The sequence below is a fragment of the Morus notabilis genome, unplaced genomic scaffold, assembly GCF_000414095.1.
Source record: "Morus notabilis unplaced genomic scaffold, ASM41409v2 Scaffold657, whole genome shotgun sequence".
In the NCBI taxonomy this organism is placed as follows: domain Eukaryota; kingdom Viridiplantae; phylum Streptophyta; class Magnoliopsida; order Rosales; family Moraceae; genus Morus; species Morus notabilis.
In genome coordinates, this window is record NW_010357396.1 from 133,940 (window position 1) to 189,466 (window position 55,527).

Sequence of the window (55,527 nt, forward strand, 5' to 3'; positions counted from 1 at the left end):
TTGGGGAAGTTGCTGTTGTTGTTGGGGAAGTAGTTGTCGACGAGCCAATTGTTTCGGAGGCTTCGATTGCGGGACATGGACCATTCTTGCACCATAGTCCAAAAATGATGCAAGCTGGTCAATCTCAGGATCTTCTTGGTCGACATAAGGCATATACAACCTCATGCACATACTATTCATTTCCTCCTCAGTGGGATAAAGAATTGGTACGGCCATTCCCTGTATATTAAAAGAACATACATTCAATGATTATTTAGGTGGAAACATATTTAAAAAAAAAACAAATATGCCTATTTTGTAAAATTTACACCTATAAAAATATTGTATTTAAACCCTTCCCTCGCCACTGTGCATGAGGTCGTCTATCTGTCTAACCTCAACCAATGAAACCCGGCGTGCCTCCCATTTGAGGATTCTAGGAAGATGTCCCTCAACCATCTTTGTAAACGTGGCGCCGATGGTTGGAAATGTTTCGAATGCCCAAACCTGCATTAAACCAATTTTTTTAAGTCTAGTAAACCAATTATGGTATTATTTACTATAAGGCCATGAAAAATTATGCATATAACTCTATGACATACCTGGAAGGCCCAAGGAAACCCGCATATTGAGTAGGTTTCCTTGATGCTCTTATTACGTCCTTTCCGAACCCATTTCTGGAATTTCTCTCTCAAGTTCTTCTTCAAAGCCTGCATGGTGCATTCAAAAGACACCCTGCCCCATGGATAGCTGTTGAAGAATTATAAATCGTCAACATAAGACAGCCAATCCAGTGGGATGGTCTTCTTCTCGCCCCCAGATAATAATACTTGTGCTAAAAAATAAATGATAGCGATCTTTGCTTTATCGCTACCTTTTATCTTCTTCACTGTGAGCAATTTTCTTAAATCAGCAACAATTACTACGTGGGACTTAAAATGCTCCAATAATCTTCTATTCTTCGAAGCTTTCAAGATCACGTCCGGCTCTGGAGTTTCCCCGCGGTTCCATCCAGTAATTAATGCAAATCCCCTCATTCCAAACCGAGTTGTGGTTCCATTAACCATGAACCACAACTCATGTCTCTTTTTTGTTTCTATCCGCCTCAAAAGCAGATATTGTGTCAATACTCCAAAATATATCATATTTTCAGACATCGAAATAAAATGTCCGAAGGCAGACTCCTTGAAAATTGGCATTTCTGTTTCGGGGTCTAGATTCTGCCTGATTACCTCCAAAGCCTCGATCTTTGACTTCATAGTCACTTTCACTGGGAAATACTGCCGCACAGGATCCATGATCATCTTTAGATGTCCGATCCCAGGAAGTTCACCTGTGTTGTACTTTGGGAGGTCATACTGAAAAAGAAGAAAAAACACACCGGTCAGAACCGACCAAAATGACAGAACCGTCTAGAATAGACTAAGAAACCAACAAGAACCGACTGAACCGACCATGACCCGACCCAAAATCCCCGCAGAACCGACCAAACAGACAGAACCGACCAAAACCGACCTGAACCGACCAAAACCGAACAGAACCGATCAAAACCGACCTGAACTGACCAAGAACCGACTAAGAACCGACCACCAACCGACCAAGAACCGACCAGAACCGACCATACTCGACAAGAACCGACTAAGAACCGACCACCAGAAACGACTTAAAACCGACCTAGAACCGACTGAGAACAGACCAGAACCAAAACCGACTAAGAACCGACTATGAACAGACCAATGTTGCTTATATTAAGTTTGTGTTCTTGCAAAAATATATAAGAAAAAGTAAAACAAGAATATTACCTCAGCAGATTCCGTTGCCTCGTCGACAACTATTCGGGAAATGACCGTTTTAGTTGAGGAAGAAGAGCTGGTTTTTGATGCCATTTTAGTCAGATTTTGGTGAGCATGTGGTCGGTTTTTGTGTTCGGGAATTTGGTGAGTCGTCGGGGTCAGTTTTTGGTCGGTTTTAGTGGGAACGGAGTCGGTTTTTGATGAACGGTCGGTGTTTGGTGAGGTGGTCGGTCGGCCGAGATGAGAGAGATCGGAGAGTGGATCGGAGAGAGAGAGAAAGAGGTGAGAGGAAAGCCGGCGCTCGGCGAGAGGTGATCGGAGAGAAAAACCGGTGGTCGGTCGTGAGAGAGCTCAATCGGGGGAGAGATGGTCGAGCGGTCGGTTTTGGGGGGAAGAGAGGGTCGAGCGGCGGTCAGTTTTGTGAGAAAATGAGATTTTTGAAAATGACCTAGTACTAATAGGACCCATTTTTTGTCACGTAAGATACACGTCATCATTTTTTTGTTATAAAAAAAACTGGCCTATTTCCTCAAATTCTAATTTTCTCTTGTCTCTTTTATCAAATTTTCTCTTGAATCACACACACAGAGGAAACCCAAACAACAACAAGAAGAAGAACGACGACCATGGAATCCGATACCCGCGACGGCGGTATCACCGGCACCGCCGCCACATGGAGCTCTGCAACAAACTGGACCGCCGTCCATGGCACTCTCGTAAATACGATCACTTTCGACTCTTCTCTTTCTCCGATCGACGGCCACGACGAGACCATCGACCTCAATTCCGTCGCTAATCGTCCTCTTATTCTGAGACCTTATGCACTGGACGCCGGTCCCTGTGAGATCACCGGTGAGTTAATTTCATTTTTCGTTTTAGTCTGTTTGGATTATGAGTAACCGAAGGAAAATTGGAAGGAAATTTAACTCTTTTCTTGTTCTAAGAACTGAAAGACGTACACTTGAAGGGCTTGCTTGTAATGTCAATTGCTTTTTTTTTGTATGATATTAGTATTTTATTTTTGTTTGTCAATTCCTTAAATTTGCTTTCTTGTTTAGCATGTTTATTCTTTCAATTTGCTGTTTCAGTCTACACCATTGGAATTTTTGTGAAAATGAGTTCTTTTGTTGATAAAATTTGGGATTTACCAATTCGCAAGATACGTTTTTTTTTTTTTTTTTTTTTGCATTTATAAGCCCTTTGTTTTCTGCCGTTTCATGTGATTTTGAAAATCTGAAAGAACAAGAATAATCAATAATCAAGGTCAATATAACAAGAACAAGAGAGAAAATCTGAAAGCTCAATATCGATAATCAAGGTCTTAATTGAAAATACAATACAATGACTAGGCCTAGTTAAGAGAAGTAAAATATAATAACAACTAGTAAATCTTGAATAAAATAATAAAAAAATAAACTTAATTCTAAATCCTATATTTACACCTAAGTAACTGCATAATCTGGTAGTTTTTATCTCTGTTAAGTGTTTGGTCTGATAGCATAGAGAAACAAATGCAGCAAAGTCCAAATCTTTATATTGTTTTTCGATTGTTTCTTGAAGCTTGTGAGGAAAAAAGGAAGGAAAACAATACAAAGATTTGAAGTTCTAAAGCATGTGTTGCAATGTTAAGTTTATGAACTTTCCAACTGTTGAAATAGGAGAGAATTGCTTTATTCGCGTTCACGTATTTTACTGGGAAAGGAATAATAACTTCTTGTACCTCCAGTTACTTTTACACAGAAACATGAGGTCCAGCAGATTTATGTTAAGAGCACGGCTCGAGTCTATGAGATATATTATGAATCGGATCTGCAGAGCGGCAAAGAATATCTCTGTACTGTTCGGTGTGGCATTGCTGCTAGAGACGTGGATAGTGAGGAAGCTCTTTCCCCAAATTTGAAGGGAGCTCATGATAACCCATTGCAGGAAAACTTAAGAAATGACGGCAATCGGACTAGCAGCGAAGATGAATGGGTTGACGTTAGAGTCCCAGATGGCAAGAAGGATAATTCGTTGCCATTGATGACACAGGTAATAATAGCAACTACGTGTGGGACTGTATTTTCTTTATTTATTTACTGAGGGCTAATTGGAGAAACTTTTCAGGATTACTACGAGGCGACAGCACAGATTAGTGATGCACATCCTTGTAGGTCCCTTACGATCCGTCTGCTCTCAGTTCAAAGTAAGGATAGTGTTTATATTGATGAGGTCTATGTGTTTGCTGATCCTGTTGACTCAACTGACTCGGAAAATCAAGCGAATAAGATGGAAAACTCCAGTGGAAATCCTCTTATGGCAATGTTGTTGCCTACCCTTTTGCAAATGTCTAAAACAAAAGGCATCAGCGCCATCAGAACCCAAGATAAACATACTTCTGAGGCCTCTAGAACACAGAATTTCATAGAGAGTACATCAGAAGCAACTTGTTCTACCAACTGTGCGACTAAAATTCAGCAGGCTACCAACTGTGCGACTAAAATTCGGCAGGAACGAAATTCCAGCATTGCTCATCACGGAAAAATGGAGTTGCAGGACGTGAATACCGCTGGTACAAATGCTTCCCAGTTACAAAGGCCCCCACAAGTTTCTCTTGGAGAAAGCAAGGCTGATAGCCTTCCTCCAAATGATCGCGTTGAACGAGCACTAGACCAACTCTTTTCCCGAATGGGCAGAATAGAGGATCTATTTTTAAGATTCGAAGACAACTTGCTAAAGCCTATAAGTAGCATCGAGGCAAGGCTCCTGAGGGTAGAGCAGCAACTTGAAGTCCTCACCAACAAGCAGAAGGACTGTGAACCGCGACTTTACTCGAGATTTTGCGCTCCTAACTTTTCATCTGTCCAATCTGATTCCAACTCTTTCTATCATAGCGAAACTGATTATCCCCGTTGTGAGGAATTTGGATCTAATATTAAGAGTTTTCATTATGATGCGCAGACCATGAATACTCAAACCAACCAAGCTGATGATGTATCTGATTCTGTGAATACTACCCAGTTGCTTCCAAGCCTTGTAGTTACCGCTCCTGAGTTTTTGAATTTTGATGATGAGGAAGAAAACCAAGAATCAGATAGAATCACCGAGTCTTCAGCGGATAAACCAAGAAACGCGATAACAGTTGATGATGCTTTAGCATCTGCACTTGCTGGATTTGTATCTTCAATTTCAAGCCAACCACAAAATCATATTCCAAGTCTTTCAGTCAAAGCGCCTGAATTTTCAAATGAAGAAGAAGATACTGAAGTCGGCGCAGAGGCTTCACCAAGAGATCAACATGAGATAAGAACCGATGGAGCGGAGAACATAAATGGCTCACTATCACATGCATCCTGTCCTTCTTTAGATGGCAAAAAGAAAGTGGAAAAATCTCTCAATGATGATCAATCAGAGGAAACAGCCGAAGAAGTCAAAGCTCCTGAATTTTCAAATGAAGAAGAAGATACTGAAGTCGGCGCAGAGGCTTCACCAAGAGATCAACATGAGATAAGAACCGATGGAGCGGAGAACATAAATGGGTCACTATCACATGCATCCTGTCTTTCTTTAGATGGCAAAAAGAAAGTGGAAAAATCTCTCAATGATGATCCATCGGAGGCAACAGCCGAAGAAGTTGGTGGACGGTACCAGCAGTTTGAGGGAGGAGAGGATGATCAACCTTCTGGCAGGCCTATAAATAAGAATGATGAACAAGCTGATGATGACAAGGCTGGTGCTCAAAATTTTGAGAGAGCAGTAGAGATAGAGGGTGCAGAAGTTAGCACCGAAGCAAACAGCGGTCTGGTCCACAATAAGACTGACGTTCAGTATCAGTGGTTCCTAAATCAGACAGATGCTACTGGCTCTCATACAACAAAGAATGATGCTACATCAATCGCTGATTCAATCACTGAAGCTGAAAACACGAAAGCAGAGTCTGACAACAAGGATCAAGGCATTTTGCGCAATATTTTGGAATCTTCGTGTACCACTGCTTCTGTGGTGGATTTTGAATCGCCAGTCCTGGATGTCAAATTTATCTCTCAGAGCAGTCACAGCAGCAACTTTACCCTTGAAGCCCTTTTGTCTGACTCGCCGGAGTCCAAGTTCGAAGGAGCAACTTGTGCGGAGGAAAGTCATAGTACGACCCCAAGCGATGAGCATGGTGACTTAATCTCAGTGGAGGATGGGGAAGAACCACTTGGTCTTGTCACTAACAACCAAATATATGTGGATTTTGACTACTGTAGTCTACCGCAAGAACATTGGAGCGGTGAGGGTGAAACTCCAATGGCTTCTAGTAGTATTTCCTCCTGCAGCCATGAAACCTTCCCAACAAGTCTCATTTGATGAGGTGCCTCTTTCTACTTGCTTTTTATAAATCTGTACATAAGTCTGGTGATGGTCTATACTTTTGTATGTGCTAATTGTCCTTTCATTCGCAGTTGCGTTTAGAGAAATTCGAAGTGACTTAACATGCCCAAAATGTTCAAACTACTACATTTCTGACTACTCTAGATGCTTTTAATATGTGAACCGTCCGTATTCTTCTGTTCGTTTTATATGTTTATATTAATTCGTTTGGAACCACACATCCAATATTTACAATTGCAAAAATAAGATAAGTTTGTTTGTAATAAAAGTTTATTAGTGCTAGTATTTCCTACATTTTTCGTGGTTTGGCACTTTCATCCCTTTTTTGGCAATTTATACTGCACGCAAATAGAAATAAGATGCCAAAATTCAACGGGAACTATTCATTAAATTTAAGAAAACTTATCAAGACATTCATACACTGCAGACTGAATTCTCTATTGACTATTTGCAGCAAAAGAGATAATTAAAAAAAGAAATAAAATATCTCTATTGACTGATTACGAAAAGATTAAAAAGATATATACTAGTAGCCTTTGCAGGATTATCTTTTTTTTTTTTTTTTTTTCATATTTGGCCCTTCATATTTTTATTCATTTGGCAATTAGGCTGGCTCTAGCTTACCATGAAACGTCCATCCTATAGATAGCTCCTTTTTTTTTTGCCTCTTTTTCTTTTTTGTTTTAATTGATGTAAATGGCTCAAATTTGACTGAAAGAGCTCTATCATTCTTCTTCCATGGAGATATTTGTGAATACAACTGCTACTAACTGGCATGACAATTTTTAAGTATTTTTTACATGGCACCTCAGTTAGTAGTACTAAAAAGTGACGACCTTTTGCATCATTATTCTTCTACCTAGATTTGTGAATTGAAAGTTTTTTTTTCTTTATATATATATATATATATATTATATGTATATATATAACTAGATGCAATGTGCATGCTGTATATATTACCTTTTTTAATGAGCAGCGATCCTTAAACAAGATTTATTTGATTCCTGCTTGGAGAACATGATTTTACTTCTTTTGATTCAAATTATGGGTTAATGAAACTAGCTATTGGAGAAAACCTCAAGAAAGACAGGATGTTATTATGAGATTAATGTATGGATTTTAGTTTCATTCAGAACCAACATTAACGCAATGAGTTTATCATTTTCTTTGTTGGCTGCAATGAGCTTATCATTTTCTTTGTTGGCTGCAATGAGTTTAGCATTCTCCTATCAATACGTCATACTTGTGCAATGCAATACCAATTTTGGGGAGCACTTCTATTCATCAAGATGGATTAAGAGCTCATTTAGTTCGCTGATTCGAGTTGATATGTAATTTTATGTGAGAGTTTTTTACTGTAATAAAAAAGTTAGATGTGACTGTTTCTGAGAGCTTTTTAACATAGCAAAACTCGAATTCTAAACTCGAATCCGTGAAATAAACGGGGCCTAAAACTCCACAACTCAGGCTTAGTTTAGTATTACTTTTTCCTCCCAAAATCAGCACTGATTTTAGTGTTCGGTAAATCTCCTTAAAAGTGCTTTTTGAAGAATTTTTTAAGAATTTACAGCCAAAATTAGAAGCAGCCTAAAGACAACTTTAGTTTTTAGATTGTGCGGGAATCAGTATAATACAATTAATGAAACTTTTATAATACTAATAATACCCCTAATGAAATTTAAAATTTACAATCTTTCCAAGTTAAAATTGACTCGTAATATAATATAATATAATATAATAGTTATATTGTAACAAATAATATCATAATTATATTAATCACTCTAATATTATTATTTTAACATATAATATGATATTATAATAATATTATAATTATTTTAATAATATGATAAGGTCTGAAATTTTCTCAGTCATTACAAATATAATATAATCTTATAATTCTAATATTATAATATTATATATTATAGTGTATATTATATAATATATTTGTTTAATATAACTGAAATATCTTATGTAATATTATAATATGTTTTATAATATTGTCATTATATTAACCATTTTAATAATATTATTATATTCTATATCATATAATATGTTATTTAATAATAGTTTAATTTTATTATATTAAATATAATATTAAATATACATTATATTATAATTATATATATTATATTATAGTATAATATAATATAATCATTATTTTTAATTATTTCAATTAATATTTTAATATTATTATTATATTCTATATCATAATTATTAACACATTATATAATAAGAGTTTTTTTATTATATTAAATATAATAATAAATATATATTATATTGTAATTATATATATTATATTATAGTATAATATAGTCGTAATTTTTAACTATCCACAGTAATTTAATTTCATAATTTACCAAACGCTATTATATTGATTTTGAAATTGGTACAGTTACTATAATTATAGTTTATCAAATACTCAACTGTTTTTTGTAACAGTTACTTCTTTTTTCAGCACAACTAAAAATAAGTTTTTCAAAACCAACACTACCAAACTAAATCTAAGTCTCATTAAGAAAAATATTTTTTTCAAAATCTACAACACTATCAAACTAATCTAAGTCTCGTTAAGTGAATAGGTGAGATCCAACAAAATGAAACCATCTATTTTGTGAGTATGAGTTTTATCTTATCTGATAAATGTCATTTTTGAATTTTGGGCAAGTGAAATTTGGACGGTTGGCAATTCTTTTTCTACTTTTCTTACAAAAGCAGGCAATAAAGAAGGTAGGAAAGAATTATGGGTCGTTGGTTTGCTTTTTTTTTGATGATTCAATTGGCGACTTTTTCTCCGAACAAAAAAGTAGGTACATTGCCGGTTGCCCTGCCACAGTGGGGGTATCAAGCCGTTAGATTAAATTAAAACTATATTAAAATAAAATATAAATTTAATGAAAATTTAATAATAAAAAAACTTGATGATAAAAAAAAGTAGTTTAGTGTCAATAAAGTTTCTTTTGGTATTTTATGTAATAGTTCTACTACTTGCAAAGGGTGTTGCCAATGAAGTACTACTATGCATGATTAATGATCACTAGAGACGCATCACAATGATAAAAGATTTCTATCACGTGGCAAAGTAAAAGAACTTGTAATAATTTTGATGATATTTTTGTTTTTGAAAGTATTTTGAGGATATTTGATACTTTTGTCTTATGAAGTTTTAGGAAATCATAAGTTATTTACACTTTTAAATTCAAAAAAAAAAGTATTTCTTGCTTTTAATAAAAGTATAGAGTCTCTCAAATCGACGTTGTCATATTTATAGTAATTGTATCACTTATAATAAATGATTAAGATTTTTATTCTAGGAAACATGTGGTGAATTAAAACACTTGGCTGTGCCAATCATTTCATAATCACGTGTGAGACGAAATCTTAATTCTCAACTATGATAGTTCTGTCTTATGAATTTTTAAGAAATCAATAAGTTATTATTTACACTTTTAAATTTGAGAAAAAGTATTTCTTACGTTTAATAAAAGTATAGAGTCTCTCAAATCAACGTTGTCACATTTGTAGTAATTGTATCACTTATAATAGATGATTAAGATTTTTATGCTAGAAAACATGTGGTGAATTAATGGTTCATTTAGTTCGTTGATTCGAGTTTTTAATTCGAGTTGAGATATGACTTTATGTGAGAGCTTTTTATTGTAGTAAAAAGTTAGATGTAACTATTTATGAGAATTTTTTACTGTAGCAAAACTCGAATCGTTGAAATGAACGGGACCTAAAACACTTGGCTACCTCTGTGCCAATCATTTTATAATCACGTGTGAGACGAAATCTTAATTCTCAACTATGATAGTTCAATCTTAATTCTCAACTATGATAGTTCTGGTTGAGATCTCATGTCTAAGTGTGTTGGAAGCTGGAAGAGGCACTAAAACACAAGAATGTGTCAATTTTTTGTGGGGCCTATTACAAAGAGACTTAAAAATAAACAACACAAGAATCTAATACTATAATTTGTCCTACATACAACAACAACAACAACAACAACAAAAAAAAAAAAAAAGCAAGTGGACAATGTTCTTTGCCTCTTAGCATTCCAGCCCCTAATAGAGTAAAAGGCAAACACAAATAAAAGAAATCCCCCCAAAAGTTCAACCATCAAGCTTTCTTTTCCATATTTTTTTTTCCTACCCCACTTTGGTTCTCTCAAATGTCATTTGCATGCTTTGTTGACATGGTCAATTGGCCTAGCTTGGAGAGAAAAGAAGAGAAAAGGAGAGAAAATTTTCAATATTCCTATATTAATTTAAATAAAAATACAACATCCAAGCCATCATGAAAATTCAAGGTATGATTAGAATCTTGGGAGATTACCCCACAATGAGAGAGAGAGAGAGATTTTATTATCATTTGTTGTCTTTTTTTTTTATTAGCATGGAACTACACAACATACAAGTGTACTTATATTATGTATTATATATAAAAATATAAAAATAAAAATGTGGATGATTAAGATCTAAGATTTTAGGGCTTCCCCACATTGTGTAGACTCTAATAATTGGTCCACTTCCCAGCTTTGTCTGGGTGCAACCTTGTCATGTACAGGTGCATACTCCTGCAATATTAATTCATTTCAATAAAAGCATATATACAAATCAATAGAAACAATATACAACTCATAACATTCCCTCACATTTCCCTTCAAATTTCTTTGGCCACCCTCCTCAATAATTCAGCAACAAGCCTAATAATTTTCTATTCTCAAGAGAAGAAGATACTATAATACATATATACATTACACATATATATAATATATATATATATGTATCATATGTATATAATTTGGCTATAGTACTCACAGGATTGACATTCACACACACATTCATATAATATACAATACATATATTGTGTATTTGTTTTACCTCCATCTTTCTGATAAGATCTTCTGGTGTATTTGCTATAACCACAATATGCCTTGCAGAATGGTCTATGAAGCCTTCATCAACTCCTTTATCAAACAAGGCAAGTAAGCTGTTGTAGTATCCATCTACATTCAACAATCCCACCTGTTTAAAATAAAATAAAGCAAAAGTCAGGAACACATATATACATTTATATATGTATATATGTATATGTATATGTATATGTATATGTATATATGTATGTATGTATATCCATCTTACTGGTTTTTCATGAATTCCTAGCTGAGACCATGTTATCATCTCCAACAATTCTTCCATAGTTCCATAACCACCTAAAAAGATTGTGATTTTAATCCAAAGATACATAAAACAAATCAAGAAAAGTTGAATAAAATGTAAAGAAAAAGAAAAAAGAAAAGGGAAAGATGTTTCTTAGAGACCAGGAAGAGCAATGAATGCATCAGCATGTTTTTCCATTTCTGATTTTCTTTGGTGCATATCTGCAACTGTTTTCACTTCTCCAATGGTCTCTCCTGAAATCTGCTTAGTAATCACATTTCTCATCAGTGTTTTTTTTTTTTTTTTTTTTTAACATAACAACAAATTTCATGTAATTATACTAATATACAACAGTGGACAAAGCAGTACCTCATGAGGCAAAAGAGCTTTTGGAATGACTCTACATATAATTATGCAAACAAAGAAAACAAAATCAATCTATACATAAAACTTGTTAAGAAAACAAATAGAAAATGAAAAGAAACAAAAGATCAAAAAAATTGGTCTACCCAAGAACATGGCAGCCTCCATCAAACACAGTCCTAGACACCAAGCCCATTAGGCCTATACTCCCTCCACCATAAACCAAATCAATCTTTCTCTCAACCTGACAAATCAAAGAAAAGAAAAAGCAAAAATATATAGACACATGTCATAATATATATATATGTGTGTGTGTGTGTGTGTGTGTGTGTGTGTGTGACGATGGTGATGATGAGAGAAAATACTAATTACCAGCTGTTTACCAAGCTCAAGAGCAGCATCACTGAATGCAGACTTATATCCAGCTCTGCTTCCACAGAAGACACATATTCTTTTGAATTTTCCCTTCTTTTCATTTGTGGAGGATTCTTCTACTTCTCCCTCCATTTTAATCCCAAGAAGATTATGTGAAAAAAAAAAAAAAAAAAAAAAAGAGCTAGGAGAAAAGCAAGAGCCAATAGAGATAGAGAGATAAGTAAAAAATGCTGAAAGACAGATAGATAGATACAATACAAGAGATGCTAGACTTAAGGAAATCTGTGTTTGAAGGATGCAGAAGTCACCCTTTACTTCTTAGCACAAACTTTATCCCGAAGACCTTTTGTCTGCTTAAACAAGTACTTGTTGTTGGAGAAGACCCCAGCAAACAATACCCCATTTTTCTCTCTCTCTCTCTCTCTCTCTCTATCTCCTCTTTTTACCATCTTCTCTCTCTCTCTCCTCAACTCATTGCCTTTTCTTCTCTCTCTCTCTTTCTCTTGTTAACTATTCATGAGCTTTTGTTTAATTATGGAGACTATTCATACTCATTGTCTTTCCTTTTGTGTCCATATGATTCTGACCTTTACTTGCTTTTATCGTTTTGTACCCCTTCATACTGTAATTATTTTAGTGGTTCTTATTCCTGAATGGGCCTTCAATAAAAGACCCATAACAAAAAGTTGGTACTTCATCTTCCTCACAATTGCTATTACATTACATTCATTGCCCATATCAAACCCAATTAGTCTCCCAAAACCAAACCGGTTTAGATTCAACCATCACAATCTAACCAGCACCACTTTTATTATCGGTAATGCAATCACACACAAAATGTCAGCACATCAAAACTGTCACGTAACAATATAAGAATCAATAATCTAATTTTTCGTCACGTAACAATTTTATTTTAGTATCACATGTGTGGTGTGGTGGTGCATCATTAATAATGACAAATAACGATATCACTATTGATAATCGATCACATATAAAACCGCAATATAAGAGTGTACAACCTAATAATTTGACCTTTTTTTTGTTATGTGACGGTTTTTATTCTATTATCACATGTGTTGTGACACGTCATCAATATTGAGAAATACGCATGCTAATTTAATTTAATTATAGAGAACAGAGTATTATTGAAGCAATGAGAGATGAAGAGAGTCATGAAAATATTATTGCCCTTTTCACATGCGTAGATGTCATGGCCATAAGTCCCCATCAAAAGGTTCTCGTACTTGTATCCGGGTACTTCCCATATATTACCAAACCTTCTCTCCAAACTTAATTCTGGACCATACATTTTTTTGTTGTGCTGCCCAATTATGCAACTTTTACAATCTGTCAGTCGAATGCAAAAGTACAATTTCCAGTTTATAAAGGAATCCTCTCAAAAGGGGCCCCAAAAAAAAAACCCCCCCTCGGTTTTGTACAGTTTCATACTGTCTAGTCTTTATCAAGTTTCACTTAAATTTGTATATCTTCTCGACTTTAATACAGTTAGAATGTGATTTTACAGTTTATGACTCTGCAATAATTGTAATGTATTTTTAACACCTTACTACAAAATTCTCCAAATTAAAAAATAAATTAAAGTAATCCAATTTACTATATAGGTCACCCTTTAAAGTTTGAAGCCTAGTTGGCCAGCTTGCTTATAAATAATAATCTATATATACGATTTCTTCAATTTTAAATTTCAAGTCAAAAGTTTTGATGTTTTTCTTTTCCTGTTTTTAAATTTTTTTTCAGATTGCAATCTCTTTCTTTTCTCCAAATATTGCATCTTGGTCTTCTGCATATACCAAAAAAAAAAAAAAAAAAAAAAAAAAAAAAAAAAAAACCCAAACCCTTTAAAAAAATACCTTTACAAATCATTACCCACCACCACGTTGTTATATTCTTTACTATGATCCCGTTTATTTCACCGATTCGAGTTTTGTTTCAGTAAAAAACTCTAATAAACAATCACATTTAATTTTTTTACTACAGTAAAAAACTCTCACATAACGTCACATTTTAACTCGAATTAAAAACTCTAATCAGCGAACTAAACGGGTCTTATATATATTCTCTAAAGCATTGAACTCAACAAAGTTCTTGCACAGCAAAAAACTAAAAAATATTCATAGTCATTGGATAGCTAGTTTGTGAAGCTGAAAAATTATAGGTTCAACCAAGAACAAAATTCTCTCAAAAGATAAGGCATTCCTTGTTTTTGCATCAATTATAAATTTTTATAAGTACGTTATGTACATCTTCTCCAGCCCCACACCCATTGGAGCATCCTTGGGAACGAGGATGTTTGGAGGGATTCGTTCCCTGATTCGAATCATGATTCGTAGTTCGTTACAGTATTTTCTCTCACAAAAAATTCACGTAAATCGAAAATGATTCGAATCACATAGTTTGAATCTTCCAACCAAACGTCCTTTTCTCAAAAGTTTTTGGCGCTATTGGTCATTTCATCCTAAACTTTTTTGTTTTTGGTCAATTAATCTCTTAATTTAATTTTTTACTACAGATTTTTGTAACTTAATGGAAGCAGTCTCGTGTTCATCGCGTAATAACATGAAATTTAACCGAAAATAAAAAAGGAAAGCAAGGTGTAAAATCATCTAATTTTCAGGGATTTTCAAGAGTAGTGCAGATAACACTTTTCTGCAATGTGACTTGTTTCTGTAAAGTTTTAAGTTATTATATAATAGGACTCAGTTACAAACTTTTTAAGGGAAATGCCAATTGGCCCCTCAAATACTTAAACTAGGAATATGAATTTTTGACTTGAAAATTTCAACCTGAGCCAGGTAGTCTACGAATAGAGTTAATTATATATATATGTCTATTTTATAAGGGATGACAAAAGAAATGTCTACAAGTTGTTATATTTGTATATAAGTCTGTAAAATAATAGTTAACTTCCTTTTAAAATTAATTATATAAATTCACAACCACTCAGATAAAAGAAAAGGGCATATTTGAAATTATATTATAAAATGGACAGATTGTTGAATTAAAAACACATCATAAACATGAGGGGGGTAAAAATCACCATTTCGTGTAAATACTTCGAATTAACTCAATAATTTACATACTAATTCTCAAGTGTCACTTTCCCCACCGTTTTGTACGTGCACTTATGTGGACTATGATCAAGCCCATTTATCTATTGGGTTACGGGATGTAAGCTTCTCCCACAATAGAGGCCCAATTCCAAACACGCAGGATTTGATTCGATTGAAATAGTAGGATTTTATTCGATTAATAAAATAAAATAAAATAAACAACACAACAACCACAACCACAACGATAATAACCACCTTACTGGTGTGGTTTTGAAACGTTATGAGAAAATTTATTAGTTTAACGAAATTTGTTGAGATCTAAATATCTAGAATTACCTGATATTAATAGGGATGATTCTCCAAATAAAAATTAACAACACTACCGAACGTGTATTAAAAGGAATCCCGTAATTTTATTCATAATTTGTCATAGTTTGGTCTACATGGTATCATCTGGCCAAAAACATAAATTGACATGAACCAATAACTAATGGCATGTTTACCTACGCATGATCCAAATGAGCATGAATCGGAGTGAGCAGGATTCGGAGTGGGTAGGATTCAGAGTGAGGAATCGGAGTCAGAATAAGCTGTTTACTTAGTGATAGGATTCAGAATCGGAGTCATTCCAAATATCATTTATACGTTTACTTACACCCAGAATCGAAATAAAAAAATGTAAAAGTACTAATATACCCTTTAAATCAATTTAATATTTTCAATTTAAAAAATATATTGTGTACTTATTTTATTAAAATTAATCATAATTAAAATATTTAGTGTAATAATGGGGTACTAAAATAATAAATATAAATTGTACAACTATTTAAAATATAAAAATAAATTTTAAAAAAAATTAAATAAAATAAATAAAAATAAAATATAGTGTTAAAAAATAAAATATATTATTAATTTATTAAAAAATAAAGTACATATTTATTATATTAAAGTTAACAATAATTATGCTAATATTATAATATTAGGCAAATAAAATAATAAATATATGCTGCATTTATTATTTCTTGAATTTTATTTTTAATTGTGTATTTATAAGTAAAATAAGGGTATGATAGTAAATTAATATTAATATTAGGAATGAGAGTCTCAATCCCAAGGGGGGGTATGAGAGTGCCAATCCCATTCCTCAATCCCAAATTTGAGTGGGACTCACCAATTTCACTCCCATTCCAAGATAAAAAAGAGTAAGTAAATATAAGATTGACTCACATTCTCTACTCTCATTCTTCAATTCTGGTAAGTAAACATGCCATAAAGTTAATCCATTTCTATGATAAAGTATACCGTTTTAGGCGATATTGTTATTTACACGTCTTGACTAAAAAAAAAGAAAATATATTTGATCCAATAATCTCCTTATAATTTTCAAGTGCATTTAGGAGAAACCCTTCCTATTTTGTTCAACCAAACATTCTCACAGGAAGCTTCGATCGATTCTCCGTCGTCTTCGGGGGCGAAATCGACATTTTGCAGTGAGATTCCTTTGCATGGGAATGTCCTGCTACAGTCGAACTTCACAGCCACTTTGGAATCGCTAGTTCCTTTGATGTTGCTGTATATCACATTGCTTATCTGCACAGCTGAGCCCTGCCAATATTAATACATTAAAAAATATGATTAGTACCACTAATCATAATTAACATCATGTATATGTATGGCATTAGGTGTTTCAAAAATTATCGCGTTAATTAGAATTTTTTAAAAATATTACGGCTAATAATGAAAAGATAGATAGTTCATATTGTAAGTTGGTATAAAAAAAAAATTATAATATGAAAAGTAATAATACTATCCATGAAATTGAAATATACTGGTTAGGGGTAAAAAGGTCGGGACAAAGATATAATTTCATGATAATATGATAAACCTTTTCATGATATATTTATCTTCGTTACCTGTTCATGACATGCTTCATCCTGATCACAGTAATTTTGGTCAATGATTATGGGGTTGCTCACATTGCGCATTGATATGTTTTGGAATATGATGTTCTTTGCATACCCGGATCCCCCCTGCATATACATACATATATATATATATATATATATATATATATATATCAACGTTAATCAAATTAGGCACGTATAATGACACAATATATCATAAGATAGTATAATCTTTTTTGGTACTCTCTTGCGCTTTCATCTTGATTTGAGTGTTGCCTAAAAAGACACTTTCTTAATTTATGTTTTTAGTGATCTTTTTTTTTTTTTTCCTTCTTTTGATAACACTTGTACATCTGTGATTACACAATCATTTTCCTTATCTCATATTAGTTATTTATATTAGTATTATATATGCATGACCCATGTTGCAAAGTTCCAAACTTATTACATAAACTAAACCTACCTAAATATTCTCTAACTTTTATGTTAAATTCGCGTATTTTGTATCTTGAAAAGACATAAGATATATACATAAACAAATATTATATATATATATATATATGTGCATAACTAACTTTTGAATATCATGTGGATAGTGATAAAGAAGTAGGAAAAAAATTGGTACGTGATTGTTGGGTGATGACTTAATGAGTTAATATTCTGTACGTCAGCAGTAAGAAGTAGGAAGTACTAGTTAACTACGCATTAAGTCAAGTATTGTTGTAACAAAATTCAAGTTTAGTCTACAATTAAGTCAAAAGGCCAGGAAGTGGTTAGTACTAATTTTCATGGGTAAGTTTGTGATCATGTGAAGTTAGGAGGGATTAGAAAAACGTCCTGATTAATTAAATCCCTTAAACAAAAAGAAAAATGTCCTAATTAATTAATAACCAGAGCTAGTCAATTCTTTTGCACATCTACTATTGATTTTTTTTTTTTTTTTGCGCAGAATTAGCAATATAATAGGCTGGAATTCAGGCAAAACTGGAGCATACTTTTTTGACCCTTGACAAGTAATTCCACCAAAAGGTTAATGTTTCAACTTTGCACTTGGTGAAAATACTGAATGACTTTTTTTTCCTATTTTTACCTAAAGTTTGAAATCTGAATACGGGTTCTATTTGATGTATTTATATATATTAAGATAGAAAATTGAATGTTTTGAAAAAAAATAATAATAATTATTGTAATTACCTGCCAAGTCTTTATTCTCACTCCATTAGTGGTTCCTGAAAATGTTGCTCTATTCACCATCACATTGGAGACCACAGCTTCTGAATTATCAGCGCCTAAGCTTCCAATGCTGCACAAATTTAGATATTACAATAATGAGCTAAAAATTATCTCTAATTGAAGCCTTTATAATCCAAACATTATTGTTTACCATCAAATGTAGAAATAAAAAAAAATTATTATATATATATATTTTTGTTTGAAAAGAAAACATATTATATATTTAGTTTATCGAACTATATATATATATATATATATATATCTTGATATATAGAAACTAAGTGATCACATACCTAATTCCATGACCAGGGCCACAAGTTATATCTGTAGCTCTAACATTCTTTGACCCGCTTACAATTGAGATACAATCATCTCCTTCAATATAAAAAAAAAAAAAAAAAAAAGGATAAACAAAAATAAGTTAAATAAAAATATACATAAGTTGTTTCCCGATTGTAGCGACTTAATTAAATAAATATACATCAAAATTATAAAATATACATATATATACATATATACACACACGTAGTACTAGCTAGCTAAAATCCAAATTAGATTATTACCCGTTCTTATAACAGAGTTCATGATCTGAATATTCTGTGATTCTGTGACGTGAATTCCGTCAGTGTTGGGGCTATTTCCTGGTGCAATCACTCGCAAATTCATAGCCTTGACGTTCACACATTTCTGAATGATCAAGTGCATTTGTTGCGCGTTTTTGAACCTCAAATTGGCCACTACCAAATTGTTGCATTCTAAAAATGTCACAGCCTATCAAAAAAAGAAAATAATACACAAATGTATATATGTATCAATATCAATAAAATTCCGTTATTAGTTTATATAATTGAGCTTAATAAAAACAAAAAAATTAGCTAGGAGCTTACAGTTGGCGCGTGCTTGCATGGCTGCGAAATAATATTGGACAGTCACCAAAAAAAGAAAAAAAAAGGAGAAAATTAGTAAAATGCATATATATATATATATATAACATTATGAATGAGTATTAATATTAAATTAGCAACATTAATGAATTAATTAATAAGTGGGGGCTTACAAGGGAGTCGTTGATTTTGCAAGAGTTTCGCCACCATTTCCTTCCATTGCCATCGATAGTGCCACCACCTTCAACCCTCAAGTTCTGCACATTCTCAAACTGAATCCAGTGCAGTCTGTCCTTCTCGTAATCTGACTGGCGCGGCGAAGCTTTGATCACGCCGGAGATCTACTTAAATCAAGATCGACAACTAATTAGTACATATGTGTTAAAAAAAAAAAGTAAATAAATCTTATTCTAAACTTACCATAAATATACACACACACATATTTGTACATATATAGAAATTTATATAACATGTTCTGACTTGTGCATGCATATCATAAATGATTAAACTCACCCTCATTGTGACATAAGATCTGCAAGGGCCTGAAAACTTGATTGGTTTAAGGTGATAAACCTTGTTCTTGGGGACCAAAACAACACCTTCTTTAGAGGAACAAGCTCTCTTCCAAGCCTTGTTAAATGCCTAAAAAAACAAAACCCAAAGCTTCATATACAATAATTCACTTAATTATACACATATATTGGACTGTATATTAATTATTATATATAAGAGTGAAAATGAGGTTTTTTTTTTTTTTTTTTTTTGTAATGTACCTGACTATCATCTCTTCCATCAGCTTTAGCTCCAAAATCATCAACATTGAATACCTGTGGTGAAGAGGAAGGAGAGCTTGCTCTACTTTGCCTTGTCATAAGTCCATTATAATGACTCTTATGATTACCATATTGGCCATGGAGATTATAAGCTTGATTATGAGGAGAGAGAGAAAATGGACCCATATGGTTTCTTGAGAGAGAGAAGGAAAAAGAAGCAAAGATTATGACAAGAACTAGTAATGGGGTTTTTGGAGACATCTTTTGTCTTTCTTTGATGATCATAAAGTTGTCCTTTGGAGAATGTTGAGAGAGGAAATATATTGGAAACAATGACTAGTGAATATGCTTTGACATGAAGAGACAATATGGCTTCTTGTGTATTTATAGATGGGGAATTACAATATACGGTGTTGGAGTTTCTCTTTCATTTCCCCTAATTTTCTCTTTTCATCTTTTTCTTTTTTTTTCTTTTTTTTTTTTTTGCGTCTTTCAAAATATGACTCAAAAAGAGTTATGGGACTAAAAATTAAAGAGATTGAGACGGAAGAATTACTTGGCCGGTAGCCAACTTTGGTCTCTCTCACACACAATTAATAATTTTTCTATCAATCAAAAAGTGAAGGAAATGGATTTGAGTTAGTTAATGGTGGCTTGTGCTTCTTTACCAACAAACAGACATGGTATAATCATAATATTGCTAGTTTATCCCCCTATGTTTTGACATATAGGGATGACTTTCTAAAGTGCCCAAAAAACTAGAAATAACAACAATAATACATGAAAACTAGCTAGGCACGTGACTAAAAACAAAAGGGAGTATTTTTTTTTTATTCTATGTCAAGTACAAAGGCAGTCTTGTTCTTTGCGTGGCTTTGATTCCAACACATTAAAAAGTTCCAACAAAATCAAATATTTAGGATAAAATATCAAACGTTAATTATTGAATTTTGTGATAATTAGTCACGAGTGTTGGGCTTAATTTCTGTAACAGTATTTGATAGTAATCCACATATAGTTGAATTTTTAGTTGATATTCAACTCGTTTTAACGGTACAGCCTATGGCGACTTGAAAATTTGACCTCTAAAAATTGTACTCATGAAACATTTCGGCTTTGAAAGTCTCTTTGTCAAACTTAACATTATATATAGGCAATAGCACTAAGCATAATCTAATGCAAAATTGGTCAAATCCATGTAACACAAATATTAAATTGCGTTTAACTGTGTTGAAGGAAGAAGCTGCTGTTACAAAAAACAGCTGAGTGTTTGGTAAACTATAATTATAGTAGCTGTGCTGATTTTAAAATCAATGTAATAGTGTTTGGTAAATTATGAGGTTGAATTGCTGTAGATAGTTAAAAATTACGATTATATTATATTATATTATATTATATATTACAATATAATATATATCTATTATTATATTTAATATAACACAAAAAAACTAATATAAAAAACTATTATTATATAATTATGATATAGAATATAATAATATTATTAAAATAATAACTGAAATAATTGAAAATAATGATTATATTATACTATAATATAATATATATAATAACAATATAATATATATTTATTATTATATTTAATATAATACAAAAAACTATTATTATATAATATATTATATAACTATAATATGGAATATAATAATATTATTAAAATAATAAACGATTATATTATATTATACTATAAAATAATATATATAATTACAATATAATGTATTAAATATAATTATATCAATACAATATAATATATAATATATTATAAAATAATAATCACAATATCATATTATAATTATTATATCATATTATATGATAAAATAATAATAGTAGAGTTATTAATATAATTATGATATTATTTATTACAATATTACTATTATATTATATTATATTACGAGTCTCAATTTTAGATTGGAATGATTGTAAATTTTAAATTTTATTAGGGGTATTATGAGTATTATGAAAGTTTTATTAATTGTACTATGTCAATTTTCGCATAATCTAAAAGTTAAAGTTGTTTTTAAGCTGCTTCTGATTTTGGCTGTAAATTCTTAAAAAATTCTTCAAAAAATATTTTTGAAGAGATTTACCAAACACTAAAATTAGCTTTTACTACAAGCAGAAACTGATTTTGATAGGGAAAAATAATATCAAACTAAGCCATTAGTTGATGATGATATATGACTTTTCATTATTATTGGGTCAGGTCCAACCAAGTGATATGTTTCTTAATTATTCATCTTTCTTGAGCATATATATGCGGAAGTTTGTGTTAAATGATTTACGAGCATATATATGACATATTATATTACGCACAAGTACTATGAATTTGGGGTTATTCAAGTTTTGGTCAATTGGGTCTATCATACCTTGGAAAATAGTAAGTCACCCATGTTGTGAAATTGCACAAGGCAATTAGATTAGTTAAGAATACACTATTTTCCGGACTAAACGCGATTCCTGAATTTTCCGTAGTCAAAAATTATGATATTGGTTTGAAACCCACTTGCAAGACATTTTTCTTTATGTGATTCCTTTAATGGTGGAGAAGCACGTTGTGTTCTCATCTCTCTTTGCCAAACTGCCTCCTATTTTGTATATACTTCTTTATATTATAAATATTATTGGAGAATTCGATGGTAGGTTTCAAAAAATACTCTACATTTGATACCACGTGATTTTGAACCATTAGATTTCATCAAATTTAGTTAAATTTACATAATTTATTTAAATTTTGTATTATCTAATGATTCAAAGACGGGAAATATGCCACTACTAATTGACATTTTTTTTATATCATACTACACAATTTTCCTATATTTATATACACTTCATTTTTTTGATGTTTACCTTTTGTTGTATATATTGAAAGAACAAATTTCTTATTCTTATTACAGTTTTCTCCCCTTTACGGCAGCATTAATATCTACAAGTTTAATAAAATCACTACACTAATATTTCTTTTTCAACAAAATACAAAGAGTGGATGACTAATTGGTTTTGGGGTTGACAAACTATGTCATGTGTCACTTTCGGGTTGGCAATTCGCCAAATAAAAAATGAATTTCATTTCACCCTCTCGGTTTTGTTAGTTGCATGATGTCAAAGGGCAAAGATTATTATATATAACAAAGAAGAGCCGCAAGAGAACATATATGTTTCATGTTTTTTTTGTAAAAGTAAAAAGGTTAGGGAAGTTAGCACCAATTTAGGTGAAGTAGGCAATGGGTAAGAAAAAAGAGAATTGGTGAGGTTGAGGTAAGAGATAGATTGGGATTTTTGCGTGTGTAAAAATATGTTTTTTGGGGTGAAGAAATTAACACAAGTAATTATGGCTGTAACACAAAAGACTTGCCGTGGTGTGTTTGGGAAACAAATTAGGAATTGCTAAGGTATGGGCAGGAATAATCATGGTGTGTTTTGGAAAGTCGAGTTGATATATGTATGTATATATATGCATCAGTTATTGATGGTTATGTTTCTATAGTCGTTAATAATTTAAAATTTTAATGATGTGACATGATAAGAATTTAATTTTATTAATTGTCATAATTATCTGATCAATATTTTACGATTAAAATAACGATACATGTCGATGAATAAATATCGAAGTAACTATTAAATAAGATCCATATATATATATATATATTAAATAAATATCGAAGTAACTATTAAATAAGATCCATATTACATATATATATATATTGTGACTAGAGTTTGTTGCCACTTTAACAAGGCTTTTAATTTGGTAATTCTTGTGACATAATCCCTAAGCCAAAACTTTTACTTCACCATTTCATTATTTTTTTTATAGGCCTAAATTTTATATGTGACTAGTAAATTAGCAATTAGGTTTACTTTCTATGGACTGAAGGCAATTTTTTGGTGCATATTTCCAAGTGAGGCTGTCCATATTCAATGATTAAAGATCCGCTTTGCTTTATGGTAAAGGAAAACGGTTATACATTTCCAAAATTTACTTTTATGGCAGTTTAAAATGCAAAAGCCGACACCATACTTTTCAAGCACCCAGAAAAGGAAATACTATACTTTTGACCACATTTATATGTGTTTAGTCTTTTCTGATAGATTAAGACTTTTTTTATTATTGTTATTAAGGATGTGATTGGATAGAGATTAGAGTCTTTCAAGTTGATATATTAACTAATTTTACATAGCCCACCTGTATTTGATACATTACTTGAAAACTAGGAATAGCAAAGAGAGCCAAAACTTGCCATGGCTTCTCATGTTCACTAAATTCAATTGTCATATTGCTATAATCCTATAATTATCTATTGATCTTTGAAATAATTACTGGTTAAGTAACTTTTTTTTTTTTTTTTTGCTTATGTTTCCATTATGATCATCTAAACCAATTTCCCGTTAAGCTCGATTCTTGGCAGCCTTGTAATCAGCTGGAGATAAAATAAATAAATAAATGAAATGGAGGCCAATTCATGCCTTAGAGCCAATAAAATTGAGGATTAACAACCTAATAGGGGATTAGGCTTGTTTGGCGTTTCTTTAGTTCTAGATTAACATCTATGAACTTATAACAATAAAAGTCTTTTCTCTCTTCTGTTTTTGAAAGAAATGCTGTACATAAAGTGTGGCTATAATCATCTAACTTTTAAGGACTTCCACGGTTAAAAACATAATAATGTGTGATTAATTATGAGACCAACAAGGATACTCATGGTAAGATATTTTAGTACTTCTGGCATAATAAAACAAGTCCAACAACTCAAACCAGAAAGGGCCTAGTAGCTGTAGTACTTGCCTCTTACACGGGCCAAGTTACCAGCCCATTCAGTTAAGGGACTGGAACAGGCCCACAAAAAAGGATCCCAATCATCAATAAACATGTTCAAAAATAGAAAAAAAAAATATATATATATATATATATCATTTACAAATAATATGATTATAATGATTTATCACGTAATTTCATAGCATAAAACACGAATATCGTTACAATAATTATTAATAATTTTGTTATTTCTAAAAATGAAAAAGAGCTTAAATTTCATTTGAATGGACAAACTTAAAAAAAACAAAAAAACAAAAAAAAACTGTCAATCCCATATACAAGTCAAATTTTTATCAAAATCAAATTTAGTTAAATTTGCATACGTTTTTAGTTTTAAGACGATGGACAAACTACTGACGAAAGTTTTTTTTTTTGTTTTTTTTGTTTTTGAAATGCTGACAAAAGTTTTTTTGTACCATGCAAACTTTTAGATGAAAAAAATAACTCCCAATTTGTCAACCTCATCCCTGTTTTGCTTTGAGAGCCACAAAATGTTAGAGCCTAAAGAGCTAATAATATCTTCTAGATAGAGATGGTGATAGCTTTTGATATTTTCAAGCGATTTGCCTAGTACATGCGACCACAAATAAAAATAAAAATATTTTTAATCTCAGACAGAAATTATTTTTAAAAATGTGTTTAGTAATTTTATCAAGAGATTATTTTTAGTATAAAAAACTCATTAATGTTTCTCTTTTTTTGCTTGAGAGAAGAGAAAACGAAAACAAAAAATAAAAAAACTACTAAAAGTCATTTTTCATTTATCTTTCATTTTACACTAAATCAAAAAATTATTTTTATTTTTATTGCGTCAAATATCGTTTTGGAAACATTTTTATTTTTTCTCAAAAAATATAAAAAATAAAATGGGATTAATTCTAAACACAGTTTAAAGAATTCACCCACGTAAAAGGAAAAAAAAAATAAAAAGGCATAAAAATCGAGAATATGCATGTAGGTCAGTTGATACCTGCCTAGTTATTCTCTTTTTATATAGTTATAGGAAGTTGGATTCTTTTCCTTGCAAACCAAGAAGATATTGTTGTTTGGTTTAGGTGATGGTTGCGACTGAGTATGAGTTTTGTGATTTTAGATGAGTTTTGTAGATGTTTGTAGTATGGTGATGGTTTTTTTTATTCCACAAATTAATTTGGTAATAATTTGAAGGATTAATATTTTTGGATTTTTAATTTGATTTATTATTGTTTTTAATTTGTTGAAAAACTAAAATAATTTGACAAATTATGCAACATAATCTGCTAGGTTATGAAGCATGATTTATGTTGCATAATCTGACAGATTATGATCAATGCCGGTGATCAGAGACTGGGGCCGGCTGTTAATAAATCTAACATATTATGAATCATAATCTATCAAACTATGAATCAGACTAGCATCGGTGGCCCATAATAATGTGACGGATTATGGTTGCCGGCACCTACAACTAAAGACTCGCCGCCAGCAGTGACAGGAGCCGGTGACCGGAGATTGTCTTCTGGTGGTGTGACTTTGGTAATAAATATGGGGGTAATTTTGGAAATAGATATGTTGAGCTTAGGACTTGTTCTAGTCTAAAGAGACAAAAATTAAAGGGTTAATGTTGGGACCCAAATATCTTTAGTAGTATCATTTTAAGGAGTATTTGTCAAAATTACTCTATAAAAAATAAAAATAACATAAGAGGGAGGGAACATAATGAAATCTAATATTTCCTAAACAAAAATAGAGTTAAGAAACATTTTACATTAGCCGACATAAGCATGATTTCTTAAACAAACTTATAAAGATATGCATATAGGAATTGCATGTTTTCAACATGTTTAGTTATTTCAAAATTACATTTTCAGAAAAAAAAAAAAAAAGTAATTTCAGAATTACATCTAAAATTTAAAGGGTGTGTCTATGGTACGGTGAGCCAAATAATCTTACCGGTATTGTACAATCGAACGACCCATATTAAATCTCAGTGAGGGTCTACGTGTTGCCTTCCGCTTCAGATTGTAACCCAAAAATAATAAAAATAAATACAAAAACAACCCTTATTTTTATCAAATATTACTTTTTGCCCCATGTTTTATATAATAACAAAAGTACCCTTCATTTTATACATTTTTCATAAAACAAATCTTACATTTCTTTTAAAAAAAAAATGTCTCTTGAGAAGAACAATTCTTTTTTTTTTTTGGATTATTTTTTAAATAAATAGATATGAGAAAAATTATTATTATTATTATTTTTTTACAGATTATCACAATAATTATAATCACAAAATTAAACCTATTTTATTACATATATTACCTTTGTAAAAAAAAAAAACAACCAATTACACATTATTTCACATATATGACCTTTGAATAATTAATTTCCAAAACAACATAATTTTATCCAAAACCAAACACCATCTCCAACAGATCAGCCAAAAAAACACCATCTCCAATATCTAATCAAACTAACTAATTTTAGTAAACAAGCCACAGAAAATTTGATTTTCTCAAAATTTCACAAATTAATTTTCAAACACAAAGGAGGCAAAACCCAGATTCCGGCGAGGCTGCGAGGCAAAACCCAGAATCCGGCGACGTAAAACCCAGATTCCGGCTTGAAAATCATCTTGTTCATTGTCAAACAATTCACAACCTCGCTTGAAAATTATCTTGTTCATTGTCAATTCTTTAAACAAACACAAATTTCAGTAATCCTAAAAAATAAAAATGCAAACTTTTTCAGCAAATCCTGTTCGTTCTCTTCGTTCTCTATCACCGTTTTTTCCCTCTCCTTTCCCTGCAAATCAAATAGAAAAAAAACAGGCCAAAAATCAAAACGAGGAATTGAAGTTGCTTGAGTGGGCAGCGGCGTTCTTAACAGGTGATGGGTCGCGACAGTACGACGAGCAAGATGACAGTGAGGGCGCGGGGAGGAGGACGACGACGACGAGGGGAAGGGGGAGGACGACGGAGGCGCGGGGAGGACTAAGATCAAGAGCTAAGATCAAAAGCTTTAACTAAATTGATGGCTGATATTTATCATTTATGTATATATAATTGTTATTTTATAAAATATAAGGGGTGATAATATAAATTCTTAAATTTGAGAAAAAGAGACTAATCAAATGTGGGCGTATGTATTTTAATTTTTATGGACAACACAATCTTAAACCGTTAATTTTTATTTAATGGTGTAGATTTTGGACTCTATCCGTAGGAAACAAGATAGTCACATTACTATATACATTCCTAAATTCAAATTATAATTCAATGAATTTTTGTAAAAGTAAATAAACTAAATCAAGTTTAATAAACATTTGAGAATTAGGATATGTTCATTTCATGACTCAAGTGATATTGCTACAATATTTTCTCTTACAAAAATTTAAATTCAATTTTTTTATTATAATATTTTTCTCTCACATACACAACTTAAGTCATAACTTTTTTTAAAAGAACAAATTGCATTTGATTAAAATACTAATAAACAGTTGTCTTGGTACAATGTTAATCCATTAGAAGGACAAACGCGCTCCTGAGGCCCGAAACCAGGTAAGCACATCGACATACTTACAACAAGCGGAATGAAAGCTTGACTGGAGAAAACCATCTCTCTTCAACATAAACTGTCGAGTGCTGGAAGGGTAGATCGTCAAAAAATCCACAAGAAGGGGACATCTACAAGACATATACAAAATTCTAATAGGACCAAGAGCACCCTATTGGCATTATGCCGAACACCTAAATCTAACAAAAAATAACAAACCAGATGAAAGTCGAGTGGAGAAACCACAAACTTTATTACAAATATAAAAGTTACAAAAAGACAAAAACCTCCGACCACTGTTGATAGAAACCTTTAGTAAAGGGCGTCCGACTAAAAGACCATCGAGGAAGACATCCAACGAAAAGCTTTCAGCCACCAAGTGGAAAATTCTTATGAGAAAGGAGATCGTCCAGTCGTCTTTTAAGCTTTTAACTTATTCAGATATGTCTAAACAGAGCCACCACACCATATGCCACTATGACCAACGAGAAGCGCATGGCGTAATGAGTCGGAGGATCAAATTTCACGCTCGGGAATCCGACGACGTGCCTGGAGACGGTGTCGAAGCTCTGGCCAATTTCTACTCTCTAAAAACTTTCTCACTCTCTCTCTAATTCTCTCTCTTAACCAATCAATAACTCAAGTCATACAAACAACAAGCTCTTAGAGTTATATTCTGTAACTTATTGTATAAATTTTTTCATATAAATTTAAATTTAAGGCTGTATAGAAGTGACGGTAAGTTTCTATATTATCCCATGAAAGAATTTTCCTCCGTAATTATTCAAACGAATTGACCTAAAAGACTAGACCAAATACACACGCCAAAGTGACGCATGCAAGCAGACAAAACCTCCATAATCCCGCAATACACAGAATCTTATAAAGAATGAAATCAAATTAAATATATCTACGTTAATATCAAGACATTCTTCTTGTAAACACAATAAATAATATTATAATCCCTTAAAAAATAAACACTATACAATATTTTGACTCATATTTTCATTTGATTTTTCGACCACGAGCAAATGCAAACGTGGATGAATCCCGCCAACAGAGACCACCAATCACGTACAAGTTACAACCACGGACCACCCAAGGAAAATACGTACTTATTGGGAAATTGTGTGGTGGAGAACTAAAAAAGAAAACTTCACTCTTTAAAAAAAAAAGGAAAAAAAAAAGAAAACTTCTACCAAAAAACTAAAAAAAATAAAAATACTTTATAAATATTATTTAATTTTAGACTTTCAAACTATAATAAATAACATTATATTTTTAAAAATAATTATTTAAAATTATGTTAACACGGTATTCTAAAAAAAAATAATTATATAGAAATATTTTTAAAAAATACTCCATTTTAGGAAATTAAATTACTACTATATAATATTTTACACGGTTTTTGAATCATCTGTTTTTGCTAGTCAGTTTTTGAATCATCGTTGATCCGTCAAATTTTGCTGAATTTTCACATAGCACCACGTATATTTTTCTAAGCCCTATAAAATTAAATTAAAAGAATTTGTCCATACAAATATAATATTATATTTATATATATGTTTTTTTCCCTAAAATAAACGTTACGTGACACAAGAAACAGAACACACGTGAAGTGGGAGAGAGATAACCAACCACTAACAGACCAGAGCAGAGGAGAGCAAATCCATGGCGGAAGTGGCGTCGGAGAAGCCGAGCTCCGGCGAAGAAATTGTGACGGTGAATCCTAAGCCGAACAAAGGCCTTACTTCCAAGCTCATCGACTTGTTCGAGAAGCTCGTCGTCAAGCTCGGCTACGACTCTTCCCAGATTCATCACTATCTCTCCGGTAACTTCGCTCCAGTTCCCGACGAAACTCCCCCCACCGTCGACCTCCCCGTCTCCGGTTATCTTCCGGTCAGTCATTTCTTTCATTTTCAAACTGAAATTAGCAAAATATCAGATTTTTATTTTTGTTTTGATTTTTGTATTTTCAAGTTCTTTTCTTCCCTCTTTTTTATGTGATCATTTTGTGATATGAATTTTTGAATCATTGATACTACTGTGAAATCTGATCTTTACTTTGGAGTTTTCTTTGTCAGATGAAATTGCAATTTTTAGCTTTTTGAATGGTAAACTGTTTGCAAAGCAGGCTCTTTTAGTTATTAGACTAATGATAGTGATTACTAACTTTAATCACTCCATAAGCAAGTTTAGCTATCTGGGATTCTATTTTTTTCCTTGAGCTTTTCTATTAATATTTAAGCTGTAACAGGAATGCTTAAATGGAGAGTTTGTTCGGGTGGGTCCTAATCCAAAGTTCTCTCCGGTGGCTGGCTATCACTGGTAAGTCTTGTCCTTTTACTAATATTTTCCTTATTTATTTATTTATTGAAAACGTAATTCTTAAGTAAAAAATAAACACTCTTTTTGAATGATTTTCTCTAATTTCAGGTTAGTTTTGTTTAACTATTTTTACTCTCTTCTCATTTGGCAACGGCCTTTTGCTAATCTTCTTGGTTGGTCTCTTATGCAGGTTTGATGGAGACGGGTGTGTGATCTTCTATTCCCGCATCCGCTTACTCGCATTTCTCAACATAATTTTAATTTAAGATTTTGGAAGTTGGATAATTTTAGTTTTTTTTCCCTCTATTTATCAGTAAAAATATGTGAAATTTGCAGTATGATACATGGTCTGCGCATCAAAGATGGAAAAGCAACATATGTCTCCCGTTATGTAAGAACCTCGCGTCTTAAACAGGAAGAATACTTTGGAGGTGCTAAATTCATGAAGGTATGCCGGGAAAAACTATGTCGACTTTTATAACTTTGTGTTTCACTTCGTTTTTTTCTTTACAAGATGATAATATGTTTCCAATCCCAACTTAGGCTCATGAACTTTTGTGTGTGTGCTGTTCTCTTTTTTTTTTTTTTTTTTTTTTTTTTTTTTTGTGTAGACTTGTTTATGACCTGTTGGGAGAATATTGATCTTTCTATTTTCATGTTATGAAATGCGTATACTTCATGTGAATGTATTGATTATTTAGTGTTTCAGTGGGAGTCACCTCGTATTCTTTTGTGAGGCTCCTGAGCAAGTGACTATAGTTTATTCGTTTTTATTTTCGTTTCAGTCAGTGTGCTTTACTTATTCATTCATGAAACCTCACTGTTTTATTATGAGTTTCTCCCTTTAACGTCTCGGCTTCTTTTTCGTGGTCAATGTTTCAGAAACAAACTCACTCGTAAAATGATGACCTATTTACTGATTTAGTAATTTTCATCTATCCTTGATTCTTCTCTTGCTTTCTTCTCCTAATCTTATCGGCACATTTTAATGCGTGAATTTCAGGTTGGAGACCTTAAAGGGTTCTTTGGATTATTCATGGTTAACATGCAAATTCTGAGAGCAAAGTTCAAAGTAATAGATCTTTCACATGGACATGGAACAGGTAACCTTGTCTACTAATTCGTGTATGATCCTAAAGAGCTCTCAATCAATTCGAGAAGTGTTATCTTCTCCTTTGTTAGACTTATGTAGCATATGTATATTACACACCTCATTAGGGGTGTTTAAAGAAAAAAAAATACAAAGACCAAATCGAATCAAATCAAACTAAACAGATTGGTTGTTTGGTTAGGTCGGTTTGGAGTGACCTTTATCTATACACACACACACACACACATCACGCACATATATACACACACACTTTAGTTTCTGCATTTGTTATATACACTTGCTATTTTTTTTCCCCATCACTGCAATGTGAGTACTGTTAGGAACTAACTGTTGTTGATCACCGTCTCCAGCTAATACAGCTCTTGTCTATCACCATGGGAAACTCCTAGCACTTTCAGAGGCAGACAAACCTTGTAATATATAGCTCTTTCTTCTTTAACTTTTAAATTGCAACACTATATAATCTTCCTACTTTCTGGTGTTAAAAAGTATAACATAGTTCACCTTCACTTTCTTTGGGTTTGGTTGAATTACTGCTTATTTTTCTGTACGGATGTTAGTGGTGCTTTTCATGGTCCAGGACTGAAATTAACTTGCAAATTGCACTAAGTAGTTACCTAAGGAATTCAAAAATTTGTTCATTCTTGCTTGAATGCACGTTTGACCATGCAGATGCTCTCAAAGTCTTGGAAGATGGAGATCTGCAGACACTTGGCTTGCTTGATTATGACAAGAGATTGCAACATTCATTCACAGCTCATCCGAAGGTTGATCCATTTACTGGTGAGCATACCCTCTTAAAATAAATTTAGTTAATCCGACCTAATAAATTTGTTCTTTACTCACAAAGCTTCTAATGCAGGCGAGATGTTTACATTTGGTTACTCACATACTCCTCCATACATCACTTACAGAGTCATTTCGAAGGATGGTTTCATGCATGATCCAGTACCTATAACAGTATCGGACCCCATCATGATGCATGACTTTGCCATTACAGAGAATTATGCCATTTTCATGGATCTTCCTTTGTTCTTCAAGCCAAAGGTAAGTTAATTACTTATTCATCAATGGTATAGGATAAAGGTCTACGAAAGAAATCTTGTTTGACAAGAGAATGATAGTCAATTTGAAATTTTTCTCCGTCATTTGGGTGATTTAAACCCGGAAGGAAATTACCAGGGGCATGAAGACTTTTGAGAAAGTTCTCTGTATTTATGGATGTTAAATGCTTTCATAAAATGCATGCATAATGGTGGTATCTTGGTAAACATGATGAAGACAACAACACTTTTTTCTTTTTCTCTGAGGCTTATATCATTAGGTTTCAATTTTCAGGAAATGGTGAAGGAAAAGAAGTTGATATTCCAATTTGATCCCACCAGAAAAGCACGCTTTGGAGTGCTTCCACGGTATGCAAAGAATGAGCTTCTAATCAAATGGTTCGAGCTTCCAAATTGCTTCATATTCCATAATGGTGAGCACGTATGAAAGAAAGAAAATCCATTTTTAGCAAAGTTTGCCAGTTGTAGCTGAGCGTGTCTTGCAATTTTTGTTGTGTTCTAACCTTGTTTTATGACCGTTTTTATTAGCCAACGCATGGGAGGAGGAAGACGAGGTTGTTCTAATCACATGCCGCCTTGAGAATCCGGATTTGGACATGGTCAGTGGGAAGGTCAAAGAAAAGCTTCAGAATTTCTCAAATGAGCTGTAAGAGGATTTTTCTCCACCCTATTATTGATGTGGTATCTTCTCTGTGGTGTTTATATGCTAATATCAGAATTCATTCAGATATGAAATGAGGTTCAACTTGAAAACTGGCCTAGCATCACAGAGGAAACTCTCAGAATCAGCAGTTGATTTTCCTAGAGTGAACGAGAGCTACACTGGCAGGTGTATATAGATGTCTTTATATATTTTCAGGCTTCTTTTTATATTTTCTTGCAAGTTTTTAACATTACTGTCTTCTTTATGTTCTCCCCCTTCGTAAATTGTTGTTGTTTGTGCGGCGAAATCAGGAAACAGCGCTATGTGTATGGAACCACACTGGACAGCATTGCGAAAGTCACGGGAATTGTCAAATTTGATTTGCATGGTAAACCAGAAAGTGGTAAAACACGCATTGAGGTTGGTGGAAATGTTCAAGGTCTGTATGAACTGGGACCCGGCCGATTTGGCTCCGAGGCTATATTTGTCCCCAAGGTGCCTGGAATCACTTCTGAAGAAGATGATGGCTACCTAATATTCTTTGTTCATGATGAGAATACTGGGTATTACTTCCATCTCTCACTCTATTAACATAAGTTAAGACTTACCCATTCCAATTTAGAGTACTTCAGAATGTAACTCTTGTTTTTACATTATGTGGTCAACTATAAAAAAAAAATTGTCAACAGTGTTGGGACCTAGTTCTTTTATTATGAAAATTCTCTTGTACTAATACACGCTCGGTGAGACATCATACATCACTATTGCTAATGAATAGCAAGGCTTTTAATCGTATTATAAACACATAATGACATAAAGTCAATCTGAGAATGGAATGCATTCTGAAGTTGGATCATTTCACCCATGCAGAAAATCAGCAGTGCATGTGATTGATGCAAAAACAATGTCACCAGATCCGGTTGCAGTCGTTGAGTTGCCCCATAGAGTTCCATATGGGTTCCATGCCTTCTTTGTGACTGAGGTCAGTATTACTTTAATTGATGTTCTTGGACTTTCTAATTGCTTTGTTTCTTTAAGTAAAAAGGTACTCGGACTCAAACTGAATATCTAGCAATGCAAGGTGAGATGCATAAATGTTACAAGGTTTAAGGAATGCAATGTCGACAATGGTGGGAAAATTAATTTTGAATTGTAGTTTTGATGTTCATCAAGACAAATAGCGTCAGTGGTGTTTAGTGCCACTCTTTACAATGAGCGAATCCCGCAAGTGTGGGGTCCAAGGTAAAGGTGTCGGGTGCTACTGACACCGGATAGCACTGCTTGATCAATTTATAGAGTTGAAAAAATGAAATGTCATATCCTACTAAAGAAAAACATATGGAAGATTCTATGTAGAGCTAGTTTTTGTGCCATTTGATTATATTTTTACTGTTTAATCTATGAATTTACATGTTAAACATAGTGTACCTTATGGCACAAAATTGCTCATCCTCATAAGATCAGATGGTTAAAATTCTATCAAATAGCTAAACATACTTGCTCTACTGTTGTAATGCAAGTTTGAATTAAAGGTCAGGTGCTATGGAGCCCTTTTTTTTTTTGGTACTCTTGTTTGTCGATTAGTGATTCTCACGTTTGATTTTATGGTCATTGATTAGGAGCAACTGCAAGAACAAGCAAAACTCTGAACTGCAGAAATATCTGGAGATCAAGGAAAGCTCAAACCGACATGTAATGTGAATTCGTCCTGTTACCTTGTCCATCCATGGAAGTTCTGCCAACACAATAAAGAAGATCCCACTGAAATTCTGATTACGTATAATATAATAAAGAACCCCACTCTTTGCAAGAGTGAAAGTTTAGATTATATAAAGAACACGCTCTTTGTAATATCTATTATTTATTTGCCAACTCCGGAACTTCACAACTTTGTTATCTTACCTGGTACTATTTTCCCAAGTTTGACTCCTTAGTGTGCACAGTGCGCGTGCGCAAAACACCAATAATGTAGTTAGGATTGAAAACTAATTAAAAAACGAATTTTTTTTTTATGATTTTTCAAATAAAATAAAATAAAAATAAAAAACACTGTGTACACGTCGAAAGTGGAAATTTCACATGTGAACCGTGATATCCGTACTTAACAAAAAGAAGAAAACAGCAAACGGTGGTCTTTTTGAATACAGCCATCACATGAAATAAATATGCTTCATTACACATTAAAAGGTTATTGAAATAAATCACTTTATAGCAATTGGAATTTCCACTTTCGACCTGTGCACCGTGTTTAAGAACATGTATATAAGTGTACGTTACCTTTTTGCATTGTTAATCACATAAAGAAGAATAAATAGTTAGGAGCTAAGGAGCTATGGCGGAGATAGTGGCAGTGAATCCAAAGCCGAAGAAAGGCCTGAGTTCGAAGCTCATTGACTGCTTTGAGAATGTCATCGTAAAGCTCATCTATGACACTTCTCAGTCTCACCGTTGTCTCTCCGGTAACTTTGCTCCGGTTTGCCATGAAACCCCTCCCACCTCGGACCTTCCAGTCTCTGGTTTTCTTCCCGTTAGTCATCTTTACTTTTCTAACTTTTTTTTTAATTATTGTTTTAGCTTTGAATTAATTTTTAACGTGGACACTTATAAATTAAACATCAAAATACTTTCTACAGCTAGAGAGAAAAAGAAATTTAATAATATTTAATAAAACCTATAAGATATTGATAGAGTATTTTTTTTATACTCATACTAAAAATTCTCTTTCTTACTAGTAGTGCTAGAGTTTGTTATTTTTTCTTAGTGGCTTGGGAACCAGAAAATTTAGAGTTTCTTTTTTTTTTCTTCCTAAATAATATATTAAGGCCTTGTTTGTTTGATAGTAGATGGATTTTGAGATTTATAGTTATTTAGTAGGAGGGAATGGATTAGGAGAATAATTTCAAACCCTTCACACAAATTTAAAAAACTTGATCCGTGTCAAACACAATAAGAGAAAATTCATGCCTTTCCTCTCTATTTTCCTCAACTATGATATATACATTTACTTCCTATTTTTCCTTCTCTCCTACCAAACTGTCACGCCCTCCAAACGGGATGGGTGACGTGGAGCTCGATTTGGGATTAATAAAACAGATTTTCAACCGGGCCCCACACTTAACTGCATTAAAATATAATTAAATTATAGAATTCCGGAGCCTCTGACACACAAGGCTCCACCCCACAGGACATACAGTATCGTACATACATGCTCATGTAAATAATCATTACAACAGACATCAACCACAGTCTAGTTAATCCAAATATTTCATAAGTTTACAGAATTCTCAGTTCCTTACATTTATACCCGAGGATGACCACAATCCTCACTTGATTCCAACAGCAGCACAACTCAGCTGCTCCGTAGCAAATATCCAGCTACTGTGCACCACTCCTAGAATCTCCTGGGAGGGGTTTAATACATTTAAAACATAAAACGTGAGCGAAAGGCCTAGTAGGATATAATTTGAAATAAACGTTATAAATAAATGAATAATAAATGTGCGAGGGAATACATAAATGAATAAGTAAATAAAATAAGACATTCAGTACCGACAGAACAGCCAGAACCTCACATCTTTTTTCTCAAAAGAAATATAACTGTAAATAACCGTTTTACAGGCTTCAGCAAGTAATTAGTACAAATTACTTACCTAACCAAGTGCCTCGCCTACCCGGACCGAGTTTCGGGTTCTGCCCCCGAGGATGCACTCTCCGCATCCTATCTAGGCTTACAGCAATAGACTCTGTTACCAGTTCACAAGAGCTCTTTGCTTAAGAAATCATTCATTAACATTTTGAAATCGTTAATACGCCCCCACGAACTACTCAAGCCGCGGGCCCTATGACTGGATAAGCCATGGTTTTCAAAACGTTTTCTTTCACAAACCAATCCCTTTCTTTAAAACATTTTCAAGGCCAAAATCATTTTTGAAAACAGGCTCACAAAGAGAAGGGATAGAAATCCTACCTCGCACTATCAAACCTGGGACTAGCGTTGTCTTTTTCGGCTTCCGCTTCCTCAAGTCCCTTCAGTCTGAATCCTCAGCGATTACTGATGCAAGACAACACTTTAGGATCAATTCTTATTCCTAAAGTAATCCAAATCTCAATTTCCAACCAAGATTTCCTATTAGTGTGCCCTAATCCATTTTCATGTTTCAAATTATCATTCCAAGGGTTTTCAATCCCAAATCAAGGATTAAAGATGCTAATCCATTCATCTCAAGTCCCCAAATGAAGCTAATTTGGGTTCTCCCCGAAAACAGGGGTCAAAACAGCGTTTTCAGGCTAAACATGGTCAAACCCCGTGTCAACTGGTCGACCGGTGACAGAGTAGTGCAACACTACCGGTCAACCAGCAGTGTGCACACCGGTCGACCGGTCAGCCTGTAATCCGGTCGACCGCATAGGTCGACCGGTTTCCATGTGATCCGGTCAACCGCACAGATCGACCGGTGGAATCAGCTGCGCGAGAGAAGCTCACGGAAATCAGTCTAAAAACCTACAAATCCAGTCCCAAATCGAGATATTTCAAAGGGAAACCACTAGATCTGGGTTCTAGGTCGTAAAACAAGTCTAAAGAATCCAAGATCTCTAATTTCTACCCTAGTTTTACTCAAAAACCATCAAAATCCGGTTTGAACTAAAAATAAGTTTTGAAATTCAAAAACTTGAGATTCAAGAGAGGTTCTTTTAGTAATCTTACCTCGAATCCTTCTCTTGACGTTGAAAACTTCTTTAAATCCTTCCTTGGTTCAAGATCCGTTTGATTTGGGACAAAAATGAGAGAGAGAGAGAGAGTGAGAGAGAGCACGGGAGAGTGAGTGAGAGAGAGTGAGACGCACGGGAAAGGAAGAGAAAAAGAAAAGAAAAGGAAAAAGGAGAAAGAAAAGAAAAGAAAAAGGAAAAGAAAAGGACATGTGTACAATATTTTAAAAGAACAGTCCAGAAATGCGCCCATACACACTTCTGGGTTAAAATAAATTACTGAGAATAATTTAAATACCTTGGAACTATTTAAACTCACACGTGTCAGAAACATTCATTAATTAAACTCAATTAATAATCCAGATTAGGCACACTAATAATCTCAATTACCTTAATTAATCTCAATTAATTCTTCAGGGTGTTACACAAACTCAGCCTAATGTAAATTTAAGTTTAAGTGAAGAAAAACTTGTAAACTGCATAATCATATATTCATCACAATGAGGTTTCTTTATTCATTTCTATTTGCAAGGCAGGCTCTTTTGATAGTTTAGAGTATTAGTGATTGTTGAACTTGATCACTCGATAATTAAGCAAGTTTATGCAAATGGGAAATGTTCTAATTTATTTTCCTTAATTCTTTTCTGCAAATGCTTAGGCTGTATGTTGTCCTGAAATTCATATTATGTATTATATAATAAAGAACTTATGTATTATATAGTAAGTAATAACCTGTAACAGCCATTTTTCTAACTGACAAATTCGTAGAAATAGATATTAGAAATTAACTTTAATAATGTTATGGTATTATAATTAGTTAATTCTAATATCACGTTGAATTATATTTTACAGGTGAACGCGACGAGAACTCAAGGTGCTAAGAACAAGTTCATGTCATTTTATAGAAATTATATATATGTTCTTTTCTTTTTGATGATTTGATAAATGAATACATGTTCATGATATGATGTACTTCATAGTATATTGCATGGAATTAAGTGTCTTTAGGAAAATTCTACGTTTTCTTTGATTTTTCCTTTTAGACAAAAAAATCATTTTCATGACGTTAATTTTCAGCTTTGTTTTAGACCTTTAAAATTCTGAAATTATTCCTCTATTTTATAGAAAAATGTAGAGCCTTTCATAAGCTTTCCAACGCCTACTCATTTGCATAAATCGAACATCGGAGTAAGAAGATGTGGCTAGTATATCATTCGGATATCCAGAAGTCGCCGACCAGGTTACTGCACGCGAACAAGAATGGAAATTCTAAAAGTTGACCTAACTCTTGTATTTGTCTTCCACATGATTTTACACCCTAATGACAGCCATTTCTCCAGCTGTTAAGGGTCATTTAATCAAAGAATTAATCCCTAAATTAATGCCAAATCAATCATTTTTAATTTTACTCTCTCTCTCTCTCTCTCTCTCTCTCTCTCTCTCTCTCTCTCTCTCTCTCTCTCTCTCTCTCTCTCATAACCTTTGGTGTTGGTTGTTGGTTTAAGATGAATAATTTCTTTGGATAATTTCTTTGGCTGACGATTGAAGAAGGATATATGTGATTTAGGTGAGGTTTTAATGTCCATGACTGCATCCTTTTATGCATCTTTTATTTTGGGATAATCATGTATGACCCGGTTATTGTTTTAGGTGTTTCGGTGTCTTCATAATTTGATAAATTCTAGAGAGGCATGTTAGGAAATATGTTATTTTCTTATATTATTGTTTCCTTTTTATGTTATAAATTGTGATTTCATAGAAACATGAGTTAGCATATTGTTTTTGAATTCGAGTTGCAAGATATGTGAATTTTGATGGTCATATTAATGTTTCTAATTCGCTTTGCCATGAGAATTTTTATAGAATGTGTGATTTAAATGTTTTAGGAACATGTCTTAGGGCTGGTTAAAGTATGCATATGGTTGGAATTGATTTTATCTTTAATGAATTTATTTTGGTATTTTTGAAGTTTACTGTGCTGGAAGTTTTCAGCTTATATGATCTGACTTTAAAATAGTGTTTGAGGGAACAAACGAACTCTGTTTTTTAACAAACAAGGTGTCGTTAGAAAGATCTTAATGTCTATTTTCATTTGACACCAGTTTCAGATTATTTTCAGTTTTATATGATTTGTTATAAATTTTTAAAGAGGTAAAGGTCAAGCTGTCAGTTTTTGTAAGATTTGGGAAATTTGTGTAATTATTGGGATTTTTTTTGTGTGTCTTGATGTTATTAAATGATGGAATTGGCCTTTTAAACGTTGTTTCAATATGATGAATGGATTTGATGAATTAATGTTTTTAATTTTATTATATTTATGATTTATGACATGAACGGTTTTATATGTGAGCACCCGAGGATCTCATGCGTCGCGTCACCGTTGAGAAATTTAAAAACGTTAAGCAAGGCATTTATGTAAGTACACTCTCACCTGTAACATGAATTGAATAATTGAGAAGTATATGATTTTGATGTTTATGATGATGTTATGACGCTTTTAATAATCCTCTTATGATGACGTTTTGAAGAAAAATGTATATATGTATTTTTTGTGTTTTTAAATGGTGTTGGTGACCGGTGAGCAGTCTTATTGTCACGGTTGGTATAAGATTTACTACCCCATGTTTTCTGTGACTAGCGCGCTATGATGGTATAACGTTGGACCCAATATATTATGGATTTTAAAGTTAAAATATGTTCAAAAATAATTATTCTCATGATGACATTTATTGTTGATGAATAAAAATGTTCATTTACATTTGTGAGAATTAAGTGTCTTACTAAGCCCTTATTTATATAAGTTATTTCATGTTGCAGACAATCTAAAGGGTAAGATGTAGCCATGGAGAATCTTAGAGCGAATGCGAGCTATGCGGGATAAGAAAACGGGAGAAACGATTATGTAATGAAAGTGCTTAAATTTAAATAAAGTTTTAATTTTTACTGTTCATTGTTTTGGAACTTTGGTTTATGGTGGTTTTGATTTTAAGAATATTTTAGACTTTTTTTTTTTAAGTTTATTTCAGGATATGGATTTTTATAATTAAGTTGAACTGAAAGGGTTTTTTTTTTTTTTTTTTTTTTTTTAAGAAGTTCAAAATTTTTAAAGTTAAAATATGTTTAAAAAAAAAATTCTAGGTTTTTTTTTTTTGAAGTTATTCAAAGCAAAGTGTTTCAAGCTTAACTATTTTCTGCATTCTTTAAGAGATAAGTGTTTAAAAGTTAAGATAACTGTGACGATTCGTGAAGAGTCGTTATGTAACCCCATTCTTTACAATTTATCTTTTATGTTATTTGCCTTCATTTGACTAGATTATTATTTTTTGGATATATTTGACTAAATTGTTGGCTCCTCTTAATATGCTAGCTATGGGGAAACGTTGGACTCAAGTTAATAACTTAGTGTACGTTTGGTATATGGGTTCTGCTACATTACAAATCCATGATTTTAATTTTGTTATAGTATTTTTCTCTCATATAATTAAGAATCATAGTTTGAATCTATATACTAAACGGGCCCTTAATTACATAAGAGAAGTTACTCAAAACATCCTTGTATTTTGCCTAAATACACTTGCGATTATAAAATCTGACACAAAATACCTCCTTAAGCAACATAGATCCAATTTACTTCTAATTAATTTGTTTGTGAACATTTGAGCAAATAAAACCCTACAGTAACTAAAACTCATTGCACTTATTTAACGCCTACGTACATAATTATCAAGATAGATCTATGTACTTCTAATTAATTTGCTTGTGAACATTGAATTAAATAAAACCCTACAATATATAAAATTCATTGTACGTACTTAACACATAGTAAAATTATGAATGCCCTTAATTAAAAACATAGATCCAATGTATATCTATTCATTTGCTTATGAACATTTAATCAAATAAAACCTTACAGTATATTAGATCCACCTCCACCTCAACTTCAAGAAAAAACAAACAACACTCGACTCATATTTTAAGACTATTTTTTTTTTTTGAAGTTTATTTTAAGGCGTCATTGTCCATAATATGTACTTAATAATAACAAGTTATTAATTTTTATTATTAGCGGGACATATGGAAACCTTTAACGGTTTTACTGTCATGTATTATATTATAAATTTATTGAATTTATTAATTTTAACCCATTGACCCAAATCGAAACCAACAAAATATTATATTATCACGATTATTAATTTATCGCGGTTTTATTGTATATGGCAATTTCACACTTAATCTATATTTAAAATGTTGTAAATATGCTATATAGCTCATGAGATTTCTTTTTTTTTTATTATTATTATTAACTTATAGACGGAATTAAGCAAAGATGGTAAATTTATTACTTTTCGATGGTTAGAAAGGAGTAAAAAAAAAAAAATATGAAGGCTTTTATAATAGTACTTTTTCTTTGAGCTGCTATGTGACGGCCTTTCTTCCTCCCTTTTTTTTTATTTTTTTCTTTCCATTTCTTTACTTTTTTATCTTTTAAATGTTTTGTTTTTTTGTTTTGTGAATTTCTTTTACAGTTTAATTTTTTATGTGAATTTTTTAAGAATAAATTTTATCACTTTACTCTTATAAAAGTTATTTTTTTTACATGAGTAATAATACTCTTTTCTTAGACTGCGACGTGGCGGCCTCCCTTCTTTTTTTTTGTGTGTGTTTTTTTTTTTCCTTCCTTTACTTTTTTATATTTATTCTTTTTATCTTTTAACTGTTTCACTTTTTTATTTTTTATTGAGACTTTTTTCAGTAGGCTTTCATATCGATAGTACTAATTTTTCACCGTTAGATTTAGTTAAAATCGCATTAGATTAAAAAAAATATCTAGAATAAATAATTTTTGATATAAATCTGACAGTTAAAAAGTAGAGAGCTAACGATAGTTTATTTTCTCTAGTCTTATCATAGAAACTCCATTTTTTGTATTTTTTTTAGAGTTTAATTTTTTAATGTAAATTTTTGCTCACTTTACTCTTATGAAAGTAATTTCTTTTTCATGTGTTTCTATTTTTTTGATCAATGATTAAATTAATTTTCTTCAAATGTGTTTCTACTTAATTATTTTATGTGCAATTCATGTGATATCAAAAGTTATGATTAGACCATATTTCTCTAGTATAGTTTATAGTTGGAGAGGCATGCGGCCTTATCTAAGTTCCAAAGATAAATTAAATTTTATAATTTTTACTCAAATTATTATTTAAAAAGGAGCAACTCTAAAAGTCCCGAAGGGACATATCTCTGACAGACTAAAGAAGTGAGTCTTGCGTAAGTCGCACTTAATAGAACCCACTTTTTGTGTCTGACGGGGAAGAAATGAGTTTTCTATAAAAATATGAAGTATAAAGGAGGAGAATATAATGAGTAGTAGATTTATGAAACTAAATTAAGTAAATAATAATTTAAAAATATTTGAAATAATAGTAATTTATGTGTTAAATGAATTATTTATCACATAAATAGTTTATTTATGATTAGTAAAAATATTTTTTCACGTAAATTTTCTTTTTATTATTGATAAAAAAAGTTTTTATATAAATAAAGATTTTTTTACTATATAAGTTATTTTTTACCAGTCGTAATGATTTAACACCGCTATTTACTTCAAATAATTTTAAAATACGTTATTTACTTAATTTAATTTTAAAAATCTGTGATTTACTATAATTTCTCTAGATTTTAAAGTAGAATACATTCCAGGTAATTAATTTACATCCACACTTTACAATGTACGAGTCTTGAATTCTTGTCCCTTACACTTGATTAATACTTTTTAGTTAAAAAATTATATTAATAAAAAAGTATTAATCAATAATAAAAAGTAAGAATGTTAAAATAATACAGTCAAACTTTAAAAGGTGACTTAGTTGCCCTTTCAAGTTTTGCCGATTTGAATTTGAAATTTCACATTTCTTTCATTGGTGCTACATTGAGGCCTTTGAAAAATCAGAAGATATTTTGTTAATATAAAAAAACGTCAAGACCTGCGTGGTCTTCACGACTGTCTCTGTCCCCCTATTTTTGAGTGAAATCTTTTCCAAATTGGATCTGAAATTATGTGTACCATTAGAATTTTCAATTTGGCATGAAATTTATTCAAATTGGAGTTTAAATTTGACCGACGTTGATGTTGAAAGTGGTTAGTGTAGAATTTGATGTATTTTCATGATTAAATTTGATCTGTTTGACTGCAAATTAGGATAGCACACGGTAATCTATAATGCAAAATTAGGACAGATTATCTTCAATTGATGTAATCTATAATGCAAAATTAGGACAGATTATCTTCAATTGATGTAATCTATAATGCAAAAGTATAGCACACGGTATTGTAGCATTTTCCAAAATTTAGATATTTATGTTTCAAAGTCCTACTAAGTCCAAGTCCAAGTCTTCGTCAATTTGTTGGAATTTTTGCTAGAGTCGTGTCTATATAAAATAAAGATAGTCCAGACGTCCAAGTCTTCGTCAATTATGATTCTTTTTTCAGAAAGATTTTTTTTAATAATTTATTAATGTGTAATGATATCTATTTTAGCAAAAAAAAAAAAAAAAAAAAAAAAAAAAAAAAAAAAAAAAAGAGAAGAGAAAAGGAGAAAAAAAAAAAAAGCAAATGGCGGTCTTTTAGAATACAACACGAAACAGACGTTGGTGTTCTTGACATGAAATGGAATAAAGATGCTTCTTTTATAAATTATTAAGATCAATGACTTTATAGCAATAATAATAATAATATTTTTTTCGGTTAATTAACAATAATAATAATAATTGTCCCGAGTGCAATTTTCACTTTCGACGTCTGGACTGTCTTTATTTCTTTATATATATATGTACACACACACACACACACATATATATATATATATATGTGTGTGTGTGTGTGTTTATATGGACGCGTTTTAATGACAAATAAATTTACCTTATCTTTTCATTTGAAGAAGAAAAACAATTGAGGAGGGAGAAGAGCTATGGCCGAAATAGTGGATGTGAATCCGAAGCCGAAGAAAGGCCTGAGTTCAAAGCTCGTTGACTGGTTCGAGAATGTTGTCGTAAAGCTCATGTACGACTCTTCTCACTCTCACCATTATCTCTCCGGTAACTTTGCTCCGCTTCCGCATGAAACTCCTCCAACGACGGACCTTCCGGTCTCCGGTTCGCTTCCTGTTAGTAATCGTTTCCTTTCTAGTAACGACTATCAGATCAAAGAATATTCTTTTTTTCTCTTTGGAAGAACTTGATCACTCCATAATCAAGCAAGTTTATCTTTTCTGCAAATTATACCAGTACTAAGCTGCATGTTGTCCTCTTTGTGCTGCCATGCATTTTGTGTGTTACAGGAATGCTTAAATGGAGAGTTTGTTCGGATGTGTCCCAATCCCAAGTTCCGCCCAGTGGCTGGATATCACTGGTATGCCTTTCCCTTCCTATAAATCCTTTACACACACACGCAAACATGTATATACGGGTGTGGTTATAATGGTTACTGTAAAACATGTGATATTGATTCGACTTCTGTAATAAATTGAAAAGTTGAACAAAAAATTCTCTCATAATGAATGAGATTTTTATCACGTCACGTCATCAACTTTGTACATTTGATGAATAACTACCGATGGAAATGTAACCATTAGAAACTCACACACACTTAATAAACTTGTAGGAGAAAGAAGGTTTTCATATGGGCATGTATTTAATTCCTTCAGATAAGCTGAAAGTTTCATCATTAGACGGTTTTTTCTTTTTTTTTTTTCTTTTTGGCTTATTCCTTTGTTGCTGTCTTATGCAGGTTTGATGGAGATGGGTGTGTGATTTTCTGCTACCTCATTGATTTATTCACATTTCTCACTATAACTTTTCAGTTCAACATTTTGGAAGTTGTATAATATGATTCAATAGATATATGCGTGTTACTAGTTAATGACATGTTGAATTTGCAGTATGGTCCATGGTGTGCGCATCAAAGATGGAAAAGCAACATACGTCTCCCGTTATGTGAAAACATCGCGTCTTAAACAAGAAGAATATTTTGGAGCTGCTAAATATTTGAAGGTATGCAAGTAGATATACTATATTGGACATTTTTACAATTTAAGCTTTCACTTAGTAATACTCGATGAGGCGCTTTATTTTCAATCAGACTTCAGGCTCATGATCTCTATACGTTCTTGTGAGAATATGGTCAATTCATGGAAATGAAAAGTATATATTATCTTAAAGTTATGAGTTAGATTAATGGTTATTTTGCTTTGTGAAATCCGCTTATGGTTAGATATTCTATAAAATGATTTAGGTGCGTTAGTTAGTTTCAGAATTCCTTTTGAGAGTTTTCTTATATGCAATTTTCAGTATGGAGACCTTAAAGGGCTTTCTGGATTTTTCATGTTTATCGTGCAAATGCTGAGAGGAATGCTTAAAGTATTAGATCATTCGTATGGAGGTGGAACAGGTATATAATTTTGGTCTATTAATGAAGTTGAAATTCTCATCTGTATATCAGCCTTGTCTTACTGTAAGAGCGCACACAGCTAATACTGAAACAATTGCCTTATAGTGTCAATAATATTGCAGCTCAATCACTAGCTATTTTCTTTATCCTTTTAGTGGTGTCAAGAACTAACTCTTGATCACCCTCTTCCAGCTAATACAGCTCTCGTGTATCACAGTGGAAAACTTCTAGCGCTTCATGAAGTAGACAAACCTTGTAAGCATATACAACTCTTTCTTCTTTTATCTCTTGAATTACGCGCGAGCGCGCGCGCACACATATATAGAACTTGGGTGCGGGATCAAAACTCAAGACATTAGTTTTGATGCGAGTGTGGAATGCCCGGTAAGCTAAGCCTGCAATGGCTAAACTCCATGTGTTCAAATTCTAAGTGGACAATAAGCCTGCAACCAGTGTAATTTTTCAATGGTTTCTTTTGGTTTTCGTTGCCGTTTACAATAAAATCAGTTATGAAAATCTCTTGCTCAATTGGAATGAAATTATTATCCGCGATTCACGACACAGATGTCCTTAAAGTCTTGGAAGATGGAGATCTGGAGACACTTGGCATGCTGGATTATGACAAGAGATTGCAGCATTCATTCACAGCTCATCCGAAAATTGACCCATTTACTGGTATAGGCACGTCTTCATAAAACATATTTACTTTTGCCTACATGATAAATTCTTTTTTTAGTACTCAGAGAGCTCTTAATGCAGGCGAAATGTTTTCATTTGGTTATGCGCAAACACCTCCATACGTCACTTACAGAGTCACTTCAAAGGATGGTTTCATGCACGATCCAGTGCCTATAACGATACCAGACCCCGTCATGATGCATGACTTTGCCATTACAGAAAATTATGCCATTTTCATGGATCTTCCATTCTTTTTCAAACCAAAGGTATGTTAATTAGTTAGGCATCAATGCTATAGGATGAAAGTATAAGAAACAAATCTGGTTTCATCTTGTATGTTAATTGTTTTCATAAAATGAATTCCAAGTGATGGCATTTTGGTTACCATGATTAAGACAACCTTTCCAATTTTCAGGAAATGGTGAAGGAAAATAAGATGATATACCAATTTGACACAACAAAAAAAGCACGCTTCGGTGTGCTTCCACGGTATGCAAAGAATGAGCTTCTAATAAAATGGTTCGAGCTACCGAGCTGCTTCATATTCCATAATGGTGAGCAGATTTGGATTTCCAACTTATGCATGCAAGAAAGAACATCTATTTTAAGGCCAAGTTTGCCAGTAGTAGCTGAGAAAGTCTCGCAGAAGTTATGTTGCTCTAACTTCGTTTTATAATTCTATTAGCTAACGCGTGGGAGGAGGAGGATGAAGTTGTTCTAATCACATGCCGCCTTGAGAATCCGGATTTGGTGATTGTCGGTGGGAAGGTCCAAGAAAAGCTTGAGAATCCCTTAGAGGAGCTGTAAGATGATTTTTCACCCTATTTGTTGATGTGAAATCTTCTTTGCGGTGTTTGTATAAGCTTCTAATATTACAATTCTTTCAGGTATGAAATGAGATTCAACATGAAAACTTGTCTAGCATCACAGAGAAAACTCTCAGAGAAGATGGTAGATTTTCCAAGAATAAATGAGAGCTACACTGGCAGGTATATATATTCAGACATCTTTCTCATTGTGGATCATTCTGATATTCATACTTGCCAAAAAGTTTGTAACATTACTGTCTGTCTTTCTGATGGTCTCCCATTTCACAAATTATTGTCATTTTCTGCGAGTTAAATCAGGAAACAACGTTATGTGTATGTAACAAGACTTGACAACATTGCAAAAGTTAGCGGGATTGTCAAGTTTGATTTACATGCTGAGCCAGAAAGTGGGAAAACATGCATTGAGGTTGGTGGAAATGTTCAAGGTCTGTATGACCCGGGACCCGGTCGATTCGGCTCCGAGGCTATATTCGTCCCCAAGGTTCCTGGAATCACTTCTGAAGAAGATGATGGCTACCTAATATTCTTCGCACACGATGAGAATACCGGGTACTACTTTCTTCTCTCACACTATTAACAAAAGTTTAGACTTACCCCTTTCAATTTAATGGCCAAATATATTGGTAGTGCTAGTCCTTCACAATATAACTCCTGTTTCCAACATTTTGTGACAAAAAAAATGCTATTTATTAGCAAGCATGATGTAGTCACCACATAACAGAGTCGAATCCGGTCTAATATTACATCACTAGTGTTGATGAATAGCGGTGTTCTTTATTGTATTATAAAGTGAATCTTATTGAGGATAGAATGCATTCTGAGGTTGGATTATTTGACGATGCAGAAAATCATCAGTTCATGTGATTGATGCAAAAACAATGTCACCAGATCCAGTAGCAGTTGTTGATTTGCCCCATAGAGTTCCATATGGATTCCATGCCTTATTTGTGACTGAGGTCAGTATTACTTTTTTAATTGTATTACTTGGGACTTTTATGATTGCTTTCTTTTTTAAGTTGAAACATAAGCTGAGATCTTTAAAATAAAGATCTAACTATTCATATATTTAAGGTGAAATGCATAATTATTAAGGACCAATTAACGCATATAGTAGATATTAGTAATAAAAAAAAATTAATTATCATTTAAAATTTGACAGTTGATAAGATAAAACGCATCAATGTACCACTACTTATAATAGGTTGTCCCAAAATGTGTGGCCGACCAATATTAGTGTCACTAATGACACTAAGTGACACTAAACAGTAATGCTTACTCAATTTAATGAGAAAATAAAAAAAAATAGAAAAATGAAATGTCAGATGCTGCGGTTGAAAAACATGGAGCTAAGGCCTAAGTGTTTAATTAAACGGTTAGGTGCTATGGAGCATTTTCTCTCTCTTTTACTTGTGTTGTCCAATATTTGTAACTTCTGATATTAGTTATTAGTGATTCTAACGTTTTGATTTTTTATGGTCAATATTATTGATCAGGAACAATTGCAAGAACAAGCAATGTTCTGAACTGAAGAAATATTTGATGGAGATCAGAAGAAACAAAGTTCTGCCAATAAGCATTGTCACACACACTGAAATTCTTATCATTTATATAAATAATTATGATACCAAACTCTTATCATTTATATAAATAATTATGATACCAAACTCTTATCATTTATATAAATAATTATGATACCAAACTCTTATCATTTATATAAATAATTATGATACCAAACTCTTATCATTTATATAAATAATCATGATACCCAATCTTTGCAATAGTGAGTTCATATTCTATAAAGAATTCAGTGATCTTTTTTGTTATCTCCATAATTTGTTTGACAACGTGGAAGGAACTTCCTTGAATGATACAACTTTATTAATTTTCATCTTTTTCTTGTACTTTTTCTCCAAGTTGCGTGAAGCTGTCTCCTTAATCATGTGCATATTATCAAATAAACATTAAATAAAAAAATAAATAAAAATGAGCGCATCCGCTGTTTAACTTCCTCGTCACTTGACAATTTTGTCCCTAATTTTTTTTTCCTGACAATTAAGCTCCTAAATATACAATAATAGTGACTAACTCCCTTGTGGTTAAATTTTAGATTGAATAGTAATAAATTTTTAACATTTGTGCTCTTAATTTTTTTTAAAAATTTAACTCTCATAAATTAATAAATTTAACTACAATTTTTTATAATAAGTTCAAGCATTATTACAAGAAGAAAAAAATGAAGTCAAAAGTGATAAATTATGGAAAATTTAAGGACAAGTATTCCAGAAACAAACAAACAATTTTCTAGAAAAAAGAAAAAAACCAAACAATGGCCTTTTTCAAATGGTTCATGGAACATGTTCCAAAGCAATAGAAGACAAAACCACGACTGTTTAATAACAGACAAACATTTTTTTTCTTCTTTTCCAGGGAGACGTACAATTATTACTGCATACACAGCAAATTATTGAAATGTACAATTATTACTGCATCCACAGCAAATTATTGAAATGTACAATTATTACTGCATCCACAGCAAATTATTGGAATTGATATCTGCAGAGCGACTATTAGAAAAGTTCTAACATGTAACATTATCCTCTACCAGTAGAAGCTGCTTTTTTTTTTTTTGTTAAATTAATTTTTTAACAATTTGATCTATGCCAAAGAATAATAATGTGCGGTATGTTATAAATTATTAAAATAAATATTATAATTGTGATTTTAATGATTATTTTATATTTATTTGTTAATATTTATGTGATAATTATTTAACTGTTATAATAAATTAAATAATTAATTAAAAAAGTATGTAACAATTAATTTTTATTAGATTCTTATTAAGCTACATTATTAAAGTTTTATATTTAATGTAATCACGGTAAAAATGTGACCATTAAAAACTCGTTACATATATATAATTAGCACAACCCTGAAAACGTATGTGTTATGAATTATATCAAAATATAATGAATTTTAGAATTGAATAAGAAATAAAATAATTAAAAAATAACGTGATTCGACTTTAAGTTTAACAAAAATGACGAGTGTGCGGACACGAGTGCTGGTCCAGCCGTTTGGCTGAGCATAAAGCTGTGCTTGAGGTTACGTTGGACGTCCGTCTCCCAGGATACAACGACAACGACGGTAGCTCGATGCACTTTCAGAACCGTCCGGCGAACTAGAACTTGATCTTTCCTCTATCACCAAAATTGAACTACAAGAACACAAAGCACAACAACACGGGGCAGAAACAGAAGCGAGAGAAGAGAAGAAGAATTCTGAAAAATGAGTGATTTGTTCATGTGGAAGATGGCCCTTATATAGCCTGCCCGTGAGGGATGTTACAAGGCTGTAATGAAGGTGAATAAAACCAATTTATTCATGGTTTGATGGTGCTTGAATTCTGTGGTTACAGCCCCTGAAATTCCTGGATGAATCTGGTCCAAAAAGAAGTCTACAACCGGAGGTTTAATGTCCATAAACCAATGGTTATTTATGCAGTTTCTACATCCTTCACTAATGCATATTTTAAACAGCCACTAATGAATCAGTTTCAGAATTTAGTTGGCAAAATAAAAGAAAAAATTGCAAAAGGTAGCTCGCACGGAGCGAGTTTTCCGGTCCGGCATTCGTGTCCGCAGGTCGCGGGCGCACACATTGGCCTCCAACCCGCCGGGATCGTGAATCGCACCCCCCCTGCGCGTGAGAGAATCACGATCCCGGCGGGTTGGGGGCCAATGTGTGCGGACACGAGTGCCGGTCCAATTTGGCTGAGCATAAAGCTGTGCTTGAGGTTACGTTGCACGTCCGTCTCCCAGGATACAACGACAACGACGGTAGCTCATGCACTTTCAGAACCGTCCGGCGAACTAGAACTTGATCTTTCCTTTATCACCAAAACCGAACTACAAGAACACAAAGCACAACAACACGGGGACAGAAACAGAAGCGAGAGAAAAGAAGAAGAATTCTGAAAAATGAGTGCTTTGTTCATGTGGAGGATGGCCCTTATATAGCCTGCCCGTGTGGGATGTTACAAGGCTGTAATGAAGGTGAATAAAACCAATTTATTCATGGTTTGATGGTGCTTGAATTCTGTGGTTACAGCCCCTAGAATTCCCGGATGAATCTAGTCCAAAAAGAAGTCTACAACCGGAGGTTTAATGTCCATAAACCAATGGTTGTTGTTACAGTTTCTACATCCTTCACTAATGCAGATTTTAAACAGCCACTAATGAATAAGTTTCGGAATTTAGTTGGCAAAATAAAAGAAAAAATTGCAAAAGGTAGCTCGCACGGAGCGAGTTTTCTGGTCTGGCATTCGTGTCCGCAGGTCGCGGGCGCACACATTGGCCCCCAACCCGCCGGGATCGTGATTCGCACCCCCCCTTGCGCGTGAGAGAGCGTCCCTGGTATACATGCTTACCTAGGCTTCAAAGTGCAATCACTTATAAACACCACATTGGCTGAACATAAAGCTGTGCTTGGGGTTACGTTGGACGTCCGTCTCCCAGGATACAACGACAACGACGGTAGCTCGATGCACTTTCAGAACCGTCCAGCGAACTAGAACTTGATCTTTCCTCTATCACCAAAACCGAACTACAAGAACACTAAGCACAACAACACGGGGACAGAAACAGAAGTGATAAAGAGAAGAATTTTGAAAAATGAGTGCTTTGTTCATGTGGAGGATGGCCCTTATATAGCCTGCTCGTGAGGGATGTTACAAGGCTGTAATGAAGGTGAATAAAACCAATTTATTCATGGTTTGATGGTGCTTGAATTCTGTGGTTACAGCCCCTGGAATTCCCGAATGAATCTGGTCCAAAAAGAAGTCTACAACCGGAGGTTTAATGTCCATAAACCAATGGTTATTGTTGCAGTTTCTACATCTTTCACTAATGCAGATTTTAAACAGCCACTAATGAATCAGTTTCGGAATTTAGTTGGCAAAATAAAAGAAAAAATTGCAAAAGGTAGCTCGCACGGAGCGAGTTTTCTGGTCTGGCATTCGTGTCCGCAGGTCGCGGGCGCACACATTGGCCCCCAACCCGCCGGGATCATGATTCGCACCCCCCCTGCGCGTGAGAAAGCGTCTCTGGTATACATGCTTACCTAGGCTTCAAAGTGCAATCACTTATAAACACCACATTGGCTTCCCTCCTAGCCAATGTGGGATTTTTACAATTTTCTTCTTCATTTACCATTCCAAGTACCATACTTAGACCATCAATTTCTCATTCACCCAAAAACCATTTTGAGTGTATGAATACTCGATTTCGATCTCCAAGCCCACATCAGCCGGTCCCATATCTTTCATGTCAAACCTTGAGTTCAACATGTGTTTAGTAGATCTGACCATCCGATCATTACTACCTACAATTATTATGTCATCTACATACTGAGGGAATGGCCATTAGTGAATCCTTTCAGGTAGCTGCACTGGTTGATAAGCTACCCCCCTCTTGGAAGGAATTCAAGAGCTATCTGATGCACAAGAGGAAAGAGATGATCGTTGAGCAATTGGTTGTCAGGCTTCGCATTGAAGAAGACAATAGGCGGACTGAGAAGAAGTTCTCCAATGCAACCGTGAGCTCTGCTAAGGCTAATGTGGTGGAGCATGATAGTTCTAAGAAGAAAGGAAAGCCCGGATCCAAGTTGGGACCAAAGGGAGGAATTGCCAAGAAGAAATTCCAAGGAAAGTGCTTCAATTGCAACAAGGTTGGGCACAAATTGGCAGATTGCAGGCTGCCAAAATGAAACAAGGATAAGGAGGCCAATGCTGTGGACACCATTTCTAAGGAAGTGTCCGACATCAGCTTGTCTGCTGTGGTCTCCGAAGTAAACTTGGTCGACTCCAATCCAAAGGAGTGGTGGCTCAATACTGGGGCTACAAGACACAGCTGCTGTGACCGAGCCGAGTTTGCTGATCTAGTTCCGTTAGAAACTGGAGAGAAGCTCTTCATGGGCAACTCTGCAACTTCTGTGATCAATGGCCAAGGAACGGTGTTCTTAAAGATGACCTCGGGCAAGGAAGTGAAGCTCCACAACGTGCTTTATGTGCCTGACATCCGGAAGAATCTCATATCCAGGACAATGCTGAGCATGCACAGCTTCAGGATGGTGTTTGAAGCCGATAAGATAGTTTTTTCCAAAATGGGAATGTATGTGGGAAGGAGTTATGTAAAAAGTGGCATGTGGAAAATGAATGCCATAGCTGTAAAACCCAAAAAGATGAATAAAAAGAAAGAGTCTTCCGTTTATATGCTTGAGTCTTCTAACTTATGGCATGGTAGACTAGGACATGTTAATTATGATACTTTGTGTAGATTAATTAACTTGGATCACATTCCCACATTTCATATCGATTCCAAACATAAATGTGAAATTTGTGTAGAGGCAAAACTAACAAGGTCATCATTCCAAACAATAGAAAGGAATACTGAGCCACTTGATTTAATACATAGTGATGTTTGTGACTTAAAGTTTGTTCAAACTAGAGGTGGTAATAAGTATTTTATCACTTTCATTAATGATAGCACAAAGTATTGCTATGTATATTTGCTGAAAAGCAAAGATGAAGCTGTAGAGAAATTTGCTCTCTACAAGCAAGAAGTTGAAAACCAACTTAATAAAAAGATTAAGATGGTAAGAAGTGACCGAGGTGGTGAATATGTTGAACCATTTAGTGCGCTTTGTGCACAAAATGGAATTATTTATGAAGTCACACCTCCATATTCTCCCCAATCGAATGGCATTTCTGAACGGAAAAATCATACCTTAAAGGATATGATGAATGCAATGTTAATAAGTTCTGGGTTGCCACATAACATGTGGGGGGAAGCCATTTTATCGGCTAATTACCTTTTAAATAAAGTTCCGCGTAAGAAAGTCGATAAAACCCCCTATGAATTGTGGAAAGGAAGGAAACCTTCCTACAAATACTTGAAAGTGTGGGGGTGTTTGTATCTTCATACACAAGAACCCTGACATACACAAGAACACGATAATAGAGTCTAGGAATGCATCGTTCTTTGAACATGTATTTCCATGTAAGACTAAGGAAGATGAGCCAAGTTCATCAAAACGAACTTTTGAGACTATCATAGAAGATTGTTGTCAAAATTCTGAAAATGATGAAAATGTGGAAACGGAGGAATAGCCTAGACGAAGTAAGAGTGCAAGGATAGAAAAGTCTTTCGGACCGGAGTTTCTAACTTATATGCTAGAGGCTGAACCTCAAACATATAAAGAAGTTGTGAGCTCAACTGAGTGTCCTTTATGGAAAGAAGCCATAAAGAGTGAGATTGATGTTGGGAATGGTGTCCTATAAGCATGAGATGTAATAGGATATTTATTATTTATTTAATAAAAGAGTTTATTCATTATTTTATGTGCATATATTTATGAATATTTTATGAATATCAATAAAAATTTCATGATTATTTATGTAACCTTAAAACATTGTAGATAA

At 33.1% G+C, this 55,527-nt stretch overlaps 6 protein-coding genes across 8 annotated transcripts in view; 4 read left to right on the plus strand and 2 right to left on the minus strand.

Moving 5' to 3' along the window:
- Nucleotides 1-230, plus strand: part of LOC112092916 — a 6,381-nt gene extending 6,151 nt beyond the window's left edge. The window contains exon 3 of the mRNA XM_024170218.1: nt 10-230. Coding sequence (XP_024025986.1) covers nt 10-230 — 221 coding nt within the window. The remainder of the gene's footprint in view (nt 1-9) is intronic.
- A 2,101-nt stretch (nt 231-2,331) lies between these two features.
- On the plus strand, nt 2,332-6,419 carry LOC21395713. 2 transcript variants are annotated; one of them, XM_024170038.1, is made up of 5 exons: nt 2,332-2,624; nt 3,499-3,803; nt 3,879-4,232; nt 4,263-5,010; nt 5,215-6,419. In XM_024170038.1, the coding sequence occupies exons 1-5, from the start codon at nt 2,399-2,401 to the stop codon at nt 6,099-6,101; spliced, it is 2,520 nt and encodes an 839-aa protein (XP_024025806.1). In that variant the 5' UTR covers nt 2,332-2,398; the 3' UTR covers nt 6,102-6,419. The 2 variants fall into 2 exon arrangements, with proteins under 2 accessions (XP_024025806.1, XP_024025799.1); XM_024170031.1 differs by having other exon boundaries at nt 4,263-6,419.
- Nucleotides 6,420-10,440: 4,021 nt separating this feature from the next.
- LOC21395714 (cytokinin riboside 5'-monophosphate phosphoribohydrolase LOG1) lies at nt 10,441-12,165 on the minus strand. The gene is made up of 7 exons (XM_010089920.2): nt 12,020-12,165; nt 11,794-11,891; nt 11,654-11,684; nt 11,446-11,545; nt 11,267-11,337; nt 11,006-11,149; nt 10,441-10,698 (listed from the first exon to the last, which is right to left on the minus strand). Exons 1-7 carry the CDS (start codon nt 12,152-12,154, stop codon nt 10,600-10,602), a joined length of 678 nt encoding a protein of 225 aa, XP_010088222.1. The 5' UTR covers nt 12,155-12,165; the 3' UTR covers nt 10,441-10,599.
- Nucleotides 12,166-16,476: 4,311 nt separating this feature from the next.
- LOC21395715 (polygalacturonase QRT2) lies at nt 16,477-20,190 on the minus strand. Its single transcript, XM_024170105.1, has 9 exons — nt 19,888-20,190; nt 19,628-19,756; nt 19,288-19,455; nt 19,118-19,138; nt 18,794-19,001; nt 18,524-18,605; nt 18,192-18,300; nt 17,007-17,123; nt 16,477-16,698 (listed from the first exon to the last, which is right to left on the minus strand). Exons 1-9 carry the CDS (start codon nt 20,170-20,172, stop codon nt 16,477-16,479), a joined length of 1,341 nt encoding a protein of 446 aa, XP_024025873.1. The 5' UTR covers nt 20,173-20,190.
- A 9,652-nt stretch (nt 20,191-29,842) lies between these two features.
- Nucleotides 29,843-35,287, plus strand: LOC21395717 (carotenoid 9,10(9',10')-cleavage dioxygenase 1). The gene is made up of 14 exons (XM_024170133.1): nt 29,843-30,139; nt 30,498-30,568; nt 30,759-30,773; nt 30,905-31,016; nt 31,572-31,671; nt 32,030-32,092; nt 32,352-32,462; nt 32,542-32,726; nt 33,018-33,156; nt 33,272-33,389; nt 33,471-33,572; nt 33,698-33,949; nt 34,257-34,368; nt 35,006-35,287. The coding sequence occupies exons 1-14, from the start codon at nt 29,912-29,914 to the stop codon at nt 35,033-35,035; spliced, it is 1,638 nt and encodes a 545-aa protein (XP_024025901.1). The 5' UTR covers nt 29,843-29,911; the 3' UTR covers nt 35,036-35,287.
- Nucleotides 35,288-44,998: 9,711 nt separating this feature from the next.
- On the plus strand, nt 44,999-49,716 carry LOC21395718 (carotenoid 9,10(9',10')-cleavage dioxygenase 1). Of its 2 annotated transcripts, none has more exons than XM_024170144.1 (14): nt 44,999-45,259; nt 45,434-45,504; nt 45,883-45,897; nt 46,034-46,145; nt 46,443-46,542; nt 46,735-46,797; nt 47,107-47,223; nt 47,302-47,486; nt 47,636-47,774; nt 47,906-48,023; nt 48,108-48,209; nt 48,348-48,599; nt 48,895-49,006; nt 49,544-49,716. In XM_024170144.1, exons 1-14 carry the CDS (start codon nt 45,065-45,067, stop codon nt 49,571-49,573), a joined length of 1,611 nt encoding a protein of 536 aa, XP_024025912.1. In that variant the 5' UTR covers nt 44,999-45,064; the 3' UTR covers nt 49,574-49,716. The 2 variants fall into 2 exon arrangements, with proteins under 2 accessions (XP_024025912.1, XP_024025918.1); XM_024170150.1 differs by having other exon boundaries at nt 47,107-47,217.
- The last annotated feature ends 5,811 nt before the right edge of the window (nt 49,717-55,527 follow it).

Bases quoted from the DNA above. Each gene is read 5' to 3' on its own strand.
- LOC21395713 (XM_024170031.1), top strand. From the start codon at position 2,399: ATGGAATCCGATACCCGCGACGGCGGTATCACCGGCACCGCCGCCACA. The intron at 2,625-3,498 runs GTGAGTTAATTT...TTGTACCTCCAG, and splicing joins CGGTCCCTGTGAGATCACCG to TTACTTTTACACAGAAACAT. The intron at 4,233-4,262 runs GCTACCAACTGT...AAAATTCGGCAG, and splicing joins GTGCGACTAAAATTCAGCAG to GAACGAAATTCCAGCATTGC.
- LOC21395714 (XM_010089920.2), bottom strand. From the start codon at position 12,154: ATGGAGGGAGAAGTAGAAGAATCCTCCACAAATGAAAAGAAGGGAAAA. The intron at 11,338-11,445 runs GTCTCTAAGAAA...CAATCTTTTTAG, and splicing joins TGCATTCATTGCTCTTCCTG to GTGGTTATGGAACTATGGAA. The intron at 11,150-11,266 runs GTAAGATGGATA...TATTTTAAACAG, and splicing joins TAGGAATTCATGAAAAACCA to GTGGGATTGTTGAATGTAGA.
- LOC21395718 (XM_024170144.1), top strand. From the start codon at position 45,065: ATGGCCGAAATAGTGGATGTGAATCCGAAGCCGAAGAAAGGCCTGAGT. The intron at 45,260-45,433 runs GTTAGTAATCGT...TGTGTGTTACAG, and splicing joins CGGTCTCCGGTTCGCTTCCT to GAATGCTTAAATGGAGAGTT. The intron at 48,600-48,894 runs GTACTACTTTCT...TTGACGATGCAG, and splicing joins GCACACGATGAGAATACCGG to AAAATCATCAGTTCATGTGA.
- LOC21395717 (XM_024170133.1), top strand. From the start codon at position 29,912: ATGGCGGAAGTGGCGTCGGAGAAGCCGAGCTCCGGCGAAGAAATTGTG. The intron at 32,727-33,017 runs GTAAGTTAATTA...TTCAATTTTCAG, and splicing joins CTTTGTTCTTCAAGCCAAAG to GAAATGGTGAAGGAAAAGAA. The intron at 33,573-33,697 runs GTGTATATAGAT...CGGCGAAATCAG, and splicing joins AACGAGAGCTACACTGGCAG to GAAACAGCGCTATGTGTATG.
- LOC21395715 (XM_024170105.1), bottom strand. From the start codon at position 20,172: ATGATCATCAAAGAAAGACAAAAGATGTCTCCAAAAACCCCATTACTA. The intron at 19,456-19,627 runs GTGAGTTTAATC...TGATTTAAGTAG, and splicing joins GATCTTATGTCACAATGAGG to ATCTCCGGCGTGATCAAAGC. The intron at 18,301-18,523 runs GTATGTGATCAC...AAATTTGTGCAG, and splicing joins GGCCCTGGTCATGGAATTAG to CATTGGAAGCTTAGGCGCTG.